The 71,796-nt window shown below is 36.6% G+C and overlaps 5 protein-coding genes across 6 annotated transcripts; 2 read left to right on the top strand and 3 right to left on the bottom strand.

The window, feature by feature from the left end:
* Window positions 1-21,938: 21,938 nt before the first annotated feature.
* On the bottom strand, window positions 21,939-30,721 carry LOC113294051 (kinetochore protein SLK19-like). The gene is made up of 8 exons (XM_026542477.1): window positions 30,532-30,721; window positions 30,138-30,407; window positions 24,877-24,947; window positions 23,819-23,923; window positions 23,572-23,655; window positions 22,636-23,446; window positions 22,191-22,516; window positions 21,939-22,088 (listed from the first exon to the last, which is right to left on the bottom strand). Exons 1-8 carry the CDS (start codon window positions 30,719-30,721, stop codon window positions 21,939-21,941), a joined length of 2,007 nt encoding a protein of 668 aa, XP_026398262.1.
* A 188-nt stretch (window positions 30,722-30,909) lies between these two features.
* LOC113294050 lies at window positions 30,910-34,606 on the bottom strand. The gene is made up of 5 exons (XM_026542476.1): window positions 34,439-34,606; window positions 32,238-34,321; window positions 31,649-32,117; window positions 31,347-31,488; window positions 30,910-31,256 (listed from the first exon to the last, which is right to left on the bottom strand). The coding sequence occupies exons 1-5, from the start codon at window positions 34,604-34,606 to the stop codon at window positions 30,910-30,912; spliced, it is 3,210 nt and encodes a 1,069-aa protein (XP_026398261.1).
* A 7,667-nt stretch (window positions 34,607-42,273) lies between these two features.
* On the top strand, window positions 42,274-44,352 carry LOC113300499 (N-methyltransferase 4-like). Of its 2 annotated transcripts, XM_026549698.1 has the most exons (8): window positions 42,274-42,497; window positions 42,583-42,691; window positions 42,892-43,116; window positions 43,220-43,325; window positions 43,431-43,544; window positions 43,699-43,788; window positions 43,859-43,917; window positions 44,001-44,352. In XM_026549698.1, the coding sequence occupies exons 1-8, from the start codon at window positions 42,335-42,337 to the stop codon at window positions 44,194-44,196; spliced, it is 1,062 nt and encodes a 353-aa protein (XP_026405483.1). In that variant the 5' UTR covers window positions 42,274-42,334; the 3' UTR covers window positions 44,197-44,352. The 2 variants fall into 2 exon arrangements, with proteins under 2 accessions (XP_026405483.1, XP_026405484.1); XM_026549699.1 differs by lacking the exon at window positions 43,699-43,788.
* Window positions 44,353-45,499: 1,147 nt separating this feature from the next.
* Window positions 45,500-47,677, bottom strand: LOC113294049 (ent-kaurene oxidase, chloroplastic-like). The gene is made up of 7 exons (XM_026542474.1): window positions 47,497-47,677; window positions 47,254-47,414; window positions 46,865-47,167; window positions 46,505-46,762; window positions 46,209-46,367; window positions 45,912-46,109; window positions 45,500-45,808 (listed from the first exon to the last, which is right to left on the bottom strand). The coding sequence occupies exons 1-7, from the start codon at window positions 47,675-47,677 to the stop codon at window positions 45,500-45,502; spliced, it is 1,569 nt and encodes a 522-aa protein (XP_026398259.1).
* A 6,045-nt stretch (window positions 47,678-53,722) lies between these two features.
* LOC113300558 (glyoxysomal fatty acid beta-oxidation multifunctional protein MFP-a-like) lies at window positions 53,723-58,818 on the top strand. Its single transcript, XM_026549763.1, has 18 exons — window positions 53,723-53,822; window positions 54,868-54,939; window positions 55,014-55,079; window positions 55,177-55,233; window positions 55,342-55,409; window positions 55,508-55,589; window positions 55,713-55,768; window positions 55,867-56,169; window positions 56,250-56,336; window positions 56,436-56,610; window positions 56,675-56,796; window positions 56,884-57,047; window positions 57,121-57,375; window positions 57,469-57,590; window positions 57,666-57,787; window positions 57,936-58,084; window positions 58,493-58,631; window positions 58,736-58,818. The coding sequence occupies exons 1-18, from the start codon at window positions 53,723-53,725 to the stop codon at window positions 58,769-58,771; spliced, it is 2,175 nt and encodes a 724-aa protein (XP_026405548.1). The 3' UTR covers window positions 58,772-58,818.
* The last annotated feature ends 12,978 nt before the right edge of the window (window positions 58,819-71,796 follow it).

Here is a 71,796-nt window from a genome sequence, read left to right as displayed (position 1 = left end):
AAATACTCTTTCTCCGGTTGTGGTTGGTAAAATCCGATGTTTTCCTCTTGAGATTGAGTTTAAGGAAGAATACAATTACCATCTAAGAAATAACTCATATCCGGATCATTGTGAAGATTAACAAATACTCTAGGAGAGGAAGGAGATGATGATTTAGATGAGTTATCATCAATTGAATCATCACTTCAATACTCAAGATTAGTGACTCAAAAAAAAAATTATTTTCCATGTTTTTGTTCTTCATCTTCTCTAACTTTACTCTCTCAATAATTCTACTTCTTTTAAAAAAAACCCATCTGATTTTTTAATCTCACTAATTATCTTTAACTTAATCATTTCACTAATCATTACACTAATTTTTATTAACTAAAATTAATCATTACCCAAAATTAATCAGGTGGATAATTTAGGTATTAATAAAAATTTCTAGATAAGGGGTGACCTAGATTTACTTCTAATGTCTTACCCAAACAATGGTCCCCCCAAAAAAACAATGGTGCCCAAAAAATCGTTCTACTTTTATACGACAGAGTTAGGCCTACATGCTACGGGCCTAGCCCTCCAAAGTCCAGATAATTTTCATTTTATTTTTGACGGGCTTGCATGGGTATCTGATCCAGGACATGTTATAGACCTCTCCAGTCTCCATGATCTGGTAAAAGTATTGAGAACTTTGTTGTTTAGTCCACTAAACCCGATCCGGGTTAATGGCTAGTCCAGCGGGAAAAAATATTTACTCGCTAGTACAAAAAATATTTGAAAATAGTAAAATTACTCTGCTAACACTAACATATAGTACTATGTAAAAACCTCTTTTATGCTCTCCATAATATAATACTAGTTACTACTAGTATACTACTATGTTATGTATAATACTAGTTACTACTAGTATACTAGTATGTTACTACATATGTTACCACTAGTATTGATACTACATACCAATATGTAGTATGTTATGTATTGATACTACTTACCAATATGTAGTATCAAAATACATATGTAGTATGTAACATGTTATGTATTGATACTGTTTGTACCCAAAATTACTTTTAGGCACTAAACACGATGATTTGATGATGATTATAATGCGATTAGGGTTAGAAAACGAATAAAAGATGAACAAAGAGACGAATTTAACGTGGTTCGGCAAGTTGTGCCTACATCCATGGTGGAACAAAGATATTTTTTATTGATTATGATGATACAAAGGATTTTCTCTGGGTTAGCTAGCCTAAAATTCCATCTTCTTTTAGGGTTTAGGATACATGTATGTATATTTTTTATGTAACCCTAATTAGGTAAACTTCATATATGCAAGCAACTTGGGAAACAAGACTTCTGGAATCTTCCTTCACGGGCTATACGGGCTTGATTAACGGGCCTTATGTGTATTTTATACACGGTACAAACATCTCTCCCTATTAACCTCCAACTTTTTGGGGGTTAAGAAGTTTTTTTTTCCTTCGCGTCGATCGTTGAAGATGTAAGTCTCCCCAAAGCGTGAGTGGAGACATTACAAAGACGCCCCCAACTGTAATTACCTGCAAAAAAAAATTTGTTGTCGTGCTATGCGAGACTTTTTTCCACGTGGTGGACTTGTGATGCTCGAGTGCTAGTCGTGTCTAGAGAGGAATGTAGTGTGCGTGATTGCGACTGGGGAAAAGATTTTTTCTCACAACATAACAAGGATAAAGCGTTGGCCGCTCGGGCAGGCTAGCTGTTGCTTGTGTTGAGTACGAGTCTTTTGACCAATATCGGGCATTGGGATCGTGGTTGAGACGAGACTTTGGAAGGACCAACATAGGGCGTTGGGATCGTGGTTGAGACGAGATTTTATGCTTGCGATAAGAGCAAGACTTATGCACTCACGTGCAAGGTGAGGCTTTAGGTGCTTGCGATGTCATCAATGCTAAATACTGAAGGGTCTAAGTAATCCTCATCTCGAACTCGATCATGTCGTCATCCACGAACTTCGAACTCGATCATGTTACTATCCACGAACCATGAACTCGATCATGTTGCTGCCCTAAGTGAATATAAAAGTTTCTTGAACACAGGAACTTTCGCTTCCATGTTGTGGGGAATTGAAATATGATTCCAACGAGCCAAAAATCACTCAATTCGGACTTGAAACGAAGAAGTTATTGAAGAAACAAGATTTGAACGAAGCACGCACGTTGTTGCATATGTGGAAGTGTTGACTGGATCAACAAGCAGATGTGGCATGGATGACTGGACGACAGGGCTGACGTGGCACCCAAATGATGATGACATGGCAATATCAGTTAAATCGGATGATCCTACGTTGTTGACGTGGCATCTGATTAGATGCTGACTTGGCACCTCCTGACATGGACATGATGACTAGACTGCCGTTGCTGATGTGGTAACGAATCTTGCTGACATGGCTTTTACACGTGGTTGTAAGTTGTTGACGTGTCACTGCTGAAGGGTTGCGCTGAACCTGAAGCTGGACCAAGGTTGGACAGATCGTATGATGCAGCATTCATCGATCTGACAGATCTGATTCGCTGGATCTGGTGTTGTATAGAAGGATGGATGCAGAAGATTTGGCAGAACTTTCTGTAACACTCATATTTGTTGCTGTTTTTGTAGATCTCGCTTTCTGCAACAAATTACGCAACAGTTGATTCTTTGGTTTCGCAACTCCTTCCTCATGTTTGCAACAGTTTCACTGTGTACCCTAACATATTTTTTCTCTTTTGCTAATTTTTGTTGGAATCCGTCTGATTTCTTCCAACTTATCTTGATGGTAAAACAAGATTGTTTTCACGAATTCCCTTAGTCGGCGCCAATGTTTGCACCCAAAATTACTTTTAGGCACTAAACACAATGATTTGATGATGATTATGATGCAATTAGGGTTAAAAAACGAATTAAAGATGAACAAAGAGACAGATTTAACGTGGTTCGACAAGTTGTGCATACATCCACGGTGGAACAGAGATATGTTTTATTGATTATGATGATACAAAGGATTTTTTCCGAGTTAGCTAACCTAAAATTCCATCTCCTCTTAGGGTTTAGGATACATGTATTTATATTGTTTATGTAACCCTAATTAGGTAAACTTCATATGCAAGCAACTTGGGCAACAAGACTTTTGGAATCTTCCTTCACGGGCTAGACGGGCTTGATTAACGGGCCTTCTGCGTATTTTATACACCGTACAAACAGATACTACATATTACAAACATATACTACATACCAATATGTAGTATGTTATGTATTGATACTACATATGTTACTACATATCACTTACTGTTAGTACATGTTACTATTATAGTACTAGTTACTACTGGTATACTAGTATTTGTTATATGTTGTAACATATGATACTACACATATATTATTACATATGTCACTACATACTAATTAGATTTGGAAGGGCGTTTTAGGCATTTAGAAAACACACTTTATAACCTACACAAAGTTTTCCGACTAGTGAGTAAATAATCTAGTCCAAAAACATGTTTTTGGACTAACCAGTAAAGTTTTCTAGGACTGGACTAGCCAGTAACGGGGTCAGCGAAAACTGGACTAAACAGTAATTCCTACAAAAGTATTTATCGTGAGTGTGTTCGAAATCACCAAACTCCTTGGCTCAATTCGCTTTATGATCCAAAACCTGTAGACAAAAGATAAATACCAAAAAACGTAAAAAAGAACAAAAATAATAAAAACCTAAAAAATAAAAAATAAATAAAAGAAAACTAAGTCTAAAAACCCTAAAAGCAAATCCGCGTCGGCGGTGCCAAAAATTGATGTAATTTGTAGATAGTGGTAAAAGTGGTTCGATTCTCAGACTTGCGAAGGATAAAATATAGACTTAAATTCTAAAACTAAAATAGAAAACAAACTAAAAATTGTCACAAACTCAATCAAAGATGATATCAATATTAAAAGAACACTGAGGCTAAGATTCCACTATTTTCCAAGTTCAAAGTGATTTAATCCCAATATTTATATTTATGCAATTTTCTCGTTCAAGTTGATTCTAACTTACTGCAACTAGTAGATTCTCAAAATAACAAGTGTAAATCCAAAGCATAAAACATCAAAAACCTAGGTCCAAGTATGTTCTATCAAAAGAAATCACAATTGCTTAACAAGGATCATTCAAACAATTTTCAACCAAGGCAAATAATCATAAAATATTTGCAAATAAATAAATAAAATAAAATATACCACTTCTTGTTGGAAAAATAGCTTCCTCTATCGCCTCAGCAATGGGGTTTAGCTCCTCATATTAATCACTTGCTCAAAATACATGTTTGTTGCTCAAAAGTTGATTAAAGATGAAAGACTATAGCACTGGATGTTTGAAACGATGTATTGGTGTTGCAAAACAAATGACTGACTGTTATGAAGAAGTTATTGTAGCAGCGTTACGAATTTGAGACGCTGTTCTTATTTGCAATGCTTGTTCTTCAGCAGCAGCAGCAGAAACACGGGTTTTCCTGCAACTTGATCTTCTGAGCTCTGTAGTGTTACAAACTTCTCCGCGACTGCTCCAATGACTTCGTTTTCTTTCCTGGGACTTAAACACACCTTTTATACTACTCAGAAACCTAAAAATAGCGATTAATTATCGCTTTTTCTTTACGTGCAAGTCACGACAATAATCTCTTCTGCCGACTTCCCTAGCCAATTCTGAGCTTTCCCGATTGCCTTAAACTCTTCCTTAGATAGAATACTACCTTAGGAAACAATTTCACGCATTTAGTCTCCCTGAATTACCAAAAATCAACCCAAACAGAGACCCGTACAAAACTCAAACTCTGTTTCCTTATTTTGGATTATGCAGCCCAATTCGATTGATTCCAGCGCACATACCAGGCTTGTTTAGTTGAATCACGTCTAGCCCAACAAATTTCAGCGATTGAATCTCACTCAAACATCTTCGAAATCCAAACGAAAATTTGGTTGCTCACTGGTTATTTTTCTCGCCAAAAAAATATTCGAATTTTGAGAAGAAAGTGACCTCCCCCTATCCTGTGCTGGTCTCCCTTTAGCAACTGCCCTGAAATGGATGCCCCTTAGTAATTGGTCTCCCCTTATCCGTTTGAGGAGTCCGAATAGCAAGTGTCCTCCGGGGGTGCCCCGCGCAACTTTTCGAGCAGATTTTTCCAAAAATGTTTACTGGCAAAAAATACCTACACACACACATAAAACACCATAATAAGTACAAAAATAAGCACTATCAATATATAGAATCGAGATAAATTAGACACAAAAATGTGTCTATCAAATACCCCCAAACCTATTATTGCTAGTCCTCGAGCAAAATAAAATAAAATAAAATCCTAGCTCACTGACGCAGGCATCGTCGATTGCATTTAGCGTATTGGTAGGCTTTGGGATATGTATAAAATAAGAGCAAAGACAGCCTACAGTGATACCTGCAAGTGCACAGGGTCAAATTGTAGTAATGTGTGCAAGAAAGGGTCATTCCACAGGGACTTGGGATGTATTGAAGCATTCCTAAGCTAGTTAATCTAAATGCAATGAGTGACAATGACACAATGAAGCAAAGAGAGCAAAACAGGGCCTATACAAGGTGAGTTAAAGGTGACAGTGGCATATACAATGGTATTTAGGCAGTGGCAAAGGCAAAGCAATGAGGCAGATGCGAAGATGGGAAAACAGTTAACAAAGCAAAGCAAATGACATGACATTTAAGAACCAAAACAACAAAGCAATATGGCAAAACAGTTAAGAACCAAGGTTGTAAGCCAAGGGCAGGGAGGAGTTTGTGCACTGATTTCAATGCACAACAGCTACAATTTGCAAGAAAAACTGAACAAGATGGCTAAGAAATTTAACTGAGCAGGGAATCAAAACAGGCTTGAAATTATAAGTGACTGTAAAAAGATTTGTGGCTAAGCCAAGGCTTAGAATCCACCTTGTGACCTAATCAAGCAATGCAATTCTAGGTTGAGTTGAAGACCTTGAGCATATATTAGAATGGGAGGAAAATCAGCTTGCTCACTGATATGCCCCTAGTATTGACTGTCTTTTGACAGCACAGTCAATCACAGGCATACCAGAGCACTGATTACTTCCCATTGCTCAAGCAAAACAGGCATCAAGATAACTATCCTAGCAATACATCATTCAACAGTGCACTAGAATGAGACTATCCTAAGAACAAATCATAAGAACATAACATAACATAAACATGAACATGAGCTTGATATAAATTGTAACAATCACACACTCAAATTCAATACATGTTGGAGTTCAGAACAGCTAAAATTAACAATGCATTTGAATTGAGAATCATGGAATTGAAAAGATTGATAACCCTCAAAGCTACAGTTCATGGAAATAACAAAACTAAACTATTCTACTGATGCTCTGGCTAATCCAGGCATGCCCATTACAACATCCCAAAGCATCTATTTATACTCAATTACACTTTACAAGCAAAACCCCCAAAACAGTAAATTAGGGTTTCTGAAAATTGAAATTCAGTTTACCTAATCTTTGATAATGGCTTCTGTACGTCGACCCATTCTTCTTCTGACTCTCCTGCTCCTCTCCATGCCTTCCAATTGATTTTCTAACTCGACCTATTCTATTGATTTCTTACCTAGGGTTTCAGAGAGAAATCAGGGAAGAAATCGAGAGAATAGATGGCTAGAAGTTTAGGGGAATGATGGGTTTCGGTGAGGGATAGCCATGATGGCTTTTGGTGGTTGATTGTGGTGGTTGAGGCAGTGGAGTTGGCGGAGTTGGTGGTGAAGGTGAGGCTGTTGCAGACGGGGGTGAGGGAGGTGAAGTCGATGGAGAAGAAGGAGGGGAGTGTTTGGTTGACGGGTATAGGTGTTAGGTGCTCGGGTGTTGGGCGGTTGTAGCAAATTGGATGAACAACGAGGATGAGCCGTGGGATGTGGAGATGATGGATCGATCTAACGACGAGATGGAAGGAAGCGAGGAGCGACCGTTGAATGCGGAAGTACAACGAAACTGACGGCTCAAGATGGAGTTAGGTGCTATAGTGTTTTTAAGGATCTTCAGATTTTGATGCACTATGATAAAGCGACCGTACGATGCTGAGATGACCCAATCCGACGGCTGAATATGAAGGCGGGTATGGATATTGGAAATGGGTTTGGGTGAGGGTTTTGGGCCTTGGGTATGCCAAGCCCATATCTTCTTTAAGAACAATTCTTCCTCTTCAAGCCCAGTTCTAGCCTTTTGGTCTTGCGCACAACATTCTTCGCGGCTTCCTTGTGTGATTCCTCTTGGCTTCCACCACTTTTCTGCTCTTTTTGCTCCGCTATTCATCCAAACTTTATTTATTACCTAAAAATGCAAAATTAGTTAATAAAAATATTTATTCTTGAAAACAAAGAAAATACAGAATATGGGATAAAATGTAGAATTAATGCACAAAAGATGAGTTAAATGCCAACAAAAAGATATAGAAATATGCACTTTTTAGCACTCATCAAATACCCCCAAACCTGAATTTTACTTGTCCTCATGTAAAACAAAACTAAGGAAATCCTACCTATACCACTGTCGCTGGTCTCTCGAATACATTTAGCGTATGCACTAAGCCTTTTAAACCACTGAGTGTCCCTAGTGGACGAGTGAAGTCTCGTGAAGGTTTGCTTAGAACGTACCTACAAAGTTCTAGGTCAAAATATAAGCTCAGATTCCATCAAATGTGACATGTGCAAGACAGTTTAAGCTCACAGCAAAATGGAGATGTCAATCTAGCTATCTAAGGCACAATCCTAGCACTGATAACAAAAAAAGACATGTGATAAGAGTGTAAAGTGTATCTAAACATGTGTCTAGAATGACCTGAAGTTATGACTACTAATCACCAAGAGATAGTTTTTAGGCTAAGAACCGAATTCTAAGCCAAGCTAGCTGTCCGGCTTTACGAGAATTGTGAATGTTCACCCAATGAGTTGGTGATATTTCAGTTTACCCGCGTTATACATCGATGGCTGCACCCTCCTTGCTTATTACAAGACTATTTACAACAAAAAGATGACTCTTTACATGACTCTTATTTACATTGATTACTCTCTTTTATTTTTGGAACAAGAGAGAACTATTGTCTTTAACATGACAAAACATAGAATAAATAATTGATTTTTTTTTTTTTTTGTTTGTGATTTTTTTTTTTTTTTTTGAAGAAATAACTTTGATCTTTACAACATAGTGACACTTTTGATACATGAACAAAAAAAAAACATAATTACATGACTCTAAGCAAGAGGTGGCCCTTATCGAATGCATCCGGTCAAATTCTATGGTTGCTTTTCTTAACGTATCCTCCAACTTCTACCCCAGCCAACCAAAGAACAAGCTAGTCAAGTCTCATTCAGTATTCTAAAGTGATTGGCAATCTAACTTCCTATCAAACACCTTGAAGATCGAGGCTATACATGTATTGGTAGATCGTGCGCGTGCAAGTTTCTTATCACTATGTGAATTGTGCTAGAATCAGGGTGCCTAAATATCTAGACTAAGACTCCTAATAATTACATATTTGCACAAGAGTCAACATTTCAAGGTAAATGAGCTCCATTTTTATGATTTTTTAATTTTTTTTTTTTTTTTTGGAATTTTTAAATTTTTTCAAAAAGAAGAAGTTCTGCTTTTTTTTTTCTTTTTTTTTTCAATTATGGCATATTATCAAAGTATCTACTCTTCACCCCCAAACCTAAACTAAACATTGTCCTCAATGTTTCAAAATATGAACAAAATTATAATACAACATATGAAGAGGATCATGTTGAGTAGAGAAAAAGGAAAGAGAATACCCGATTTGACGGCGAAGGCAAAATTAGAACTCCGTTATTCAAGGAAAGAATCCAACATATGTCAGCCGAGATCATATTGGATTAGCAAAATATATACACAAGGAACAAAAGGGTTTTAATAAATTTTATCTACTGGATTATATACAAAAAATTCACCATACACTAACAATCTAAAGAGTTGAGGATCAACCCAAAAGAAAAAGTGTTGAAACATAGACAGTTTCAAAACACTAAAATTGGACTGAAATGAGAGCGAGAGTGAAAAACCGGATGAATCACCCCCAAACCTGTAATTTTCAGCAGGTTTACTTTTAAGCACAAAATCTTTCCATTTTAGGGGTGCAGGATTCACAAGGTCTAACTCAAAATGGACTTTGTTTGGGATGGACAAACATGCATATTCCAACTGTGGCTCCTTAAAAGTATTGTATTTAGATGCAAAATAGTCCAAGAGGACTTGAGAGGCACACAGTTCCAATCCTAGGTTGGGAATCTTCAGAAAAGTTGGTTTAAAATTTTTGTTACAAACCAAATCCAGGTTGGGTGGAATAATCTCAATCCGTGACTTAGGAAAGAAGGTGACATCTAAGTTTCTCACATGCATGAGATCAAAAGTACCAATATTATCAGTCACATCAGCATTTTCTAAATCATAATCAAGTTGTGTAGCATGCTCATCATCACAACACAATTTCACAAGTCCAAATTCAGAATCATGGTTATCCGAAATATCCAAATTAACATCAAAACAAGCAATATATTGTGGCTTAGGTATGGAATCAGACACATCAACTATATTTTCATGCATAGGATCATTAGTGTCAGCAGAAGATTCAACATTACCTAAGTCATGCTCTTCACAGGATAACTGCACAATATCTAAATCAGTAGCCTCATCACATGTATATGGAATACTAGAAGAAACATCATTCATGAAGGTCGGGGCAGAAAAGCCTAATGTATTTGAACCCAAAGGTTCCATAACATTTTCAGCATAGACATGTTCTTCTAATATAACATCATCATAATCATCATCATCACAAATACATGAAAATCCTACTTTGTCAAAACCATTAGTGTTTTTCGTCCATACATCTGCCTCTAAAATAGGTGAATATGGATTGACATTTTCAGCAATAGGGTATGAAACACTATATCCAGAATTAAGCTCATTGGGAAAATCAACATCTGACTCATGGTGATTACCCATATCATGTGGCATGGTCCTAGTTTCCCTATAGGTTTCCCACTGATGGGTTTTCTCTGCAACTTCAGCTAGAAATAACCATGCATCGTCCACAGTTTTATCAATGAATTCACCATTACACATAGATTCAACCAAGGATCGAGACTTAAAGTCTAGTCCCTCATAAAGAATGGCGACCAGTCTCCACTTCTCGAGGCCATGATGAGGACACTCAAACAACAAATCATTAAATCGTTCAAAATAATGAAAAAGTGTTTCTCCATCTAACTGGACAAAACAATTAATACTTCGACGAATAGAGATGGTCCTATGATGTGGAAAGAACTTTCCGACAAATTGATTTGTGAGTTGGTCCCAAGTGGTGATTGATTGTGGTCTCAAACCGTAAAACCATGTTTTGGCCTTTTCCTTTAAAGAAAAAGTAAACAAACGCAATTTCAGAGAGTCTTCGGACATATGTTCAGGTTGCATAATCCGACAAATTTGTTCAAACTCTCTTACATCAGTGTAGGGGTTCTCAGAATCGAACCCTCGAAATTTTGGAAGTATTTGTATCATGCTTGCATTTATTTTAAAAAAGTTATCGGTTTGAGGTAAAACAATACATGATAATTGAGTTTTTATTGTGGGAAACATGTATTCATGGAGAGCATGAGGTTGGCCCATATTTGAAAAAAAAGGAAACTAGTGCGACACAAAGCCCACTATTTGGTTGATGAAAATTTGGTTTTTAAAGGCAAGGGGCAAAGCCCATTTTGGTTTTTAAAGATGGGGAGCAAAAATTTGGTTTTTGAAATTAGAAGCAATTTTTTTTTTTTAGCCCAAAATTTAGTTAAGTTTGGTTCACAAAAGAGGCAAACCCAAAATCCAAAAAGTTAAGTTTAGAGCAAGCCCACTATTAAGAAACTACAAGCCTAACAAACAACTAAATTACAAGCCCAAATAAAGAAAGAAATAAAAATAAAACTAATTATTACAAACCCACAAAAAAAAGAAAATAAAAATAAAACTAAAATTATTACAATCCCAAATAAAGAAAGAAATAAAATAAAAATTAAAATAATTATTACATGCCCAAAAAGATAATTAAAATTACAAGCCCAAAAGAGAATAACAATATAAACCCAAAAAAAATTACAAGCCCAAAAAATTTGGGTTTGGGTTTAGGCTTACCTTTTTGGAGGGAAGCCCAATTGGGCTTAAGTCCCTTTTCTTTTGTTGCAAAAACCCAGTTGGGCTTGGTTCAATTTCTGTTCAACTCCACAAGCCCAGTTGGGCTTTGGATTTTACTTCCAAAAACTCACAGCCCAGCAGCAAGGTTCTTCTAGCCCAGCAGCTAGGTAAGCAAAGTGTACCTACAGCCCACCAGCAGCTCTGCCAAGCAAGGCAACAACCAACAGCAGCACCAGTTACCTGCACACTTAAATGTGTGTGATAAATACACAAAGAACATGGGCAAAGTAAGCAAAGTTGAAGAACTGCAATGCAGTTGTGCAATTGCAGATCAAGAAAATGCTACAGAATGCAGAATATAAAGTTGCTGAGAACATGCAGTTTAAGAAGTTGCTGAAAATGACAATGCATAGCTATCATTACAAGAGCTAAGTTACAGGAAGAGATGAAGGCTAAGGCTACAGAGCAAGATGCTAAAGTGAATAAAATGCAGAATTAGTTTAAGATGACGATGGTATGCAGCTAGACTAAAAATTCAAGTTTAAGATATACTGATATGCAGTTATGAATTATGCTACAGGAATGGAATGCAATGCAAAAGAATGGCAACAATGAAGATTGAGCTAAAAATGCATATGTACAGGAGAGACTACACAGCAAGCTAAAAGAGCAAGTGAGCAGCAAATGAGCAAAGGGAAATATGAGAAACAACAAGGCACCGCCACCGAGTCCCCGGCAACGGTGCCAAAAACTTGGTAGGCTTTGGGATATGTATAAAATAAGAGCAAAGACAGCCTACAGTGATACCTGCAAGTGCACAGGGTCAAATTGTAGTAATGTGTGCAAGACAGGGTCATTCCACAGGGACTTGGGGTGTATTGAAGCATTCCTAAGCTAGTTAATCTAAATGCAATGAGTGAGAATGACACAATGAAGCAAAGAGAGCAAAACAAGGCCTATACAAGGTGAGTTAAAGGTGACAGTGGCATATACAATGGTATTTAGGCAGTGGCAAAGGCAAAGCAATGAGGCAGATGCAAAGATGGGAAAACAGTTAACAAAGCAAAGCAAATGACATGACATTTAAGAACCAAAACAGCAAAGCAATATGGCAAAACAGTTAAGAACCAAGGCTGTAAGCCAAGGGCAGGGAGGAGTTTGTGCACTGATTTCAATGCACAACAGCTACAATTTGCAAGAAAAACTGAACAAGATGGCTAAGAAATTTAACTGAGCAGGGAATCAAAACAGGCTTGAAATTATAAGTGACTGTAAAAAGATTTGTGGCTAAGCCAAGGCTTAGAATCCACCTTGTGACCTAATCAAGCAATGCAATTCTAGGTTGAGTTGAAGACCTTGAGCATATATTAGAATGTGAGGAAAATCAGCTTGCTCACTGATATTCCCCTAGTATTGACTGTCTTTTGACAGCACAAACAATCACAGGCATACCAGAGCACTGATTACTTCCCATTGCTCAAGCAAAACAGGCATCAAGATAACTATCCTAGCAATACATCATTCAACAGTGCACTAGAATGAGACTATCCTAAGAACAAATCATAAGAACATAACATAACATAAACATGAACAGGAGCTTGATATAAATTGTAACAATCACACACTCAAGTTCAATACATGTTGGAGTTCAGAACAGCTAAAATTAACAATGCATTTGAATTGAGAATCATGGAATTGAAAAGATTGATAGCCCTCAAAGCTACAGTTCATGGAAATAACAAAACTAAACTATTCTACTGATGCTCTGGCTAATCCAGGCATGCCCATTACAACATCCCAAAGCATCTATTTATACTCAATTACACTTTACAATCAAAACCCCCAAAACAGTAAATTAGGGTTTCTGAAAATTGAAATTCAGTTTACCTAATCTTTGATAATGGCTTCTGTACGTCGACCCATTCTTCTTCTGACTCTCCTGCTCCTCTCCATGCCTTCCAATTGATTTTCTAACTCGACCTATTCTATTGATTTCTTACCTAGGGTTTCAGAGAGAAATTAGGGAAGAAATCGAGAGAATAGATGGCTAGAAGTTTAGGGGAATGATGGGTTTCGGTGAGGGATAGCCATGATGGCTTTTGGTGGTTGATTGTGGTGGTTGAGGCAGTGGAGTTGGCGGAGTTGGTGGTGAAGGTGAGGCTGTTGCAGACGGGGGTGAGGTAGGTGAAATCGATGGAGAAGAAGGAGGGGAGTGTTTGGTTGACGGGTATAGGTGTTAGGTGCTCGGGTGTTGGGCGGTTGTAGCAAATTGGATGAACAACGAGGATGAGCCGTGGGATGTGGAGATGATGGATCGATCTAACGACGAGATGGAAGGAAGCGAGGAGCGACCGTTGGATGCGGAAGTACAACGAAACTGACGGCTCAAGATGGAGTTAGGTGCTATAGTGTTTTTCAGGATCTTCAGATTTTGATGCACTATGATAAAGCGACCGTACGATGCTGAGATGATCCAATCCGACGGCTGAATATGAAGGCGGGTATGGATATTGGAAATGGGTTTGGGTGAGGGTTTTGGGCCTTGGGTATGCCAAGCCCATATCTTCTTTAAGAACAATTCTTCCTCTTCAAGCCCAGTTCTAGCCTTTTGGTCTTGCGCACAACATTCTTCGCGGCTTCCTTGTGTGATTCCTCTTGGCTTCCACCACTTTTCTTCTCTTTTTGCTCCGCTATTCATCCAAACTTTATTTATTACCTAAAAATGCAAAATTAATTAATAAAAATATTTATTCTTGAAAACAAAGAAAATACAGAATATGGGATAAAATGAAGAATTAATGCACAAAAGATGAGTTAAATGCCAACAAAAAGATATAGAAATATGCACTTTTTAGCACTCATCACGTATGCAATAAGCCTTTAAACCCCTAAGTGTCCCTAGTGGCGGAGTGTTGTCTCCGGAGGGCTTACAAGAGGTATACCCACAAAACCTTTACTCCAGACCTTATCTATCTACGCAGAACCTTGGTTGGCATACTTATTGACTACAAGAGGAAGTACCCTGATGCGAAATTCCAATTGTTGTACACGAGTTTGCACTCAAGCATACTAAAATTCATATAAAGTGACACAGCTCTACTGAAATAGTTGCACTATGGACATCAATATCCGGAGTCAAAACTAATCACATGGATAGATCAAGAAGATGGATATAGAAAAACATAGATGGTTTTGATGTTTACTAAGTGAACGACGTTTCCCATATCTATCTGAAGGCCTCCGCCAAAATGAACTTATCCTAATGGATTGAGATTTTAGTCTGACTAATATCAACACACTGGAATATACAAGGGAAACAGTGGTCGATAACCTAACTCTAGGTCAACACAACTGGCATATACAAGGGTACCAGTGGTCGACTTTATTGAATTTGGTCATTTTGGTCAAATGGTCTGGTCACAATTTTTTTTTTCAATCACTCTAATTCACCCTAGCATTGGTAACAACTTGAATCGTGGTCCCCACCTATCACTTAGAGAAACATAGTTTAAAAACAAAATAAAATAAAAATAGAAGTGAAAAGGACTCAACGAGATATGGTGAAACTATCATATTATTTCTAACACCTGAGCTTTGTGCTTTTATGAATAGACTCTTCTAGATATTGCCATCTAATCAGATTGGTTCCTCAACTCCTACAACCAAAATGCTTCCATCCACTTAGGTTGGTTAGTGCTATCCTTAATAAACATAATTTGTAGGCTCTGGAGTTTATTAATGCAACTAAAAAGTTTCTCCCCTACCCCCAAACTTAAATCTAACATTGTCCTCAATGTTCTAAAGATGAAATTAAAAGCATGAACAAGGAGAAACAGTTACCATTGAAGCAAAAGAGTTAAGGAAAGATATTACCGTGTTGCATGAGATTGGGTTACCTCCCAAGAAGTGCTAAGTTTAAAGTCTTCAGCCAGATATCAAGTTTCATAAAATGGCTAGTTACCTTTCAAATCATATATCAGTAGTCGAAATAACTGTGGGTCATCAAAACCAAATAAAACTGCCACTAATATGAAACAACTGCACAAGATCAGAAAAAATAACATAAGGAGCACAACCTCACTGAAAGTTTCTTGCAAGACAACTGGATTGGGCTTCATATGAGTGTCTTGAAAAATAGATTCATCCGAAAAACGGGACTTTAATAGCTGGATTTCCTCCTGGATAGTATCAGGAGGATCGGGTTGAGGAGTCTGAATAGACTCAAGTGATACCTCATATTCAGTAGGATCGAGTCCCAAGTTAGGGACTTCTATTTGACGATCACTACCCCCAAACTTAGAATTTTGGGTGTCTCTAAATAGACTAGTCACAATATTCCTAACTTCTAGACCATCAGGTTCCTGAAAAAGGTCAATTGCTTTCTCTGAATTATAATGGGGTGGTTCATCCTCTAAATTCTTTTGAGGTATACTAGCTGTAGGACTTATATGTTTCATATCCTGTATGGTCAACCCTAGAGTTTCTTTATTGTCTTGAAGCACGATTTCTGGCCTGCTGTCCTGATCGGATGCTATAATTACAAGCAAAGTCTTAGATTGCCCTAAGAATGCAGATTTAGGGTCCAACTTAGGAGGCTCTTCTAAAAAAGGGATTAAGGTAGACTCAAAAGCTTGTAATGGTTCGAACCTAGTTTTCCATTTATCAGTATCTAACATAGGAATAGAATCCAACATAGCATTCACTTGTTCAATGTTGCTATCTTCGTAGAAATCCATGTTAAAGTGGGCTAGACAACTTTCTAATGGATCTTCCGATGCGATATTTGGTAATGACTCCTGAACTAAGGTTCCTATCATGTTCACCTCTTCAATGCACGTGTCATCTAGCTCAGAATGTAGCTTATTGACATTAAAAATATTTAACTCAATAGTCATATTACCAAAAGATAGATTCATAATACCATTTCGACAGTTTATGATCGCATTAGACGTAGCTAAAAATGGGCGACCTAAAATCACAGGTATCTGGTTCTCTGGGTCAGGTAAAGGTTGGGTATCTAAGACCACGAAATCCACAGGATAAATAAACTTGTCGACCTCAATAAGAACATCCTCGATAACTCCTCGAGGAATTTTGACAGACCTATCAGCTAACTGCAGTGTTATCTGAGTAGGTTTCATTTCACCAAGACCTAGATGTAAGTACACATGGTACGGCAGTAAGTTCACACTGGCTCCTAAGTCAAGTAAAGCTTTTTCTACCCGGTGTTTACCTATTGTGCAAGCAATGGTTGGGGAACCTGGGTCTTTGTACTTTGGAGTGGTAGTGTTCTGAATGGTTGAACTTACATGACTAGCTAAAAAGGCTTTCTTATGGACGCTAAGTTTTCTCTTTCGCGTACACATATCCTTAAGGAACTTGGCATAAGCAGGAATTTTCCTAATTGCATCTAATAAAGGAAGGTTTATGGTAACTTGCTTAAAAACCTCCAATATGTCATTAAAGTTCGATTCCTTCTTTATTGGTGCTAACATATGGGTAAATGGGGCTCTAGGCACAGGATCAGACCTCTCAGGAACCGAGTCAGCATCATTGGAAATTTTATCAGTCCCCTCAGTTAGCGGTCCTGAGGGATGAGATCCTGAGGGGTGAACTACAGTATGTTCACTATTGGGCATGTTTACCTGATTGTCTACTACTCTACCACTCCTAAGGGTTCTAATAGCGTTCAACTGATTCGATGGTTTTGCACCTACTTCATGAGCTCCTCTAGGGTTGGGCTGAGTTTGACTAGGAAACTTACCTCTTTCTCTTAAAGACTCATTTATATGACTAACCTGGGTTTTCAACTCGGAAATAGCCTGAGAGTTAGCCTGACCTATTCTCTTATTTTCTTCTATACCTTGAGCAACAGATTGCTGAAACTGCATAGTGTTACGAGTTAACAAAGCAAGAGACTCTTCTAAACTCATAATCTTCTTATCCGGAGTGTTCTGAAACTGTGCCGGGGCTGAAGGATTCTTAGTATAGCCAAAACCTGGGGGAGCTTGAGAGTTACTGGACTGACCTTGATTCTGTCCCTTAGACCAAGAAAGGTTGGGATGGTTTCTCCAGCCAGGATTATAGGTTTCTGAATATGGGTCAAACTTCTGACGGTTATCAAACCTAGTGTTATTATAGAGAGCATTGGCTTGCTCTTCAACAGTATTGCCTTCCCAAAAAGGCTCTATTCTACCACTAGTATGACCCACTTCTAAAGCTTCTAACCTTTTTGCTATAGCAGCAATTTTGGCATCTGATTCGTAGCTTTCTTCTACCCTATTAACGTTTCCTCTGCCTAAAAGAATTGTTTCTGGGGTACCCTATTACTTTCCAATTGTTAGGTCTTTTAGGCGATTTCATGCAAGTATGTCATCGCATTATCAACTGTTTGGTTTTCAAACCCACCTGTACACATGGACTCTACTATAGTTGTGGTGGGGTAATCTAAACCCTCATAAAGGATCTGAACTAACCTAACCTTTTCTAAACCATGATGAGGACATTGGGCTAATAAATCATTGAACCTTTCCAAATACCTATACAAAGATTCTCCCTCCCGTTGTGTAAACGTGCAGATTTGCGTCCTAATAGACGAGGTTTTGTGCCTAGGGAAAAACTTGTTCAAAAAGGCGGATGTAAGTTGTTCATAGGTTTCAATTGATTCGGAAGCCAAACTATACAACCACGATTTGGCTTTATCTTTTAAGGAAAAGAGGAATAACCTGAGTTTTAAAGCATCATCATCAAGGTTTCTAATTTTCAGGGTACTACAAATTTCCTCAAAATCCCTAACATGGAAATAGGGGTTTTCATTTTCTTTTCCTAAAAAGATTGGGAGCAACTGTAAGGTTCCAGGATTAAGTTCATAATTTGCTTCAGTTTCAGGTAACTTGTTACACGAGGGACGAGTAGTCCTAGTAGGATTCAACAAGGCTTTCAAAGTTGCCATTTCTGGCGCTATTGGACTATCAGGGATTTTCTCTTCAAATGGACGTTCAAAAACGGAATCTTCACGAATCGGACTCTCTAAATTGAGGTAATCAAGACGCTTAGAACTACTAGGTTTCTGTTTAACAAATCTACCTAGGGCGTCTCTTTTACGTTCAGGCATGCAACAGAATAAGGAAGGGAATTCTATGCAAACACAAAACAAGGCTGACTCAACCAAATCAAACCTAAATTGCTAGCAAAGAAAAAGCATGATGGCTCCACTTAGATTGTCACTAGACCAGCTTCTATTCTTTCGAAAAGGAACTCGTTACAATCTGAGCAAACTCCTTTGGAATCAATCCGAGTCAAAGTAAGTTGAATCAAGGCGAGGGAAGCTCAGTGGAGATTTGATACCCAAGGCCTCAACGGTTACAAGGCGGCGCAGTCACGCATTCAATTCACAGAAACCGTCAAGAACTTCGAAGTATGCTCAAAAGAGTAACCAATATTCTTCGAACGACTTTCCTTTTAAGCTCGTTACCCTATAGGTCTCGTTCTAGTCAAAATTTTAGGCTTAGGTTCGCGTTTGGTTTCGTGTTCCTAAGGCGGGCAAGAAGAGAACGGTGATGAAATCCGAACCCTTATCTTGTATGGACAGTCCTTTCCCTTTACTAGGAATTAAAAGCAACCGTATTCAAGTCCTCAGCATATATTCACCTTAAGGAATACAGTAAACCCGCTGACAGGGGATTCACGGGTGTTTCGAAAAACTTACCTCCCGTACCAGACGGGCGAAGAACCACTGAAGTCGACTCGAGACACAACTCCTATGTTATGTACGAACCCGATGGGCCGAGGTGATATCGTAATCACCGTCCTTCCCTGCACACAGTTTGTATTTAAACCAACCCTTCCTTAGGGTTTAAAAATAATAATGTCTAAAGTCCAATGTCCAAGTGTCCAAAAAGAAAAGAAAAATTACAAAAATAGCAAACTCTAATACAGTTCTCTCTCTCTCTTTTTTTTTTTATAAAGAAAAATAAACAAACCCTAAAAAAATAAAAAAAATATCTAAAAAGAAATTGTCTTCTTCGTTCTTTTCGCTTTAGTCTTTCGCTCCAAGTCTTTATGCTTTAAGTTCCAGTCTTTACGAAATCACCAAACTCCTTGGCTCAATTCGCTTTATGATCCAAAACCTGTAGACAAAAGATAAATACCAAAAAACGTAAAAAAGAACAAAAATAATAAAAACCTAAAAAATAAAAATAAAAGAAAAGAAAACTAAGTCTAAAAACCCTAAAGGCAAATCCGCGTCGGCGGCGCCAAAAATTGATGTAATTTGTAGACAGTGATAAAAGTGGTTCGATTCTCAGACTTGCGAAGGATAAAATATAGACTTAAATTCTAAAACTAAAATAGAAAACAAACTAGAAATTGTCACAAACTCAATCAAAGATGATATCAATATTAAAAGAACACTGAGGCTAAGATTCCACTATTTTCCAAGTTCAGAGTGATTTAATTCCAATATTTATATTTATGCAATTTTCTCGTTCAAGTTGATTCTAACTTATTGCAACTAGTAGATTCTCAAAATAACAAGTGTAAATCCAAAGAATAGAACATCAAAAACCTAGGTCCAAGTATGTTCTATCAAAAGAAATCACAATGGGGTTTAGCTCCTCATATTAATCACTTGCTCAAAATACATGTTTGTTGCTCAAAAGTTGATTAAAGATGAAAAACTATAACACTGGATGTTTGAAACGATGTACTGGTGTTGCAAAACAAAGGACTGACTATTACGAAGAAGTTTCTGTAGCAGCGTTACGAATTTGAGACGCTGTTCTTATTCGCAATGCTTGTTCTTCAGCAGCAGCAGCAGCAGAAACACGGGCTTTCCTGCAACTTGATCTTCTCAGCTCTGTAGTGTTACAAACTTCTCTGCGACTGCTCCAATGACTTCGTTTTCTTTCCTGGGACTTAAACACACCTTTTATACTACTCAAAAACCTAAAAATAACGATTAATTCTCGCTTTTTCTTTATGTGCAAGTCACGACAATAATCTCTTCTGACGACTTCCCTAGCCAATTCTGAGCTTTCCCGATTGTCTTAAACTCTTCCTTAGATAGAATACTACCTTAGGAAACAATTTCACGCGTTTAGTCTCCCTGAGTTACCAAAAATCAACCCAAACAAAGACCCGTACAAAATTCAAACTCTGTTTCCTTATTTTGGATTATCCAGCCCAATTCGATTGATTCCAGCGCACATACCAGGCTTGTTTAGTTGAATCACGTCTAGACCAACGAATTTCAGCGATTGAATCTCACTCAAACATCTTCGAAATCCAAACGAAAATTTGGTTGCTCACTGGTTATTTTTCCCGCCAAAAAAATATTCGAATTTTGAGAAGAAAGTGACCTCCCCCTATCCTGTGCTGGTCTCCCTTTAGCAACTGCCCTGAAATGGATGCCCCTTAGTAATTGGTCGCCCCTTATCCGTTTGAGGGGTCCAAAAATACCTACACACATAAAACACCATAATAAGTACAAAAATGAGCACTATCAATATATAGAATCGAGATAAATTAGACACAAAAATGTGTCTATCAGAAAATTAAAATAGTTTACCAAAATCCAATGAAGCTAAGTGCATATATTACGATTACAAGTAAGTGAAACTAAGCTCTCCGCGTAACTCTTCAATATCACACAGTTAAAGATAGAGAAATCCGTCCTATTGATACTCTACAGTCTACAACGTGATTCTGTCATTCTCTTGGACGTACAAAGACCAATGTAACTCTAATCTAATTAGCAGATCTTCAAGGACAGCACAAGCGGAAAAGAATTGATCATTCCAGCAGTCACTGCTAAATTTGACTCCATAGAGATGAAGTTGCTTTAGTCTGCGAAAGGATATATATATCGAAGAGATATATGTTAGGATTTGTTTCTAGTGTCAACGACATGAGTGATGCACAACTAGGAAGAGATAAGGGAATAGAGAGCGGGTTTTCTTGGTCTAAGAATAAACTGAGCTCTTCAACGTTAAGCCATAAATTGGAGACCCATGAATCAACCAGTGATCCATTGAAGTGCTTATACCAGAGTAGAGTGAATCTCTGTACATTTGACATATCATAAATGCTAGGATTGATTGTTGAAATGAACAGAAGACATTGTAAAGGAACAGCAAAACCTACAGCAAAGCTACTAATACTATAACATTGAACAGGAGTAGGACATTGTATATATTCACCAGTTTACTAAACCACGCGGGAGAGGCATGGGTACTTAAGCTAGAAAATAGAGAATACAAATGACAATACCGAGAAAAGTAACAACCCAATTCAAGAATCCTACAACTTCAATGATGTCATATACCATTAATCTTGTCTCAACCAAAAATATGCTACAAGAAAATGATTTTCGGGTAATAACAAAACACAAGGGTTTTAGAGATTCCACATGACAATAAAACATAGTACAGCATGAAGCATTTTCTCAAAAAGGGCAGCAGTTTCACATTTCAAATCCAAAACATTTACAAATTTGAAATTCAGCTTCACATCATGAGCAGACTGTTACCATCTATACTCTAACCTTTCTATATCTATCATTTTCTCGTCACTTAAGTCTTTGACGCACATTTACAATCTTATATTGTATTATGTTAGCATCCTCCTCCATGTGTACCCAAAAAATCTCAAAAAATAGACAGACATTACCACATTCTCACTTTCCAGCTGGAAACCTTAGCTCCACGAAAAGAATGCTTGCACAAGGCCTACTGGTCTCTAAATCTCTTTTACTTATCTGTACGATTCCAGTGAAAACTAATTACTTCTTTCAGCGTGGCTCTCTTATTCTCTCTGAAGTTCCACAGCTCTGGATCTCCTCTCTTTCTCTTTTTCACTCCAATCACTGTATTTCTGGTTACCTTTCCTAACCCCATTTGCTGCAATTAGCAATATACACTTACATCAATAAGAAATAGATAAAGAAACAAATCATGTTAGTAGATCAATCTAAGGAGCGAAAGACCTTTAACAATGCATACCTTGATAAGTTCTTGCTGAGCTTCTATGAGCTCTTCAATGAAAGTGCGCTCCATGGCAACCACTTTTTCGTTCTTAGCTAAAGCCTTCTCTCGTTTATGAATAGATTCGAGAACTTCAGTTATCGCAGAATCAATAAATTCAGCCTTCTCTTCGTTGAGAAACTGAATATCAGATTGCAAATTGTCCTTCTCCTCATTGAGAAGTTCAATATCATCTTGCAACTTATCTTTGTTTTCATTATGCAGCTCATTCTTCTCATCTTGGAGGAACTCAAAATCAGTTTCTAATTCAGACTTTCCTTTCTTGAGTAGAAGAACATCAATTGCTAGATTAATTTTTCTTGGTTGAGAAATTCAAAATCACTTTGCAGATTCGTCTTCTTGTTCAGAAACTCAGTTCTACTTTCCAGAATAGTCTTCTTTTCATAAAGTGAACAAATATCACCTTGCACTGTAGACTTTTCTTTGTTCAGAAGTTCAAAGTCAGTTTGCAATTTTGTATTCTCCTTGCTGAGTAGCGTGGTATCATTTCCCAATTGACTCTTCTCTTGGGTAAGCAATTCAATTTCATTTTCCAGGAAATTCTTCTTTGCATTCAGCGAACACATATCACTTTGCACTGCATGCTTGTCTTTGTTAAGTATTTCAATATCGCCTCCCAATATATCCTTCTCCTTGTTCATTAACTGAAGATCAGTTTCCAATTTACTCTTCTCATTGTTGAGTCTTCCCAGTTTATACTTCACTTCATTGATTAACAGACGATCACTTCCCAACTTAGCCTTGTCATTTTTAAGTGACTCAATATCACTTGCCAATGTATTCTTCTCATCTTTAAGAGAACAAATATCACTTCTCAGTGTATCCTTCTGCTTGATGAGTAACCCAGGATCAATTCCCATTTCAATCTTCTCGTTTTCCAGTATTTTCTTTTCTTTCTTGAGCATACATATATCATCTACCAATCCAGACTTCTCCTTCTTGAAATCATCAACAAAATTTCCCAGATTCGTCTTTAGTTTATTAAGTAATTCATTATCACTTTCCAGTTTCTTCTTTTGTTTGCTGAGTGAATCAATTTCAATTCCCATTGTCGACTCCTCTTTCTTGAGTGCTGCAACATGACTTTCGATTTTAGTCTTTTCCGTGCTGAGTGTAGTCTTCTCTTTGTTGAGTGAATAAATATCAATTGTCAAATCAACCTTCTGCTTAGTCAGTGTTTCAATATCTTCATGTATTTCAATTTCTTTATCTGCCTTTTTTTACACAATTGATCGAATTCTTGTTTCTCTTGTCTGGTAAGATCCAAGAGTGAGGTTCTTGTTTCATTCAGAAGTTTTATATCATTTTCCAGATGATTAAACTCGAGTTGCTTGTTTACCATTCTTACAGTTAATTCCTCTACGTCATTACGAGCATAATCCTCATAATCACGCACAAAAGACTCGAATAATGACTCACATACCTGAGAAGCAACTAGTTCAATACAGTACTTCAGTTTCTCTTTTCACGAAATATTATCAAGCAACACTTGTTCTAGCTCCTCCTCCTCCAGTTCATCCTTAATCCTTGTAATGTTTCTTTCCAAAGAATCGTATTTTCTTTTCAAACACATCATCCTTCTTCACCTCGTCAGATGCTGGTTTTGCTTTCTCATTGGTATCATGACCATTGGAAACAGCTGTACTGTGTCTTCTCCTAAGATTCCTTGGAAGATTGGTATCAACTTCTGGCTGAATTCTCAACATATAGTGTTAGTCACATACTAATATTAGAAACTAAACAATTATGTAGTTTTTCTTTTTTTTAATTTACGCCTTGATAAAAGGTACACACTCAAATCATAGCTGCAAATAAGGAAATACACACAACAGGTACAGGAATAAGCACAGTCAAACCACATGCCATCAACTAAGAGCCAAAACCTGAGGTTATCGCTTCCAAAGCCTAAAGATTTATTCAATCCCATAATTTGTACGCAATATGAACCAAGGAAGTACATTCACCTGTATAAAACTAACTGCAACAGAAACTGTTCTCAGTGATGCAACTTTTTATAACTTAACCATGAATGTGCAGGAAAGAGGCAAATCCATACTTTAAAAGAACTGATTTGTGGATAACTGTCTTTGTGAATGCATCACACTTGGAAGCCCGATATCCATTGAATGAGGCAACCTTTATGGGCATTCAATAGGTGTAGGGCTTCCACGTGGGATGCATGCACGGAAACAGCAATCCACACATCATTCTTGAGTAGCTAACTTTACTAGGCTGCAAGTAAATCAGGATTAAATCTTGTCTTGAAATCACTAAATTAGCGTGTTCAACATTTAGATTTTATCTAATTAAGTTATATTAATTTGTTTGCAGTTTTACAGGTACGTGAATTTGGATGCTCAAAAACTGACAACATAACCACAACCAAACCATATTGCTTTCACAGATGATGGCAACCTACATGTATCTAGTTTGACAAGAGCATATCAAACGTAAAAATTCACCAACTATAAACAGTGATTTTACGTGTTCATGTCCAGCTCTAGTTAGTGATCTAATTGAACAAACAGTAATAAAAACAGTCATAATTCCATCTCAAGGAGAGCAAAAACTCAGGTAGACATCAACCAAACATGGAGAGTAAACTGTATCAATTAAAAAGACACTATAAATTGAACCAACCTACCTCAGGAAGCACCAAGGAAGCAAGTGGTGCTTCCTTGGTGCCTTTCGTCCAGTAGACTTTCCACGAGTCATCTGTAACAACAACACCATAAAGCATACAAATATCAATTCCGATTTCCCCAACAAAAACAATTCTAATTTGCATAAACCCTAATTTTATGAAAATTGATTGAAAATGGAGACGGTGATATTATCACAAACCTCTAATTAAGTTTAAGCAGATTAGCGGTTATTTTCCGAGTGAATAATCTGGTTAAATTGATTCGAGTAAGGGTTCTAATTTGGGAATTGTTTTGGTTCTTGAAAGAGAGAGAGTTCACTCCCTCTCTGTCTGTGTCATATCTTCCTCTGAATTTCTGCGTCTCTTCTTCTTGTTTTTGTTTTGAGTGGGTGTTCGGTTTGTAGTAAGGACGTCCATACCAAACTTTTATTTCAGCCCTTTCATAGAATAGAGTAATTTGGGCCTTTGGGGACGGCTGCCTGGGAAACACTTCTTAACTTGGTAATGCCTGATTCCGCTTGTGTTTTCTTCCAACTTATTTGTTTGCAGCTGACTCGGTGTCTGAATCTGAGTCAACCCTTGCCTCGGGCCGAGTCAGCACTCAGACCGTTTATTTTCCATTTTGAATCAGATCTGACTCGACCTCTGACTCAGACATAATTCCTGACTCGGACCCATTTGAGTCAGGTAACAAAATACCCCTGACTCATGGGACCAAATTCTTGACTCACATATTTTTGAGTCAGATGAGTCATATCTGACTCAAAACAAACATATCGAGTCAGATCCAGATGAGTCAGGTGATTTCACTCAGATCCAGACGACTCAGATGAGTCAGGAGTAAACAAACATGGTGTTTGTCGCACCATATAAGTAAATTAAGAACTAACCGAAATTGGTGCTACATCACCTTGTTTGTCTGGATTTAACTAAATGATGTTTGTTTTTTGCTAACTCGGCACGTGGATCCGAAACGGCACGAGTCAGATGTCAGTCAATTTTCTTTTTATTTTGAGTCTGATCTGACTCGAGATCTGACTCCGACTTATCCCGTTCAGTCAAGAAATAAAATGCTCCTAACTCATGAGACCAAGCCACTGACTCACATATTTTTGAGTCGGATCAGTCAGTCAAAAAACAAACACATTGAGTCAAATTCAGATTCAGTTCTTTGATTTCAGTCAGATCCAAAGGAATCGGATCAAAAGAAAAAAACAAGATATAGGAGTCTAAATTTGATTTGGATTCTGACTCGACTCGAACCATATTTCAAATACTTTCTTTTTCATTGATGTTGGACTTGAGGTTTGATTCGGCTTGTATATTTAATTCAGACATATTCAACACTGGTATAATGTTGTACCTGACTCAACCTGGATGTCAGTTATCTGGAAGCATGCCGTTGAAAAGAATAAGTGTAAGAGGCTAGGTTGGTCTTGCACCCAGATTCATTGTGTAATAGAACATATGTAAACGATATGATTTTTAATTTTCGAAACGAAATACATAGGATAAAATTTAACATTTAATATGAATGAATTTCCTACTGGTTACAACATGATGCTTGATTTTTTGGCCCAAATATAAACTCGTGTTGAAAATTCACACTTTGTCCATGAGAGGTTCTTTCACATATCTTAGCCCCATTTCTTTATAATTCATGGGAGCCTCATCATAAATGAGTGTGTCAAGTTTTCTTCGTTTCAATTGTTAACTGCAATTACTCCTTTATTGGGTAATTGTGTACAATATTATGTGTAAGAGTTATATTTCTTGATTTTTGATTATAAATTTTTTTAGGGACATTATACATCAATCATAGCCTGATTCACAAATAACCAAAACTGCTTAAGATGGTACCTTTCAAAGTGGGATCTCTATAAGTTTATTTGTAATTCATTCATCCTTTGTTCAATGTAGGAAATTTTTCCAATATACACTCATTTGAAAACCGGTTTACAAAACTACACCCGTTTTTTGGATATTTCAAAAATACACCCACCATAAATGAAATGTTAAGTCCCAGTTTCTTCTGATCTAGCCATACATGTGGAAAAACTGATCAACGATGGAGATTTATTTAAAATATAAAATTACAGCTTTACTCTAAGTGAGAAACAAAATGGAATAGAAGAAGATTAAATCGCATTTTCTTCTTCGTTTCTTCTCTATATGTCTGATGTTGCTCTCGTCTGTCTCAAGAGAAAAATAGAGAACTAGGGATTGAATTTTTGTTGCAAAATTGACGATCCTGAACGATGATTTTTTGTTTTGTCTGTTTATTTGTTTCTAATTTTTCCATCGTTTAAAACCCAAATTCTTGATTTGATTTGGGTTTTCTATTTAATGTTGATTTGATTTGTCAAAACTGTTAGTTAGTGAATCGTTTTTGTTTGGATGGGGTGTATCTGTTACTTACAGGGATATACGTTGGATAAACAGCTGCATCTGTTGGTTTGAATGAGAATTACACGATTCTTAATTGTTCATCAGTGTCTGTTGATCTTAGCAATATATCTTCATTATGCGTTCACATCCCTTGCCTTGGTAGCTCCACAAACACCATATTCAACCGCTGAACTCAAGCTTTGAATTAATTGCTGCTGTATCAGTTCCGGTGGTAAGCATTTCTAATAAGGTATCTGATGTTCTTCGTCTCATGTAGTAGCCAATACCAACTGATGATATAACAACTATAAAGATGACGGCCTTTAACCGTTTATTAAAAAGACAGACGGAATTATCGTGGCGGGTGCAGTTTAGAAATGTAGGAAATACCGATTAGTCATAATAATAATAATATATTAGAATGAGTTTAGTCCAATTGACCTAGTCAACTGTCTATTTGGTCCTTTTTTTAGATATATATTATTGTTTGGTCCTAAATATTACTGTTTGGTCTTATGGTGACGTCATCGGTAATGTCACAATCTTTTAATATTTTAATAGTGACAGAAATACTTTTTTTCTCTTTTTTTTCTCTATTAATAAAAATAAATAAATAAAAACTTAAAAGCGAAATATCTTTTGAACCACATGTTCAAAAATGACAAACTTTATATCTTCGGAAAGCCCTCGACTAGAGGTTTCCAGTGAGTATCATTGTTGTTATATTTCAGAGCTTTTAATTTTTACCTTATCCTTTAGCTAAAAATTAACTATAAAATGAACTATTACACGAGTTGATTCTACAAAATGAACTACTTTAATGAACTACTATACTGGCTAGTTCATTCTAAAAGGTGAACTCTTATGACATATAAGTTCATTCTACAATATGAACTCCTATCACGGGTTCATTCTACAATATAAACTACCATTTACGAGTTTATTTTATAATATGAACTACCATAATGAACAACTATTACGAGTTCATTCTACAATATGAACTACCATATTTAATTATCATTACGAGTTCATTTTACAACATGAACTATAATATATAATAATGAATTACCATTGCGACTTCATTCTTCAAATGAAATACTACTATGAGTTCATTCTACAAAATAAATTGCTAGTATATACAAGTTCAATCTACGAAATGAACTTCTGGGAACTAGAATGAACTAGCATGTTCAACAATATTGTTCATTCTCATATATGAACCACTATTATATCGAAAAAAATTAAAGTTCTGAAACATAATATAATGAGTACTCGTTGTGTAGATCTCATTGAGACCTTTTCGAATATATAAAACTTATTAATCTTCGACTTATATTTTGAGAGATATTTAATTTTTAATTTTTTTATTTATTTACTAATGTTAGGAAGAGAGAGAAATTAGTAGAGACAAAATAAAGAAAAAAGAAGAAAAAAATTGTCGTTAGGGAAAATAAAAGAGAGAAATGGTACTTTAGATACTTTAATATTTTGAATAAATAAGGACCAAACAGAACTCCCTTTTGTTGGTGGACCAAACTAACTTGGGACCACATAAAATCTGACCAAACAGTATTTTCCCCTTTAGAAATATTGTAAAAGCGGGTGTAATTTTAAAAACACATTATCAAATGGGTGTATATCAGAAAAATCCCCTTAAATGTATATGCACTTATGCGATCTAATAATATTATTAAAAATGTTCTTCTTAGATTTTACAAAAATCAATTATAACTTTTCTAGTGTTCATAATTAACATTTACGGCTAATTCATAAGAAGTCATTCCAGACTTGCATCCATGCTAGAGTCGTACAAAATTTGTAGGAAACTTACTCTTGCCACCTCAATAAATAAACTAATATGATGAGTAACTCCTCTGCTCATGCCCGATCCTCTACAATTTATATCCAGATATGTAAGAAATGTATATTTAAAGTTTGACACTAGCTATGTCATGCAAGCTTTCAAGTTTATTCGTTGTTAATATTACAACACCTCATCGTTAGATATTTAGCAGCCCAATCTTCCAATAGGTTATGTATCAACCGATTATTTGATTTTGTATAATTTTTATTGGTTAGAAGCTCAATCTTCCAATCAGTTACAAATGTTATCATAATATTTGTTGATCATTTCAAACTTTAAGATTTATAATTCCTACGGAAAGAATCATGTATGGACCAATAAAATTGATGTCTCAACAATCTTAATCATTGGTGATCTCTATTTGTTCATCTAATTAATCTTAGAGCATTCGCGACAGTACTCCTCTAGTGTCAAGCAATCAAAATGTCTCATTTAGCACTTCTTGTCAAGTACTGTATAAGAAAATTTCTGCCAAAACATTAAACATGGCATACATAATTTCTAAGTTGAAATCTTCAAATCCAATCTTTTGGACTTGATTCAGTTTTGTCGGTACATATTGATCACAGTACAAAATATGTGAACGCTCACAGGAAAATTAATGGAGAACGAATAGGATGAAAGCAATACGGAGATTGCTGAGAAACAAAAGAGGTTTAGAATCGAAGAAGAATGATAAACTTAAGAAAGAAGTTAAGAATTGAAAAACAATATCTTGATAATAATATTCTTGATAATAATAACAACGTGTCTTTCAAAGAACAAACTAAGCATGTATATATAGACATGAACAAGAATCTAAAAAGAGTAAAACTTTAAAAGAAGAAGTTAACTAAAAATAGAATTACTAAGCGAAACAATAAATGCAACAGAGTTGTAACTAAACTAGGAAACTAGACAAAGTTTAGAAGCTTTTGAGCTTAGCTTGAGTTTGAAAAGGGATGTCCTGCATCAGTCCCCCCTTCTTGAAAAAAACTCTCTTCTGAGTTAAGTAGAAGATTATTATCACCATCGAAGGTGAATATTTCCTGAACATTGAAAACATTATAAATGTTCCAGTCGTTAGGAAGATCAATGACATAAGCATTGTCACTGATTTTCTTGAGAATTTTGAAGGGACCATACTTTTTCATCTTAGTCTTGTTATAAGTACCAACATGAAACCTTTCTTTTCGTAGATGAATCATAACCAACTCGCCTTCTTTAAATGTCTTTAGTCTCTTATGCATGTCTACAGCATTCTTGTACTTAGCATTAGACTCAGCCAGCTTAGCCTTTACTTCAAGATGTAGTTGAGAAGCTTGTTTTACTAGATTATCGGCCTTGACATTGGAAGTTTGCGACTTAGGAAGAACAAACATGATTAGGTATCTTAGAGTAAACAATTTCGAATGGAGTCTTACCAGTAGATCTATTTACTGAAGTGTTGAAAGCAAATTCCATATGAGGGAGTAAGATATCCCATTGCTTACTGTTATCCATGCATTTAGCTCTAATGAGATTTCTCAAAGATCTGTTTACTACTTCAGTTTGTCCATTAGTCTGTGGATGAGAAGTAGTACTGAACTGCAATGTAGTACCAAACGTATCCATAATGTCTTCCAGAAATAGCTCAAAAATTTTGTATCCCTATCAGAAGTGATGGACTTAGGAACACCATGTAAACGAACTATCTCTTTAAAGAATAAAGATGCAATACTTGAAGCATCAGTAGACTTTTTGCAAGCAATAAAGTGTGCCATTTTGGAATATCTGTGTACAAACACCATCACAGAATAATTTCATCTTGTCGTACGTGGTAATCCAAGAATAAAATCCATGCTCAGGTCAACCCATGGAGCATCAGGAATTGGTAACGGTGTATAAAGTCCAGTATTTTGAACCGTTCCCTTAGCTTGCTGACAAACCATGCATTTCATAACATATCGTTGTACATCTCGTTTCAGAGATGGCCAAAAATATCTTTTCTCAACAAGAGAAATAGTCTTGTCTCTTCCAAATTGACCACCAAGATCACTCCCATGCAGTTCACGAATTAAATGTAAACGTAAAGAACCATTAGGAATGCAAAAACGATTACCTTTGAATAGAAAACCATCTTGGATAAGAAAATCGTCAACTCCATGAGCTGCAGAATTGCATTATTCCCACAATATCTTAATATATGCATCTTAAGAATAACTATCTTTGATGTAATCAAAAGCGAAACTTTCATTACGAATAGTAGCTAAGAGATCACTTCTTCTGCTCAAAGCATCTACAACTTGATTCATTTTTCGACTCTTGTGCTTAATGGAGAATGTATACTTGTTAATTGTTGAAAGCCATCTATCATGCATACGGTTAACTTTGGCTGAAGTCTGAAGATATTTCAAAGCATGATTATCAGTATTGATGAAAAATTCACGATGAACTAAATAAGTATGCATTGTTTGAGTGTCTGAACAAGAGAAAGTAACTCCAACTCATATGCAGACCACTTCTTTTGTGTATCAGAATTTTTTCACTATGGTAAGCAACTGGATGTCTATCTTGAGATAAAACGGCTCCAATTCCAATAATAGAATCATCACAATCTACTTGAAATGGTTTAGAAAACTCAGGCATGACAAGAATAAGAGTTGTACAAAGTTTTTCCTTGAGATGATTAAAACTTTTGTCAGCTTCTTCAGTCCAGATAAATTTTTCCTTCTTCAAGCAATCAGTAATAGGAGCAGCAATGGTGCTGAAATTTTTCACAAATCTCCTATAAAAGGAAGCTAAACCATGAAAACTTCGTACTTCTTTGATAGAAGTGGGAACAGGCCATTCCAAAATAACTTTGACCTTGGAAGGATCCACATGAATACCCTTGTGAGAAATCACATAACCCAAAAATGTAACTTCAGGTGATATGAATGTGCACTTCTTTAGATTCACAAACAAAGAATGATCAGAAAGTGCCTTAAAAACTTGAGAAAGATGACTGATATGTTCCTTGGCAGAGTGACTAAAAATTAAGATGTCATCAAAGTATACAATGACAAAATTACTCAAAAATGGTTGTAAAACTTGATTCATAAGCCTCATAGAGGTGCTTGGAGCATTAGATAACCCAAAATGGCATTACAAGCCATTCATATAAACCCTCTCTAGTCTTGAAATCAGTTTCCACTCATCTCCTTCTCTTATTCTAATATGATGATAACCACTCCTCATATCAAGTTTGGTGAAAATAATTGACCCAGAAAGTAAATCAGTTATATCTTCAATTCTATGTATAAGAAATCTATAAGGAATAGTGATGCGGTTCAAAGCTCTGCAGTCTATACACATTCTCCAACCATTATCCTTTTTGAGAACTAAAAATGCAGGACAAGCACAAGGACTGTTGCTAGGTCTAATCAAACCTTCACTCAATAAGTCATTGACTTTCCCCTGTAAAATTTCATTTTCAGTTGGACTCAACCTGTAATGAGCTAGGTTAGATAGAGAGGCTCCAGGTATGAAGTCTATGCAATGTTGTATATCTCTTAAAGGCGGTAAAGTAACTAGTAATTCTTCAGAAAACAACTCAGAATACTTGGATAATAAAGGTTGTACCTGAACCAGAACTGTTATCATCGGCTTGCTGTCTTCATGAGAACTCAAAGTATGAGTTGAATGTAAACAACGTGATATTGTAGCCACCAAAGCACTTGTCTTATCATCACTATGTTCTTTGATCGCAGAAGAAGACTTAGACGGATGAAGGACCTTCTTTTTACCATTCTTGTAAGATGTGTATGTTTTTTCAAAATAATTATGCACAACACGGACATCATATTTCCATGGTCGTCCAAGAAGAAGATGTGTTGCATTCATGTCTATCACATCACATAAGACGGAATCTTCAAAACCAACAAAAGAGAAAGTGACTACACATTGATTAGTAATTTGCTGAGTAGTAGAACTTGTTACCCATCCCACAGAGTAAGGATGAGGGTGTGGACTAATAGGTAATCCTAACTTCTCGATTACCATAGAGGAGATGTAATTATCAACACTACCACTGTCAATAATCATATCACAAACTTTCCCTCCAATAAAACACTTTGTTTTAAACATGATATGTCTTTGAGAATAACAAGTTTGATTAAGAAGGAGTGGGCGAATCATACCCACTAAATGATCGCCATAGACTTCATGTAAATCTGGATAACCTTCTTCTTCATCCTCATCATCACCTACTTGTTCTTTGTCTTTATTGTCAGAAGTGTCGCCAATAAAACCATTGAAACGTCTACAATCAGCAGAGGAATGACCAACTTGATGACACTTATTGCACTTATCACCTCTAAATTTAGAATATAAATTTGTGGGTTTAGTAGGAGGAGGAAATTGTTGTTGGTTCCTGTTTGAAAATCGAAGTGCAACAGATTTTGATTGTTGTTGTTGGATAGGAGAATTCTCAGATGGACTTGGTAAAATTGGAGAAGAATTAGCATGAAGTTGTGACTGAGAGAAACTGAAATTCACTGGTGGATGTGTTGGACGTTGAGGTGGGGGTGTAAACTCATCTTGATAGTTATAACTTGGAGGAGACGAAACATAAGCATCTTGAGAAGTATTACCTGAAAATTTTTGTGGTTTGTAGTTCGAATTAAACCGCGGAGGACGAAACTGAGAAGTTTTGGAAGCCTTAAAGAGTCGTTTTTCGATCTCAATTGCTTGTTGAATAGCTTCAACCATAGTAAAATCAGATTGAGTCATGTTGTTTTGAATCAATCTATTCAATCCTTCAACAAAACGCGCTACCAATTGTTCTTCATATTCATTAATTTCATTCCTGGAAAGTAAGTTATAGAACTCAACAACATAATCTTCTACAAGACGAGATCCTTGTTGGCAATTCTGCAACTCAACAAAGAGTTGTTGTCTGTAGTCACTTGGTAAAAATTTAGCGCGTATCAGCTTACGCATTCGTGTCCAAGTATGTATAGGGTGTTTATGAGAATTGCGTCTATCTTCACAAATCTTCTCCCACCAAGCAGCAACTCCACCTTTAAGTTTATAAGCTACAAGCTTAACTTTAGAATCTTCGGGAACGTCCATGAACTCAAAGAAAGCCTCGGCTTCATAAATCCGGTCTAATAGCTCCTCAATTTTGAAACTTACATTAAAAGAAGGTATATCTGCTTTTAACTTATATTCTGGTAAAGAACTGTATGGAGTCTGTCCAGTACGAATTCGCCTTTCTTCAATCCATCGTCTTTGTAGCTCATCCTCGCGATTGTCTTCTGCATCACTGTCTTTTTATAACTCGGAAGATTTCTTGTTTGGATTGAGAACATAAGCTCGATGTTGTTTAGGTTTCTTCATTCCCTCCAAAACATTATCAGGAATATGACCATTAGTATTATCACCATTAGATTTAATCTCATCATCTTCTGAATTCTTTGTAGAAGACTCAGGAATATCTTCTGGTTTATACTTAAGGAACTTCATAAGATTAGACATTTGAGTAGATAAATCGTTTATTTTATCATTGAATTCCTTTTGTAAATTTTCAATAGCAACAAACCTTGTTTCTATAGCATCTGCCGTGACAGTAAAACAGGTTGTGAAGGTTGTTTTTTTTTTTTTTTTTGTTTTTTGTTTTTGGCTTGAAAAGAAAATATAGGGCTGCGGAAGCGAAACAGGATCTAAGAAAAGATGAAAATCTCTTCTACTGTCGATAGATACCAACTAATGGAGAACAAATATGATGAAAACAATACGGAGATTGCTGAGAAACGAAAAGAGGTTTAGAATCGAAGAAGAATGATAAACTTAAGAAAGAAGTTAAGAATTGAAAAGCAATAGCTTGATAATAATATTCTTGATAATAATAATGTGTCTTTCAAAGAACAAACTAAGCCTGTATATATAGGCGTGAACAAGAATCTAAAAAAAATAAAACTCTAAAAAAAGAAGTTAACTAAAAATAGAATTACTAAGCGAAATAATAAACGCAACAGAGTTGTAACAAAACTAGGAAACTAGACAAAGTCTAGAAGATTCTGAGCTTCGCTTGAGTTTGAAAAGGGATGTCCTGCATCAAAAATGTTATAATCCAACGGCCATATTGCGAAATATACTTTCGTATTGACGGCTGGAAAAAAGAAATAGTCTCATGTACTCAAAGCATCTGTACGTTGAAGAGATGGAACAATTCAATTTCTTTTACGGTAGATTGTTTATGTCACTGTATATAAATAATTTCTTGCACTTCACGTGTTTTAGTCCTAGACTAAAGAAGCACCCACAGTTTCATGAACTTTTTAATAGGTTGTATAATCATGTATCGTAAACTCAAGTATTGCGTCCTTTATGTAATAACCATGATGAAACTATACATCATGTTTTCTTTGACTGTTGTTTTGCTAGGAGCTTATGGCAATTGTTGGATCCCAATATAGTTGGTAGAATTCACTCTGTAGGCTTTTATGACTGGTTCAAAGACTGGCTAGATAACCGAATCCGCAGTGTAGATCAAAGGAAGAAACTCATACAACTGGTAGGTATATCCATGTGGCATCTTTGGAAATGCAGCTGTAATCTTGTTTTCGAAGGCAAGAGGAGACAGTCGCAATTCTGATGAATCAGATCTATCAGTTCATAGCTAACTGGGAAATATTTATTATTAATGAAAGAAGCAATCCTCTAAGTGTCCAAAATAGGATGAATAGACACCAGAGATGGAGTAAACCAAAAAATCCACTTGACAAAATCAATTTTGATGCTAGTTCTCATGAAAGTACTAAAGGACAGCACGTTCTGTCGGTTGCAGTAGCGGATGAAGAGCAGGGCAAAGGAGATGAGGATCATTTGGATTTGGAGGGTGATAGCGCAATACAAGGCAGGTCTGAAGCAGTTGGGTGGACATCAAATTCCAGCATCCAAGAATGCATTAATCTTATTTAACCTTTGAACATAGGAAATTTACTTATGTTCCATGAGAAGCAAATAATGTTTCTCATCGATCTTTTGGATAAAGAAGCTTACTCTTCTGCCTCTAGCTCTTATAGGTTTAACAATTTCCCTTTTCTGGTTAAACTCCTCTATTGAGGAAGACAATGATGTTTAATTTCGGGTTCATTATTTTAGTAATAAAAAGAAAAAAAAAGAATATATATTTCAATGAAGGCATAAGCTAATTAATACATGACTATCAGGTCATGCTACTAAGAGCTAGCAATATGGAGGGGTTCATCCCCTCCCTATCCCGCAAAAAACACAAAAACTCATGTGCTATGATTTCCCAAATCCCTACATGAGTAGCGATATTCACCCCTTTCTCTACATGGAGGATTATATCTGATCCCGCTTGTAGGAAAAGGAGACCATAATAGCCGTAACATTTTTTACCTTAAAACTTTCCATTTTCACTTTTTTTTTTATTAAAACTCATTTTTTTACTTATTATATATCTTTTTTTGACCCTAAAATATCTTTTTTTACCTAGACAAATAAATCCCCGTAGAAAAAAAAATAGGGCTACTCAGTAACCCTTTGGCATTATTCATACGGCTACTCAGTAGCGGTTTCGTGTAGAGAAGGGATGAAAGGGTACCATAATGAGCTTAGCTTCCTTGTGCTATCCCTTCCTCCATCAGAGGGATAGGGAAGGGATGGTGCTCTCCATGGAGCTCTAACATGTACGCATTCCAATTAGACAAGATACATATGATCTTCCTTTCAAAATAAACGGTTATTGGACTTCACGTAACATAATAAGTTTGGTTCTCAAGTCTTTCAGAAAAAAGAAAGGAGTCTCTATTATCCAGCGATAATAACCGCCAGAACATCTACTTATCTGTCCTTTTCCTCGCCATTGAAGAGGTGTAAATCTTCTTTGATTTCAATGATTTCAATCAGCAAGTTTTGATCCAAGAAAGCTAGATAAGGGCAAGTTACCACCTTAGGTTAGCACACAATGAGTTTGTAGAGAAATGTTGTGTCCTCTTGGAATGTTGTTGTAACTTTGGATATGCACACAACGGAGAGGGAAATAAGCACAAGAATGTATCGAAAAGATGAACCATTAAATCAAATGAGATGTACCTTTAATGACAAAGGTGATGGTAGAAAAATATAAACGTCGAATTCAAAAATGGAGAAACTCATGCTAAACCCAATAAACAAAATAACCTGACTTAGAACATTAAACTTAAACGTCGCATAGAAAATAAAAGACTTAAACATGTGCAACCCATACTACCTGAAACATCCTTTCACGGAGAAGAATAGTCTACCAACATTCAATGAAGCTAGTTGCACAAATTACGATTAAAAGTTAGTGAAACTAAGCTCTCCACGTAACTCTTCGATATCACACAATTAAAATTATCATCAGCACCATTGATATTCAGCAACCTGACTCTGTCATTCTCTTGGTCGTATAAAAAGAAATGTTGCAGGGTCTGGATTAGAATCTCACCGTTATCAAAACACCAATGGAACTCTAAGAAACAAGGATATCTAGTAATTTCTTCTTGCGTAGTGGTGAATTGCTTGGTCCAAGATTCTGTCACTCCATAATTTTGCATGACCCGTACATCAACTCGATGACGGAGACCACAAACTAAGGAAAGGGAATCTTCCAACACTTTGAGGTCAAACGACTCACACCTATTATTTGGATGTAGCATCATAGTTTCTTCGGGAACATGCAAATTCATGTACGCCTCACTGCTCAAATTGAAAGCAACTATTACTTTGGAAACATGGCCGACCATAGTACCCAACCAATGAAGAACACCATTAAGATGCAAACCTTCATAAGAAAAATCACAAATTCTTAGAGGAATTGATTCTTCTCCATAAATCTGATACCAACGTGTATACGTAAACTTCATCCCAATCTATATGTACAAACTTGTAGTCATTTATTCTGCTATCGTAACCAAATCCATAACCTTTAGCAGCTGGTCAAAGCACACTGTTTGGTAGTGTAACTTTCTTAGATTCTTTAGTATATGGGTTCCAAAGAATCAATGTACGATTCCCATTAGGGTTTAAACAAAGCAAACCATTACAAGATGTAAACATCTTAAAGTAAAAACGAGTACCTAAAATTTTCCATTCACTGGATCATCATCCATTAGAAGTGCTCCTTCACACTCGCATGAGCTTGACGATGATGGTGATGCATGATCTATGGAATAAAACATACCTTTATCGTGCCATATGTTAGTATTTCTCATCATGATCAGTCTAGGGTTTTTGTTGGTACGACTAAACTGATCCTTGACAAATTTAAGACTACAAATTAATGTGCACCCACTCTTGCATACGGACTTGAAAGGTAAGATGGATTTCGCTGGTAAACAAAATATATTCTTTAATCTCTTGGGGAATGCTTGACATTGTTGCTTTCCTCATTGCAAGTAGGAAACTAGGGTTTGAAGATCATACGAGAAATTTATTTGTGTATATGTTTTGACAAATTTAAGACTACAAATTAATGTGTACCAACTCTTGCATACGGACTTGAAATGTATGATGGATTTCGCTGGTAACCTTAACAAAATATATTTTTCAATCTCTTGGGGAATGCTTGACATTGTTGCTTTCCTCATTGCAAGTAGGAAACTAGGCTTTGAAGATCATACGAGAAATTTATTTGTGTATATGTTTTGACAAATTTAAGACTACAAATTAATGTGTACCAACTCTTCCATACGGACTTGAAACGTGAGATGGATTTCGCTGGTAACCTTAACAAAATATATTCTTCAATCTCTTGGGGAACGCTTGACATTGTTGCTTTCCTCATTGCAAGTACGAAACTAGGGTTTGAAGACCATACGAGAAATTTATTTGTGTATATGTTTTGACAAATTTAAGACTACAAATTAATGTGTACCAACTCTTGCATACGGACTTGAAACGTAAGATGGATTTCGCTGGTAACCTTAACAAAATATATTCTTCAATCTCCTGGGGAATGCTTGACATTGTTGCTTTCGTCATTGCAAGTAGGAAACTAGGGTTTGAAGATCATACGAGAAATTTACTTGTGTATCTGTTTTATAATAATGACAATCTTGGGTTGCCCACTGCCGACCTAGCCCACAAAAATTCCCAAACAATTTTTTTTTAAGGGCCAGGTCCTCTCCATTTATGTCCGACTCCAATAAGTTTCTCTCTTACCGCGATCATATACGTTAGTATTTCGGATGATGATCAGTTAAAGGATTTTGCTGGTCAGACTAAAGAGATCATTGATGAACTTAGAACTGCAAAGTAATGTGTACCAACTCCTGCATACACTTGAAACGAAGATGGATTTCATCACTGGTAACCTGCTTACCTATTTGCTTTCTTCATTGAAAGTATACGAGAAATTTACTTGTGTAAGTATCAAATGGAGGGTCTGTTTATTATTATTTTTGAAAATCTTATAGTGGAAACGCTTAATGAAAATCTTAACCAATCATTCTTAGACCACACTGATCATAGCTCTGCCACTATTCATGTGCATAATACTGATTGGTGTGAACACATGCATTTCTCATTTCCTGTGGTTCAACTTAACAATATCGAAGTATATATCCATCTCTCAAGTATAAAAAGTAATTCTTGATCTTTTATCAGGAAAAACAATCCTAAAGATAATATATAATGTTTATTCAACCTAGAATATGATTGCCTGTTAAAAATCTAGTAGTTCTCTCAAAATAATCGAGAGTTTTTCATTTCCTATATATGCAATTCATCTTCACCAAACTTCAGTTTTAATTTTTATTTAAATCTATGAGCGTAACAAAATCCAAATGTGATTTTGACAATTAGCACCAACAACAAATCGTCAATAATAATTAGATCACGGCTGTCACGGTGGGGAAGGCCGACCGAAAAAAATGAAACATCGTCATGCGTAATGTTGTTATAAGGTTAAAATTGATATGCATCTAATTTTTGGTAGTTTATATAAATTTCCTCATTTTTTATGTATTTTTTGTGGTGGTTTGCATCAATTTACCCTATTTGCTATGCATCCTTTGTGTTGGTTTGCATCAATTCTCCCAATGTATTATGCATCTTTTGAGGTGCTATGTATATTTAAAAATATAAACACGATCGAATTTTTCGTAAAAACTCTAAATTTTATATTGTTGTTTGTACTCGTTGTGTTCATTTTTGTAAAACCTCTCTAAGGGTGTACATCCGACCGGGCAGGCCAGCCCAAGCCCGATTATAGCACAGGCCGGGCCGGACGGGCTTGTAGTCCTTACTACCCATTAAGTTTAACAGGCCGGGCCGGAGCAAAAATTTAAGGTCCATGACCCGTCCATACCCGTGAAACAATACAGGCCATCCCAGGTCGGGCTGGACAGGCCTCGGGCTTAAGAAATAATTCAAAAAATTTAAACGTATATATGTATATTTTTGTGGGTTGATGAATGATGATATATCTGTAATATCTGTAACTGGTTTAATTGATAGTTCAAGCAAGTCATATTCGTTACTGTGAAATGTAATTCAATTTTTTTTGAATCCCAATAAATTGTCCTAATTTTAAATTTAAGTCCTTGAAAAATCTATCACACTAGTAGAAAACCTTATTCCATGCTATCGGCAATCAGATAGGCCGGGTAACTAAACGGGCTGCCGGGCAGGCTAACAGGTCGGACTCCAATATTTGAACAAAAACCCGGGTCTGCCCAACTATAATTATCGGGCAGGCCGGGTAAGCCCATGACAGGCTGTCGGGCACCCATGGGCTCCTTCAGAACCGGGCGGTACATGGCAGGCCGCAGGCTTCCGGGCATTCTGTACACCCCTAAACCTTTCCAATGACATAAAATTTATAAAATTCTAAGGCACGGATTTTCAAATATGTTATATTAAAGTTTGGTTACCGATTATACCCCTGAAAAATAAGAAACATAAAGAGCTATAATAATTAGACTAAAAGGGAGGGACATTTTGGGATTTTCATGTCCCAAAAACTACCACCAAATTCAATTCTAATCTTTTTTATCAAATTGAACATTTGTGTTAGTCTACATTTTACATAAAAATGGCCATAAAAGGGACTTCCTCCCTACGGGCTCTCCGGTCGGTCGACCCAATGAACTATATTTTAGAAAAATGTCTGCTTGTAACACATAAAATGTGTAAATATATGCTCGAGGAAATCTTTTGAAATACAGACAATAAAATTTTCCTAAACAAATCAACTGGGGTTAGCCCAATTGGCTAGGGGTTGAACTCTCAAGTGATAGGTTAGGAGTTCAATTCCCGCTGCTGTCTGAAAAAAAAAAGAAAAACTTTTCCTAAACACGAACCAGGGAAAAATGAGAAAAAACAAAACCCAAAACAAAGGTCATGGAAAAAGTGAAAATGGAACACATTTTAAAATACGGTCTTACTAGACCCACCGAATAAGGTGCACCATGAAATGCACCGAGGGAGATCGCACGGATTTAGAACAACGTTTGATGCATTGCGATAGGGTGGGACAGAAGTGGGGCCCACCCATCCTCTCACACGTGCACATTCGGTGCAAATTCTTAGGTGGGTCAATCATTATTGTTTAAAATAATCAATTTTAAAAAAAAATAATTATTATTAGATAAAGAGTATTACATTAACTAGTTGGAATCCAAATAAGCTAAACTCCAACAACATACTACTACATTAATTGAACAGGTTGCTGTGTTTGCCTACCTGCGAGCCTCATAGGTAACCTAGCCAAAAGAGCCGAAACGAATGGGGCTGAGATTGTGTTAACCAATTTTTTTAACATTTTTTTTTTTTTTGCGATGCTTGTGCCAATAAGCGTTCTTTTCCTCAATTAAGGATGTTAACCGGTAAGGAAAATCTCCATATCCGGTAAGCATTGTCTTCCTTAACCCATAAATTCGCAGTTTTTATTTGTTTCTCACGGGTCACGGCACATAACTGCACTTCCGATCTTCAAAATCTCTTAAAAGATGTGGTCCATTCCCACAGTTGTTAACTCAGAGTTGTAGGCTTCTTCCTTCCAAAGTGAAGATTGGGAAAAAAACATCTAATAAAATAAAATTTTGTCATTATCATGATGCCGCTGGCTATGTGTGGCCATGATCTTTTGTAAAGAAAAACCAACAAAAGATTTTTGAATATTTTATTATTTTATATTATAGCATGGTTATCACTTATCATCAGTATCCTCACACCTCTATCTCTTCTCATTTTGAGCTCATCTTGTTTGAAATGGGGGGAAATGGGGGAAAGATATTGGAGAGATTGGTGAAGGGAGATATTGGAGATGAAGAATTAAAGAAGCTCATTAGAATTCGGTTTGAAAAGATTCTGCAATGGGGTTATAAACCCACACTTCAAGAACAACTTACTTCCAATATCGACTTCATAAAATGTATTCATCTCTTGCATCCCCTCTAAGATTTGCATCATTTCATTGCGTTGTACAGCAATAATTGGTCTCGTTTTTGTTTTTGTAGCCTTAAAAGAGATGGAGATGTCCGGAGATTTAGAGACTATGACTGGTGAGACATATGAACTGCCTACAGCTTTTCTTGAAGCTGCTCTTGGAAGCACCCTCAAACAAAGGTCATTCAAAACTTCAATCTTTTTGATTGGTTTCAAATTCAGTTGAAAAAAAAAACATTTGGATGGCTGAGTTCCATTTGAGAGGGAGGCCTACCGAGATAAGTGTAGAAAGAGTGTAAGAACAAATGATAGTTCAAAAATGTTGAGAAATTGATTAGATTTGAAGTCTAGTCATCTTGGGATTATTCTTTTTGTTGCAGTGCTTGTTATTTTGAAGACGAATCTATGACGCTAGACGAAGCAGAGATAGCTGCATACGAGTTGAACTGCGAGCGAGCAAAAATTGTAGACGGGCAAACCGTACTTGATATTGGTTGTGGTCAAGGAGGTTTAGTTCTTCATATTGCTCAGAAATATAAGAATTGTCATGTTACTGGAATTACTAATTCCACTGCGCAAAGAAATTACATTTTGTCGCAAATAGAGTAAGTAGAATACTAGAGTTAGACACTACACAATTAATTAAGCCATTGTTCGAAACAATTAGTGTCCTTGTTGATATTTTGACGATGTTTCTCTAATGTTCAGGAAGCTTAACCTATCCAATGTGGACGTTATATTAGCTGATGTTACTATATTCGACTTCGTAACTGAGAAGAAATTTGATCGAATACTAATTATCGAAGCCATTGAGGTATTCTACGACTTGTACGCATAAATTATTTGCAATAATACGGATTAATTATCTATTGATATATACGGATACCGAGCTTAATTAATCTTTCTGATCTACTTGTAGCACATGAAGAACATTCAACTGTTTATGAACAAAATATCAAAGTGGATGAAAGATGAAGATAGCTTTCTTTTTGTGGAACACCTTTGCCACACAGCATTCAATCATCATTTTGAGGTTAGAATATAATCTTTTAACTCAAATTATTCTTGTTATTGGGGCTAGTTCCTGGATGGGTTTGCTCTCAGGAGTTGCGTACAATTTTGCCGTATCAAGAAAAAAAAAGTCTCTTAAAACTTTTCATTTTCAATACCAATTGGATTTTTGCCAGGCGCTCGATGAGGATGATTGGTATAGTAGTTACGTTCTTCCGAAAGGGAGTGTGACAATATTGTCCGTGACGGCTCTTCTATATTTTCAGGTGAATTTACCTTAAAATCATTGACACTACAAATGTAGAAGTTGCTGATTATAGTTGGTGTTGTTTGCAGGATGATGTCTCAGTTGTTGACCATTGGCTGTTGAATGGAATGCATATGGCTCGTTCGCAGTAAGAAAATTTATTCATCGAGGTTTATGGTTTTTTTAACAAAATGACTGTTATTTGGTTTTATAAATTTTGTAATTTTGTAGAGAGGAATGGGCAAAGAAATTAGACAAAAATTTGGAAGTTGCAAAAAAGGAACTACAGCTGGGACTTGGAAGTGAAGAAGCCGCGAACCAAGTAATTACTCATTTAAAGACATTCTTTGTTGGAGGAGCTGTGCAATTCTCATTCAACAATGGAGAAGAATGGATGATTTCACAATTTCTCTATAAGAAAAAGTGATTGCTATCGACAGTTTATCGAGATATTCCTAAGAAATGTTTTTTGCATTTCTTCTTTAAATGTTCTATTTAAAGCTTTAATTGCTCCCAAAGATCTTGAATTGCCATGATTATGCTGCCATTATAGCTCGTATTGCTAAAGGGAAGTGTATTCGAATACACGTCGCCCACTCCCTGAAATATTTTTGAAATCAACATATAAACGTCGAATTCAAAAATGTGCATACCAAACCCAATAAACCAAACAAGTAAAATAGGTTTGTCGTTCGGAGATCTAAAAATAGTACTACAATGGGCAGAGTAAAGCTTATACGTTGCATTTAGAGCTGCAGAGGAACAAAACAAAAGGGAATGTAGTTCTCTTGAACATTTGCAACCCCATATTATCTGAGACATCTTTTCACAGGATTATGCTAGAGAAAAACAGTTTACCAACATTGAATGAGGCTAATTAAGTGCATAAATTAAGATTACAAGTGAGTGAATTAGAATAAAGGAGTTTCGAAGCAGTTTTTTCTCCAAAGTTTGTCTAAGGATACCCTATCTAATAAAAACAATCCATCAAATCCATAAATATAATGGTCCCAAGTCCAAGTTGATTCGAAGATGCTACACATCTCCCATCCCCTTACACCATTAGGTTGCACCATCCAAGCGCTTGACTTCATTAATTTTGAACCCGGAGACACCTATTTAGTAAAACGATCCATCAAATCCATAAATACAATGGCCCTAAGTCCAAGTTGATTCGAAGATGATACACATCCCCATCCCCTTCCACCGTTAGGTGGCACCATCCAAGCTTTTGACTTCATTGATTTTGATCCCAAGGAAAAACATGACACGTACGTGGTGGAAGGAAGTGAAGGAAGGGGTTGGGGTTTATATTGCATTTTCGAAGTTGATGGCTGCAAGTGAAGGGAGACCAGATGAAAACAATAAGTATAATGGCGTCAGTAAAAGTTGATGGCTTTAAGATACTAATTGCGGGTCCAAACAAATAAGTGTTACCCCGTACTCCTAAGATCATCCCCAGCAAATCGATAGCTTTCCCTAAACGTAAAACCTTAAACGATTACGACGAATGAAGATGGTCTATTTGGTTTAGCATGAGAATTAATTGGAAACTAACAATGGCAACCCCTGAAAAGTGTCGCATAACAAGCAAAGTGCCGTGATATGACTTTTACAAGTAATTAAAAAGCCAAGAATTTAACAGTTGACTGGTCATTACTTTGGACCTAAAACACAAACTTCACTTAAAACTTTAATACTCTACAAACTCGAACTTCATCTCGGCTCCCTTAATAATCTCTTGGAGTTAAGGTTGTCACCAAAGGATTGAGCTTTTGAGTAGTGTGGTTTATATCTTCTTCCCGTCTTCCTGGTTTTAAACTCCACTTAAATTCTTGAATACATCTAGCAATCGCAGTGCAAGCAATCGAAAGTCCTTGCGAAGATCCTGGACAAACTCTCTTTCCTCCTCCAAATGACATAGTCTTGTAAATATCCATCGGATCATACTTAATATCTAGAAATCTCTCGGGGTTCCATTCTTCCGGTGAATCCCATTGTTTCTTATCCATATTGCAACCGTAGATGTTGAGGGCAATCTGTGCATGCATAGACAAATAGAAGATAAGCTTAGGCAATTTTGGCACTAATAATTTCAACAAAAAGATGAATTAATTCTTAATTTACTATTCTTCCGATTACCTGAGAACCAGCAAGAATGTCATACCCTCCTAGTTGAGTATCTTCATGTACATATCTCAGAGGAAGGACTAATGGAAATGGGGGATACCTTCTCAGTGTTTCATGAAAAACGGCGCTTAAGTATGTAACCTCTGAATATTGCTCCTCTGTAAATTTGTTGTTTCCGCATGCCTTCTGAAGTTCAAGGTAGAGGCGATCCTGACCGATTAAGATGGACATGAAAATTCCGTCAGGTCGTAACTAGCATAATGCCTCATGCTTATCGAAAAGAATCACAATTGAGTTGGGAAAAATTACTTGATGTTTTAGATTTTTTGCAAGTTCATACAGGGCCCATTCCACAGTGGCTACAGTTGTTTCGGAACCCACCAGTGTCTCCCAGACCAACTTAGTCAGTTGTGTCTTTGTAAGAGTTTTCCCTTCGGACAGCAACCGATCCAGAAAACAGTTTATTCCCTGTTCCAAAAGAAGTATCAATCGAGTTTGGTCCAAGTGTAGCATAATTAACTAACGCAAACAAGCTTTTTTTTTTTTTTTTAATCAGCAATAGTAAGAAGTTTCAGAACGGAAAATGGACCGAGCAGTATATATACCTCTCCAGAAGAAATCCTTATCAGCTGCTCCTCAATAAGAGTTTTCATCACTTCTAGCCTGCGCGTCTCAATCCGTCCTATGTGCATTTTAAAACTATTACTAGGAACCCATCTCATATACGGTAAAAAGTCTCCCCAATCCATCTCAGCTGCTCCCGACAGAGGATCCAACACTAAAACTCTATGAATCTCATCTCTTGACAAAGTTTCCCCAAGCCCCTCAATGTATTTCGAAGACTCTATATCCTTTCCAAATGCCTGAATTTGGCCGCCGGTTTCCATCATGATTATAATTTATACAAATAGGTTATATGACGACTATTGGGTTTTTATAAAATCAAGAGAAGAAGAGCAGCTTACTTGTTTCAAAGATAGACCAAACATTTCAGTTTGGAGTATCCGCTTGAAGTTTACAGGTAATTGATCAAGAGGATTTTCATTTGCATGGGCGTGTAAGCGATGCACTACATTATCTATCACGATGTCCCTGTGTGCACGATGTCGTCTCTGAGCACTGGATCCCAACATGTGTGTGACTAAATGTCGTCTTGCCATCTTATGATATTCATTGGAGTCGCTTGTTGTGATACTGTTAGGTGTAAGTATTTTCATCGCGTACGTATGCTTTTGCTTTGAAATGGACGAGAATTTAGTCACCATTGCCTGTAAAAATCAATATGAGCATGCAATACTGAATTTATACTTACACTCTTATACTAATATTAATAGGCAGTGGGCTTCATTCGAACCTCTTTGGCGACATCAGTGCTATTGAGGACCACAATAGTAGTAGCTCCTGCTTTGATGGAGTAAATGGGTCCGTGGATTTCTGCCCAGTTTGCAAAAACATGCTGGAGTATCTTATCTTTTAGCTGCAGTAGATTTCCTATTAACGGCAATCCTGGAACAACTGCAGGAAATCCACAAAAACAAACTACGTTTCATTTTAAATATAAAACACCAATGAAATCTTGGTGAGTATAAGAACATACCAGGAGGAGATGAGTAAGTTCTTGTCTGCAAGTTTGTGTTTACGGTTGTCCGTTTAGTGAGATAGAATTTTCGGATGGTGATCATAGAAACAAAACCTATAACTAAGGTGATGACTAGAGGTATAACAAGAAAATGTTTTGGCTGATTAGATTTATTAAAAGATTCCATGAACAACCCCATTGATGAAATCATGCTTTAAACTTAGCTGTATTGTTCTGAATTGTCAATTGCAATGAAGATTGAGTTATATTTATACTACCTCGGGTCTCAAAAAGATAAGTTGGTATCATGATTACGTGAAACCAGCCTATTCTTTTAAAAACAAAGGTAATAATATATACCAATGGGTCCCTATTCGAGTCACATATATGCTTTTACCGTACAAGTAATTTTCTTTGTAAAACTACCCTAAAACGATAAATATAAGTTTGACACTAATAGTATTGTTGTTGAAGCATTTTGATCTTTTATAAAACTACCCTAAAAGGGTATATACAAGTTTGAAACTAATAGTATATTGTTAACGAATTTGATCTAATAAGTTACAAAAATTCAAAATTTGAAGGGGAAATTTGTAGTAAGATGTCGAAAAGGAGCCAGAAATTAACCTAAAGGGGCTAAAAAATATGTAGGATAAAATTGATGGACTAATTCCTAAATATAGGTGGACTAAATAATATAGGATAAAATGAATTATAAGATACTGGTGGACTAAATGTTAATTCTTAAGGTTGAGGAACACTAAATATTAATTATAGGATAAAATTAGGAATTTGTATATAGTTATTAGAATTTTATGGGGGCGAGCTATAGTCAAGGTTAGTCATCCCTTGACTCTATCACTGCATGTCGATGTACTTAGGTTTCTTAACATACAATTAGATTGTTCTTCAATAATGGAACTCCCATGTTAGGTTGCCGAATCTGCAGTTAGGTACTTCTCTTTATTCCCAAGAACAGAATCTTCTCTTTATTAATTAATTTTTACAGTAGTTGGCTAAAGTACCCTCTCAGTGTTACCTAGATTTGAACTATACTTCTCTTTATTCCCAAGAACAGAATCCGGGTAATCTGTGCTAAATACTTTTTACGACCATCACATCTTCTAATCTTGTGATATTAGATGGCGTATTCTTCCATTAATCAGGAGAAGTTTATTTTTCCCACATATCCGCTAGGTTGATATTAGATTGGTCTTCACTGCATTTTATTGTCGATATAATTTGGTCTGATTTGGCGAGAACAAGAGTTTTTTTTTTTTTCGAAGAAAAGGTTATATTAAAAAAAAAAGGAGATACACAAAGCTAATTACTCATTCATGAGTGCTTTCCAATTGCTTCAAATGAGACCAGGAGGAATAAATTTAAAAGTATCGATTTCGAAAGACTAAAGAACAACTAATTGCTTAACTAGATCACTGGTGAGAACAAGAATTGAGAAGGGTTTAATAAAGAAAGAACTAATAGGAAACATTAACCCTATACCATGTAATGTAGTTGGAGAGGGAGAAATAGGGTCGTAGTAGTATCCTAGTTAGCAATTCGGAGTACGGGTACAAGTTCGGGACGATATAGTGCAGGATTTATACGGATTTATACAAGTCGGGTTCGGTCAAAAAACCGGTCAACGGTTCGTTATTAGGAGAGTGGTACAGAACGGCATACGTACGTGTATAATTCGTTTTTAGAAATATGAGTTTGGTACTGAAAATTCGGATTATATACATAGTAAATTGATAAGTATTATGACCTTATAAGACTAATTTACCCATATATACATATATGATTTATAAGGTGAAAAAGATTATTTTACTACGAATGTAACAAGAAGTAAACAATTAAATTGCATAAAATTATTGTGTAACAAGTAAGCCGATTGCTAAACAAAAACCAGTATAAACAACAATGGTTGGTTAGAAAAAATAATAAAGTCTAACTTAATAATGTATATTAAGTATAATATATATACGATTATGAACAAAAAAACAGTACACAAAATAGTGGTTCAATGTTACACATGCGGGTGGAAGGTTGATGCTTACTCCGTTCACTTTTTAACCTATTCAAAATAAGCCTTCACTTCACCTTCCGAATTCCATGGCCAACTTATTCGGATTCGCGAATAATTCGCATGTTATTCGTAATGTCCACATAATTCGCGTACTAGGTCCAGAGATTAAGTAGTTTGGCCAAATCACTCGGAATCGGTCAGTTCGGATACGTTCATGAATTATTCGGGAATGATTCGTCGAATTACTAACTAGGAGTAGTACTGTTGTATTGTAGTACACATTGAAATAAAGAAGAAAGGCTATAACTAGAAGTTCGAATTATTTTTTTTTTCAATATGTATAGTTTTTGTAAAGATAATTTGTAGTCTGGTAATATTATGCTTAATTAGAGATGGATTTAAGGTGTAGCCGGTTTTGGAATCAACGGGTAGCCGATAATTAATAAATTAATTTCTTTAGTGTTCGGTGGTGTATTTTGTAGGATTTAAACTGGAATGAATCTAGGTTCATCTTGTTTTGAATTAGAATTAATCCAGGTTTATCTGCATAATCTAAAAAAAAAACATATAAACATTTTACTAATTTCAAGGATGAAAACAATTTCATCCTGCATATTCTGGAAGGAAAAAAAAATTCTTCACGATGTACTTGGTTTCATCCAACATATTCTGACATATTTTTTTTGTTGTCCTTAAGATATATCTAATTTCATCCTTCATATTTAAATATTTATTTTTTATGTTGAAGGTGATGATGGTGTTCGTTGAACTCTCTTTTTACCATCGCAGGTGGTGGTGACTTGTAGTGTGTTGTGGTTGAAAATATTGGTAGTGGTGGTAGTTGTTCTAGATATTTTGTTAATTGTTTTCATATATGAAATGAGTGGTAGAATCACCGGTTTACATATTTATCCAAGAATGGAACAAGATGCAACGAGTTTGATCCTACCTGTTTTTTGAATATTTTTCTTAGTTTAAGTTAGGATGTATCCGGTTTCATTCTACCTATTTTTCGAGTAATTTTTTGTATTTTAACAAGCCATGATTCTACTAGTTTCATCTTACCTATTTCTCGAATAAATTTTCGTATCTTAGTTTGAGCTAAGATGCAACCTGCTTCATCCTAACAATTTTTTCCGAAAAAAATAACTTTCGAATTTACTATGAATAATGGGTCTTGTTTTGTAAAAATGAAATTTTACTAAAATCCGACTTGTATTATGGAAGTTAAGGATTTTCTCACTATTAATTTTAAATTGGAGAAAAGAAATAAAAAAGAAAGAGAAAAGGATAAAGCAAAAATTAAAGTTAAAGTAAAGGCATAACTGCCAAAATATTTAAGTGTCCATTTGACTCGGTCCAATATTTTACACGTCCATTGCAATTATATTTTTTGGTTTCTTGATCTTGTCTATTTCACCCATTGTCTCTTTAAAATCTAAGTTTGAATTTGGTATCTCTGATACTTCACAAGATTGCTTGATTTTAATAGTCCCAAACTATTAGTTTATTGAAGTTTCACCATAGAAGCTTTCAGTGATTCGGGAATACCCACTCTATGCTAAAAACCTAGTGATCAAATTTTGGAATTGGATGCATGGCGTTGGGTCCGCAACTGTCTTTCCTTTATTTTTGATCCGTGGACTGTCTTTAGGTTCTCGACTTATCATATTGTAGGTTCCATGTTTACTTGATAGGTACCATACATTACTATTAGATATTTTGGACATTCAAATGAATGGTGTGTGACGAAGAGAAGTCAAGAACGTAACGGGAGTATTGGTCAATAGGGATCACGATGTTTCATAGCAGATGCTGAAGAGCTAGCAATATAGCAGTACAATCATGACGAACAGTAAACAGATAAGACTATGAGTAGGTATGACCGACATCGATTATTCGACGAAAATGCTTTATACCCCAGATCCCCTCCCCAAAGACCTCGCCTTTAGTGGCTAATCGCCTAATCGAACGCTAATGGACCCCTTATTTACTCCAAAACCAGAGAATGCCTGGGGGGAATGGTGGGGGTCCTGAAATTATTTAACAACAAAATCAGCATCCACCTGCGATACCCTGACATTTTGCTTCTTTGTGTGAGCGTCATTTCCTGAAAAATATAAATAGAGTTTTCCATCACCAAGTGGACGCTGATTGCTTATTCAATAATCAATGTCAGTCGTCATATCTATGCATAGTGCTCGTATCTATTTACTGTTGATCGTGATCGATGATGGCGATCTGTATTATTATCTGATTCGAAATGAACATTTGCTATTACTGTCTTCTGAACCATAGTTGGCTTGATATATGTATAAGTTGAGAAGTTTGGTAGGAAACATTTGGCAACTAAATATATATAGGAAAACTCTACAGTTTCTAGGATAATCAATCCAGACTTTTGATTATTTACCGTTAGGATATAGTGTGATCAAGAATCACGTTTCGGAATAAGTTTATCTCGAGGGGTAACTTAGACTACTGCTAATACCTACTTCCGGAAACCCATTGATTTGGTTCCGTATATAAGAGCCGTGGTCGACAGTAGGATTTGGTCCCGCATTTAGAAGATTTTAATACGGAACATTGGGTCATTGGGAGGTATATAAGTAGAATCAGAGGTAGTATAAGTAGGCTTCCAAAAGTAGAACAGAGCTGGTAGCCTTGTACCCTACACCATTTTATCATACCCGTATTTTTTCTTGGACAGTAGTTCTGGTCCAGAAAACTAAGCCTAAACCGTCATGTGAGAGAGAGGTAGGCCACGCACTCCGAAAATTAGCAGGGGCCATTAAAATGTGAGTTGGGTCCGTTTTATGTGTTACAATCGTTTTTGGGTGGTTCAGCTCCACCTCCACGTAGGGGTGAGCATTTTATTTGTAATCCGCGGATTTAACTGGGACCAACCGTTTCGGACCGTTCGTTAATTGGTTGGACGCGGATGGATTTCTTGAAATTCAACGGACTACGAATTGGACCCGGATGCAACATTGAAAATTCGTAGGACATCCATATCCGTTAGATTAAGGGCATTTATACGGTTTCTAGAAAATATATGGATAATTTTAAAATTTTTAGGTGTTTGCTTGGAGTGTTGTCCATGACACTTCTATATTTATATACATATATAAAATGTACAGGTTCTATAAGGAGTCATCTATTTGGGCTTTATTTTTTTCATTATAAATTTTGATTAACACAAATCGATTGGATTATCCGCATCCAATCCGCTCATCATTGAATGCAAATTCGTTGGATGTTGAATTGGAGCGGATGCGAAATTTAAAATCCGTAGTATATTGGATGGATGCGGATGAGGTGAAAACCGGTCCATACCGACCCATGCTCACCCCTACCTCCACGGTCTGTTTAAAATTTTACGTACGTCGTGACTCATGTGGTAGGGAGGGATTGGGCCCGCCCTATGAGAATTAGGAGGGGGGTCATTAAAGTGTGAGTTAGGCCTACTTTATGTGTCACAAGGGTTCCGCGATGGTTCAGCTGCACAGTCTGTTTAGAGCTTTTGTTTTATGAAACAGAGGTAGTATAAGTAGAACTTCCAAATTTCCAATTAATCCCGATAAATTAATGACTTCCGTAGTTCCAACCAGCCATACATAGAGAGTTGGGAAGCACCGACACGGACACGATACAATATGGACACAGAGACCGGTAAAACCCAAAATTATCAGGACACAAACACGTTTATATATATATTAATTAAGTAATTTTTATACACTAATATCATAATATTATGGTATATCAAATATACTAATCACGCAAATACATGAAAAAACTCAATTTTATGCCATTACGTTAGCCCACCTGTTCAAATATCAACTATTATACTAATCTTCATAACCCGTTTGATTACCCAATTAGTAAAATGAGGTATAAATTTCTACACATGCATCGTGTCGGTGTTACGCGCGTCCTGTGTCCGATGCGTGTTTGACGCGGACACGGTTTCAGTACTGGTGTGTCCGTGCTTCCCTAATAGAGAGGATCATAGAATTCAAATTAATAACTTAGCTAAAACAACTATTTTATCTGGTCCAAGGCTATTAAATTACGGAGGTTAAAACCCTCTTCTATTTTGAAGCTTAACTGAACCCTTCTTCTCATGCATCAAAGAAGTGATCAAGAGAAAACCCTTATTTATTTTCTATTCTTTAAAGACAGAGAAGTGTAGAGAAATAAACTAGAGAGAAAGAGATGGGTAGCAACAAAGGAAGAACAATACTGGAGGTTGGAGCTGATGGAATTGCTGTTATTACTATCGTTCATCCACCTGTTAATTCACTCTCTTTTGATGGTATTATTCAATCTTGCTCTGAATTTTTTTCTTTTCAATTTTGTCCAATTTCAAGTTCTCATTGTGATTGAACGTCAGGATCTTTCTGTGTATCTGTCTATCTTTGTATCTAAAAATTTATACTACTTATATTGGGTTCATTTGGTGTCTTTTGATTTAGGGGATATTTTCTTTTCAGAAATCATCTAGAGTTGATTATATTCTAAGTTCAAATTAAGGGAGAAGGAAATCGTGACATTTTTTATTTCAGTTTACGAGTGATACTTTATTTCAGTTTATAAATGATACTAGATTTAGGAAGTATGCTAATATATGCGTACTTATAAGCACACTCCAATTCTGTCTTCTTTTTAAGGGATCAGATCACTGAAATCTATGTCAACTAAATGAATTGACTATGATAATGATATGGTGCAAATGTGATTGATTGAACTTTAGAAACTTGGTGAAATCGAGTTGACTTAATTTGGATATCACTCGGATGATTAATGGGGGTACAATAGAATGAAAGTTCATATCTGTTTTAATGTGTGAGATAGTTGATAAATATTTGACGTCTGGTATAAATTGTATGTTTAGGTTGTTTGCTTGCAGTTCGTAATCACTAAAGAGCTTAGGATTACTTGTGAACCATATATAACTCTTGGAGCTGTGCTGTAGCAGATTTAGTGAATGTCTAGTGTGGAGTTTGCAGGGTTTTGTTTTATCCAGTGAGAATATGTGGAAGAAAGGGTTTCCTAGATTTATTGAGTGGCGATACGTGGTGGATTCAATATTGGTAGTCGGGATGGGTTGCCGTAAATATGTTAATCTCTGATAATCAAGTGAACCAACATTTCTCTTAGATACTACCATCTTTTTCTCATATCTGCATTTGTCTAGCTTATTGCCATTCCGAGTTTGTACGTTCAACAATATTTCCCTTGAAGGGTAACCATTTTCCCGTAACATAATGTGTGAAGATCAGTTTAGTAATTTTCCATGTCACTGTAAAATTATGTTTCACCCTCGTGTTCTTTACATATTTTTTTTTTTTGTTATATAGTGTTGAACAGCCTCAAGGACAATTGTGCAGAAGCTATGCGAAGAGATGACGTAAAAGCACTTGTAATTACAGGTAATATTAAAGTCCTTCTCAACTATATCTTTTAGTGGGTTTGCAGAATATTAAACTATGATGTGTTTGAGCAGGCGCAGAAGGAAAGTTTTCTGGAGGTTTTGATATCTCAGCTTTTAGTGAAATCCAAGACGGAAAGAGTATGCTTCTTTTTCTTACATATTGAAAATCTTATCTTCAATTCATTTTTACTTTTCTAAGTTTTCCTTAGTTCAAGTCTCATTCATAATTTTGCAGTTGAGCCACCAAAGCCTGGTTATATATCAATTGAAATTATCTCTAACACGTTAGAAGGTAACCCTTCCGGTTTCGGTGATATTCTTCTCATGTTACTTTTTGAGGAGTTTCGATATTCAGGATCTGGTTGGTTTTGAGTGCTTTCTTTGTTATAATGATTTCCAGGTGGAAAGAAACCTGCTGTTGCTGCTATTGAGGGCATTACCCTAGGCGGTGGTCTAGAGATCGCCATGGTACTTTTCACAGTGCTTGAGACAAAACCTCTCTGCCATATATTGTAATTGGCTGAAATTTTGTCATGCATGTCATGCTTATGTTTTTTATTTCTTAGGCATGCATTGCTCGTGTTTCTACCTCCACAGCACAGTTAGGCCTTCCAGAACTTCAGCTTGGATTAATTCCTGGATCTGGAGGTATAATTGGCTGTTGTCTTATTTGGATCATCATAGGTCTTGTACAAAGGCTCTGATCAGATAGCATATATATATTCTCGCCATCTACTTTGCAATCTTAAATATACCAGTATTCTGTTTCAGGAACACAGAGACTTCCGCGCCTTGTTGGTCTTCCGAAAGCCCTTGAAATGATGCTGGTATACTGTTATGCCTTTTGCATACGTTTTTCTTATCTGTGAGTGTTAAATAGGCTCATTTACCAGTTGAATAACTCCCTCTCCATCTAAACAAAAAGATGTCGAAGCCAGTGAAGGGGCAAGAAGCTCATTCCTTGGGCTTAGTTGATGTCATAGTTTCACCAAATGAACTGGTAAACACTGCCCGTCTTTTGGCCCTTGATATTGTGGAGCGCAGAAGACCTTGGGTTCCTAGTCTTTACAGAACAGATAAGATAGAGCCATTGGGAGAGGCCAAGGAAGTACTTACTTTTGTTAGAGCTCAGGCTCGGAAAAAAGCTCCCAACCTGAGACATCCTCAAGTCTGCATTGACGCTATCGAAGAAGGCATAGTTTCAGGCCCTGTTGCTGGGCTTTTGAAGGTACAAATGCTTCTGTTTTGTTTGTTGCTTTCGAGGTCTCCATATTATACATATGTTTGATGTATCATTTCGGTTGGCAGGAGGCGGAGTCTTTTCAAACACTTCTACATGATGACACTTGCAAGGGTTTGGTCAACATATTCTTTGCTCAACGTGCAACCTCAAAAGTCGGTATCTTATTTTTAAGTTCATTTTCTCAGCATTGGGTTTGTTGCTTCATCACTGGAAGTTATCATTGTAAGAATTAATACTCTGTCGCCACTTAGGTTCCTGGCATCACTGATAGGAGATTGATACCAAGAAAACTTAAAAAAGTTGCGATTCTGGGCGGAGGACTCATGGGTTCTGGAATTGCAACAGCATTGATCCTTAGTAATTATCCTGTGATCTTGAAAGAAGTAAACGAAAACTCTTTACAGTCCGGAACTGGAAGGGTGAAAGGTGAGGCCATTCAATAGTGCACACAACTTTTCAATTTAGGGCCTGACACACCTCTTTTGTTCAGTGAATTTGCGAAGTCGTGTCAAGAAAGGTAAAATGACGCAGGAGAAATTTGAGAAAACCTTGTCTCTTCTCAAGGGTTCTCTCGGCTATGAAAGCTTCAAAGATGTGGACATGGTCATCGAGGTTAGTTCAGGTTGCGTTCATCTATCAAAACAAAATTAAATATTTAATCGACAATTAACTGGTTTATCTTTTTGATGCACCAACTAGGCAGTGACCGAAAATATCTCATTGAAACAACAAATTTTTGCTGATCTTGAAAAACATTGCCCACCTCATTGCATTCTTGCTAGTAATACCTCCACAATTGACTTGGATCTGATTGGGGAGAAGACACAGTCCCAGGATCGTATTGTTGGTGCTCATTTTTTCAGGTATGCTGACATTCATAGAAAATGTAGTGTGCTTTCATTTTATTTGTCTTCCTCTGACCGTTATCTGATGCAGTCCGGCTCACGTGATGCCACTTTTGGAGATAGTTCGTACCAAGAAGACATCTCCTCAAGTACTTGTTGACTTACTGGATATTGGGAAAAATATTAAGAAAACCCCAATCGTTGTTGGGAACTGTACCGGATTTGCGGTTAATAGGACGTTCTTCCCTTACACACAAGCAGCAATCTTACTTGTTGAACATGGTACAGACATCTATAAGATTGACAGGGCAGTTTCCAAATTCGGGATGCCAATGGGTCCATTCAGGTATATAATGATTCCTGACTTCTTATTGTCCTTTTCTGTTGGTTCTGTTGCAAGTTATGACACTCAATTGGCGATTTTCCTTCTCTGGTGCAGGTTGATTGATTTGGTTGGTTTTGGGGTCGTAACGGCATCTGCCACCCTCTTTGTTCTAAACTTTCCTGAGAGATCATACAAGTCTATGTTGATCCCAATCATGCTAGAGGACAGAAGATCTGGTATAGCTTCTACCATTAGGGCTAGTGATAATTATCGTGTTTACTTACATATCTTCTGTGACTCTCTTGTTCCAGGGGAAACCACTCGCAAGGGTTTCTATGTCTATGACAATAAACGCAAGGCAAGCCCTGATCCTGAAACTGCTAAATATATTGAGAAGGCAAGAAGCATGTCCGGTGCAAAAGTTGATCCCAAGGTCTCTCTCCCTCCCTCCCCCTCTCTCTCAATTGGATCATGTCTTTTCATGGCGCCGCTGTCAAAAGTTTATACTTTGAACCCAAGACTTGAAGAATGGTCTGGACACACCATATTTGCAACTTATAATTATCTTGCTTTTCATGCAGTTAATGAAGTTATCAGACAAGGACATAATTGAGATGATATTTTTCCCAGTCGTAAATGAGGCCTGCCGTGTCCTTCATGAAGGAATTGCAGCTCAGGCATCGACCCTTGACATTGCAGCTGTTATGGGGATGGGATTCCCACCATACAGGTTGTTATTTGAGCTTGGCAGTTAATACTAGATAACACTACAAGAAACTTAATATATTGCAGCACGGTACAGTTGTGGCATAAACCCCTACTAGTGTCGCGATAACCTATGTAGCAAAAAATCTCTATCGCAGCACCAATCGTATTGCTGCAGCAAGAGATTATATTTTTTTACCACACTCTTTTCATATTGTTGCTACAGTTGTGTGGCAAAAGTTTCATTTTGTAGCAGTAATTTATAGCTTTTAGCTGCAGCTGAAAAGTACTATGACTAGAAATTTGCTTTTGCAACACCTATATTGAAGGTGTGGCAATATATGGTATAGCGATAGCTATATTTTCTTGTAGTGACAGTAAAACTATTTAATCTCATCACTAGCATAATTATACGATATTGTGTTTTTTCCAGGGGAGGAATCATGTTCTGGGCTGACTCACTCGGATCTAAATACATTTGTTCGAGGTTAGAGGAATGGACCAAGATGTTTGGAGATTTCTTCAAGCCTTCTGCCTACTTGGAAGAACGAGCAGCCAAAGGATCTAGACTGGTAATGGAAGATAGAAAACAACCCTTTCGTTTCATTATTTCCAGCTTCCACACTATTTTCATAATATGTTTGTTAAATATGTTTGTTAATAAATTCCTATGCAGAGTGCACCAATGGATCAAGCCGTGTCCCGGCTATAAGAAGTTTAAGCGAATATCTTCTTGGTATCGCTGTATTCTTTTTGTTGTTGTTAGAACCCCCAGTAGAAGTTGCACTGTCATTGTTGTAAAAATAGAACAAAAAACGTAAATCTCTTAATTCGGATGTCATTGTTATTTTTATTATCACGTAATGTTTGGGGTAAAAAGTAATATAAAGTTTTGAGTTGAAGGTGAACGTATTTTTCTCGATCAGAATCAATGAAAGGCATAAACTCAAAGAGTCGAACATATTTTTGGTCGGTTAGTTTAGGTTTAGGAAAACCGCCTAAACCTAAACTAAGTCGGTCAAATATTTGGGATTAAGCCAAATTGGTTTACTTATTTCAAAAGCCCATGAAATTAATAGCTAAGTTAGGAACCTAAATTTGTGCGATAAGTAATATGTGTATTATATAAGGAGGCATAGACTATGAGTTTTAATTATGAGTTCTCAAGGAAATTCTCATTATAGATGTGAGAAATTCATCCTACCTCTTGAGGTGGATATGAGAGACCATTAATGATGAAATTAGTACATCATTATGGTGATTATGGAATACTTATCGATATTGGAAGATATGTCGTTATGAAGTATTCATATGGAGATGTTGGTAAGACATCTTGCTGAGGAGAAGATCATCTTGGTGGTGCTAGATTAGATTATTGGTGTTGAGCTGAACGCGTCCACTGTAATCTATGTCATGGTGTGCAGAGAAGATCGTCTCCTTGTGATAGATAATGTGGTAAACATTACATCGTATGGGTGAAGACACTACTTTGGATTTATAGGGCGTTTGTGAGAGTTCTTGTCTTCGGTCACATTATAGTGAGTAGATTAAATGATTATTCAATTCTTGTGTAATTCTCAGCTAGTGGTTTTATAATAAAGAGGTCCTACCCGTCTGGTAGCTGTAGAAAATACACACACATTGTGTATATTGTTGAACCACGTTAAATTTGTGAGTACTTTACTACCTGTTGCTTTTTTTTATGGCTTGCATCTGTGTGGTTATATTTCTCTTCTTCTTATCCTAGATCGTAATGAGGTTCATGGAGCAATCTGAGAGATCAAGTGTTTCTTGTTAATATTTTATTTCCGCAGTGTTAGCATGTAGATGGCTCTAAACCCCGACTATGAGACTCTCAGATTATGAATTTATATTATTCATAGTGGTAATGGTAATTTCTAGTATTTGCCAGGCATGGCATTAAAATATACTTCAAGTGTAACGCTTCGGAGTTTAGGGAAATGATTTGAAGTTAGAGAAACTAATTCCAAGTATGAGATTGTTTATTGAGAGAAGGATTATACTACACCATTTTAAGGGATTAGCAACTCAGATTAGCAACCGCACTAGTACCGTTGCTAATTTTCTGTTGCTAATGTTTCGCACCGGCCGGTTGCTGTTGCTAATTTCACAACCTCAATTTTTAGGTTGCGAATAACAACTGCTCTGTGTTCAAGCATGTGAAGCGCGTGTATGGTCGGAAACACTATGACTTGAGTTTACGCCCAAGTAAAAATTTGGTCAATTCTTCTTCTTTCTTTTTCCACCCTTCTGACTTATCTGATTTATCTTTCCTACTTCGAGTTGTCCTTCTCATTTCTCTTTCATCTCCTCTCTATCATCCTGGATCCATCTCTGAAGAACCCTAGTTCCTCTTCATTTTTTTTCTATCGGTTTCAAATCGGAAGATTTGAAATTTAATTAAGTGAGTGATTCATAGAAGTCTTGTATCTTGATCAATCAATCGAGGGAGGAGGTGACGATGTTGCTATTGATTGAGTTTTGGGAGAAGAAAAGAAATTAGGTTTTCGGTCGTGGGAGGAAGAAATCAAGAATAGATGCAGAATCAGTTGAGAACCCTGGTGATTTGTTGTGGTGGTGTTTATTGGTTGATTTCGGTTAAATTTTCAGCAGCTTGAGTTGCAGGAAGATTTTTATTCGGGTAAAACATTTATCCGATTTTTTTTATTTTTTTTTATTTTGGGTACCTGATATATGTTGGCGCAATGCGGAAGTGTGATGGGTTTATGAAAATGATTTTGGAAGAGAGGTTGGTTAATTGAAAAGTGAGGCTTATATTAATTTGGAAATGAAAATATTACGAAGGGAATTTTTAGTGTAGCACGTTGGCTCACTATGTTCATGAACACTTTGGCTCTTACTACTCTAGCTCTCACTCTCACTCACTCTCAACTCACTTCAGTTTTCGATTTGGATTGATTACAAATGATCCCATCGGGTGCCTATTTATAGGTTTTGTCCACCGACCATATATTTCCCTAGATAGTTCTTTCAATCTCTATCTAGATCTTTCTTAACACTCATTATTGACCGACTAATAAATAGAAGAATCCAGAGAATGAATTATCTAGAAAATGCACGACTAGTCTAAGCATCTTCTTGTACGGAAGAGCCTAGAATTTTCTGGGCTTTACTTATTCTAGAAGGCTTGCCTTTACTGGCCCATTATGAGTACTCCAGAATTTTCTGGAAAATCCCAATCACAAATTAGCCAAAATTTTTAACACCCCCTCTTAATTTGTGATGTTAAGTTTGTCTCTAAAATGATTGAACTTATCCACCGTGACTGCTTTTGTGAAGATGTCGGCATTTTGTTCGTTTGTTGGGAAAAATTGGAGCTCAATTTCCTTGCTTTCGACCAGCTCTCTGATAAAGTGGTGTCGTAGCTCTATGTGCTTCGTCCGTCCGTGGAAGACTGGATTTCTTGTCATTGCAATTGTAGACATATTGTCACAGTAGATAGTGGTCGGCTGCTTTTTCCTTTGTTGTAGGTCGGTCAATATTCTTCTCAACCACACTGCTTCACATTCCGCGCTTGTTGATGCTATGTACTCTGCTTCGGCTGACGATAGTGCCACCGTACTTTGTTTTTTGGAACTCCAAGAGATAACTTTTGTTCCCATACAAAAAACATAGCCCGGTGTGCTCTTTCAGTCTTCAATAGAACCTGCCTAATCGCTATCTATGAAGCCAATTAAATCATTATCTTTTTCTCTTGTATACTTGATGCCAAAATCTTTTGTTCCCTTGATGTATCTAAGAATTCTCTTTGCGGCGGCATAGTGTAATTCTCTTTGTTCCCTTGATGTATCGAGAAACAATACTTGTAGCATCGACGACGTCTGGCCTTGTATTTGTTAAGTAGATCAGTGAGACGACTAGACTTCTGAATAAGGTTGGATCAACTTTTGTCGCTCCATCATTTTTTACCAATTTCTCATTGGTACCCATTGGAGTTGGAATTGGTTTGCAATCCATCATGTTGAACCTTTTCAGTAAGTCTTCTGCATATTTTTCTTGGGAAATGAATATTTCTTCGGGAGATTGTTTTACTTGAATACCAAGAAAATATCGCATAAGTCCTAAGTCTGTCATCTCATATTCTTTCATCATCTCCTTCTTAAATTTTTCTGCCATCTCTTGTTTTGTACTGGCATAAATTAAATCATCGACGTAGAGACAGACGATTAGAAAATCTGTACCTTGTTTTTTGATGTAGAGTGATGGCTCACTTGGACTTTTCTAAAATCCATTATCTCGGAAATACTTGTCGATTTTGTTATTCCATGCATGCGGTGCTTGCTTGAGACCATATAGTGCTTTGCGGAGACGATATACCATTTTTTCTTTTCCTTTGCAGACATATCCTTGAGGCTGTTCAACATACACCTTTTATTCAAGTTCTCCGTTTAGGAACGCCGACTTTACGTCCATTTGGTAGACTTTCATTTTGAGTTGAGCTGCCAAAGCTAACACCATTCGGATTGTTTCCATGCGAGCGACTGGGGCGAATGTCTCGTTGTAGTCAATTCCTGGTTGCTGGGAATATCCTTTTGCAACTAGCCTTGCTTTGTGCTTTTGAATTGACCCATCTTCATTATATTTTGTCTTGTAGACCCATTTCAGACCAATTATTTCTTTGTCAATTGGCTGATTAACGAGCTCCCATGTCTTATTTTTCTCGATTACTCACTGATGAGTGCTAAAAAGTGCATATTTCTATATATTTTTCTTGGCATTTAACTCATCTTTTGTGCATTAATTCTACATTTTATCCCATATTCTGTATTTTCATTGTTTTCAAGAATAAATATTTTTATTAATTAATTTTGTATTTTTAGGTACTAAATAAAGCTTGGATGAATTACGGAGCAAAAAGAGCAGAAAAGTGGTGGAAGCCAAGAGGAATCACACAAGGAAGCCGCGAAGAATATTGTGTGCAAGACCAAAAGACTGGGCTTGAAGAGGAAGAATTGTTCTTAAAGAAGATATGGGCTTGGCATACCCAAGGCCCAAAACCCTCACCCAAACCCATTTCCAATATCCATACCCGCCTTCGTATTCAGCCGTCAGATTGGATCATCTCAGCATCGTACGGTCGCTTCATCATAGTGCATCAAAATCTGAAGCTCCTGAAAAACACTATAACACCTAACTCCATCTTGAGCCGTCAGTTTCGTTGTACTTTCGCATCCAACGGTCGCTCCTCGCTTCCTTCCATCTCGTCGTTAGATCGATCCATCATCTCCACATCCCACGGCTCATCCTCGCTGTTCATCCAATTTGCTACAACCGCCCAACACCCGAGCACTAAATATCTATACCCAAACCAAATAACCCCCTTCTCTCTTTGTTCTTCTCTCCCTCACCTCCTCTGCAACCACCACTCCCACCACCTTCTCCTACTGCCTCCACCAACTCGAGCAGAGCTCGAGAAATCAAATCATCACCACCCTATACCACCAACCCATCATTACCCTATCTCTCTCTAACGTCTACCAATTCCTTTCACTGATTTCCCCTACTGCTAGGGTTTTGAAAATTTGGAACGAGAATTGATGGACGTGGCAGAGAAAAATAGCTGAGGACGGAGAAAAGACAGCAAGCAGAGGAACAACGACGACATGGGTGTGATTTAATTAATCGAATTAGGTGAGTGGAACCCTAATTTTGTCACTGTTGAATTTGGGAATTTGGGGGAAAACATTGTAAACCCTAATTTTGAATTCTGGGTATAAATAGAAGGTGTGGGTGTGGTTATGCCTGGACTAGCCAGTGAACCACCAAGAGGACTGGACTAGCCAGTTCCTCAATTGTTCATGTTCTGTTTTTGTTTCACTTTCAAATTCAGTTTTATTTTCACATATTCATCATGTTTTAATTTATCACTTGCTAAGGTTGAGATGAAGCTTCCATGCTAATGCTAGTTGGTTAATGTGTAGACAATGTTCTTGTGTTCTGAAACTGTGTAGGACAGTTATAATTTAAGCATTTCATCACATTGATCTCACGGTGTATGTCAAGAATACATTGTAGTTAGGATAACCCTGTGATTGATGGTGCTGCAGCTCATGATTAATGTTTATTGTTCAAACCTTAGACTAGTTGTGCTCTAATCAGACAGTTAGTGCTATGGAAGAACATTTTAGCTGTAATTAGATTATCCTTTAGGAAGGTTTAATCATCTAAGTGGCTTATCCGCGGGTAGTTGCAGTATGAGAGCCCCAATTACTACTAGGACTAGACTTAACTTAGTGACCCTAAATCCTTCTCTTAAAACCACCTCTTTGATAAGCAGCAGGCTTGAACCTCCACTGCTATCTAGATAGTTAGCTGAGGCTAGAATCTCACTAATATCTAAACAAGGGGCAAGAACATGAGTTAGCATTGAAAATTGACTTAGCATCGGTTAGAGGTGGAATCAAAAGCCTTAGTGATTAAGCCTAAAGTCACTGTTTCTTTCCCTCACTGCCTCACTGCCTCACTGCCACTGTTACCTTTGATTCATTGTCTTTATTTTACTTCACTGCCTTGCCTTTGGCTACTGCCTTTGTTCTCTGTTAAGCTTAGAAAACAGTTTAGGAAACTTCAACTTACACACCCTAGTCCCTGTGGATTCGACCCGTATTTGCACAAGCTACAACCGACACCGTGCACTTGCGGTTATAACATGTAGGCTTCTTATTCTCTTATTTCATACATCTTTCAAAGCCTACCACTCGCATTTCTTCGTCCATGGCGTTTCTTCATTTTTCTTCTTTTGCCGCTTCCTCGTATTTTTGAGGTTCTAGTGCTATAAAAGCACAATTAGATACATTATAAATATCTCTTAAGGAACGCACCTTTCTAGGTGGGGCACTTGATTCAGATGAACTTGGACTTTGTTGTGTCGAACTAGGAGATCTCGGGCTTGCTGGTGGAGTGTTTTATTCTTGGTGTGACAGATCCGGCTCTTCTTCGATGAGTAGTGGAGACTCGTGGTTATCTGGTTCATCATTCCAATCCCAAGCTTTAAATTCATCAAAGATTACATCTCTTGATATTACCAGTTCCTTTGTATCTGGCTTTAGAAGTCTATAGGCTTTAGAATCCTCGCTATATCCGATGAATATTAGCTTTTCTCCTTTTTCATCAAACTTTTCTCTTTGTTGAGATGGAATATGTGAATATGCAACGCAACCAAAAATTCTGAAAGAAGTTACCTCGGGATTTTTCTTATGCCACGCCTCGTATGGAGTTTTGTTGTGAACCGCTTTTGTTGGAGAGAGATTAAGGATGTAGACTACTGTGTTGACTGCTTCCGCCCAGTAGGTGTTGGGTAGCTTCCTTGATTTTAGCATACTGCGAGCCATTTCCACGATCGTACGATTTTTCCTTTCCGCGACACCGTTTTGTTGTGGAATGCATCGGACAGTGAGCTCCTTTTTAATTCCATTTTCTTTGCAGTAGTTGATAAACTCTTTTGAAGTAAATTCTCCACCACGGTCTGTACGGAAGACTTTCAATTGATGTCCACTTTGCTTCTCTGCCAGCGCCTTGAATTCTAGGAATTTATTGAATGCCTCGGACTTTTGCTCGAGAATGTACACCCACATCATCCTGGTATAATCGTCCATGAATAAGAGAAAATATATTTGTTGTTGAGTGAAGTTGTTCTTGTCGAACCGCAAATATCGGCGTGCACCAATTCGAGGGGCTTCTTGCTCTCCACGATTTGTTTGTGAATGGAAGTCTATGGAACTTCCCAAGAATACAACCTTCACATATTTTATCTCCACCGTTGATATTAGGAAGACCAATTACCATTTTCTTTGATTTTAGAACCTTCAAGGATCTGTAGTTGAGATTCCCGTATCTCAATTGCCATAGCTTGCATTCATCTATATGATTGGTTCTCATTGCACAATTTTCAATTGATGGCATAGATAAGGGAAAGACAAAATTTCCTGACATTTTTACTTTTGCCACCAATTGCTTATTAATTTTATCATAAATTGTGCATTCTCCGTCTTCGAAATGTAGTGATTACCATTTTCTTATAAGTTGTCCAACACTTAATAAATTTTGAGCTAGGCCAGGAACATAAAGAACATCAAATATGTATCGAGTTTTACCTGACCTTGTACGTACGGATATGACTCCTCTTCCTTCAACATTCTGTAACTTTCCATCTCCAAGTTTGACTGGCGGAATCTCTTGTTGCTCCAATTTTACGAAATATTCTTTGTTTCCTGTCATATGGCTGCTGCATCCGCTGTCGACGTACCATATACCTTGCGATTCTTGTTTCGAGGTGAGGCAGGAATATAATACTTGATTTTGAGAATTGTTTTTCTCGGAATAGTTTGCTTCATTATTTTTTAAGCCAACAATCTTTCACTTGTACTTGCAATTTTCAGTTGCATGGCCAAACTTTTTGCAAACACTGCATCGGAGATTTGAGGAGTAATTTTTTCTGTACCTTTGGTTGTTGTTTCTATAACCTCCTTTTCCTCTTCCACGTCCGCGGTAGAAATTTTTGGGCCCTTGATTTGATGTCGACCCTTTCTCGTAAGGTGATGTTGATGACGATCCCCCTCTGGATCTTTCTTTTCTGGCTTCCGTATTTTTCTTTTCACTGAAATTTAATTTTGATTGAAACGCCTGATCCAACGGTTGCTCCGCGAACCTATTTATCCTTTTCTCGTGCGCCTCGAGTGAACCCATTAATTCGTGTACCGAGAGAGTCGATAAATTTTTGGACTCTTCAATGGCAGCGACGATGTGATCGAATTTGAACGGTAAGCTCCTTAAAATCTTTTCTACAACTCTTTTATTTTCTATGGTATCTCCATAACTACTAATTTGATTTACTATACCAGTAACTCTTGAAAAGAAATTCTGGATAGTTTCATTTTCTTTCATAAGTAGATTATCAAAATCTCGCCATAAGTTTTGTAGTTTAATGGAGATTACCTTTTCTGATCCTTGGAATGCTACTTTAAGAATATTTCAGGCCTCCTTCGAAGTTTCCGCCACCGAAATTCGAGGAAAAATAGTTTTGCTTACCCCTTGTTGTAGAAATAGTAGTGCTTTAGCATCCTTCTTCTTGTTTTCCTTGTACTCCTTTTTCTCTACATCCGTCCATGAAGATAGAGCTTCTGCCGACTCGGGTACCTTATAACCATCTTCTACAAAATCCCATAAATCTTGTGAAATGAGTAATGTTTTCATTTGTAAACTCCAATAATCATAACTCTCACCATCAAAAATTGGAATTAGACTTTGGGCATAATTGAAACCTTGAATACTTGGTTAATTGCCATGGATAGAGTTTTAGGATTACTGGATTAGGTTTGCTCTGATACCAAATTTGTTGGCGCAATGCGGAAGTGTGATGGGTTTATGAAAATGATTTTGGAAGAGAGGTTGGTTAATTGAAAAGTGAAGCTTATATTAATTTGGAAATGAAAATATTACAAAGGAAATTTTTAGTGTAGCACTTTGGCTCACTGTGTTTATGAACACTGCGACTCTTACTACTCTAGCTCTCACTCTCACTCTCACTCAATCTCAACTCACTTCAGTTTTCGATTTGGATTGATTACAAATGATCCCATCGGGTGCCTATTTATAGGCTTTGTCCACCGACCATATATTTCCCTAGATAGTTATTTCAATCTCTATCTAGATCTTTCTTAACACTCACTATTGACCGACTAATAAATAGAAGAATCCAGAGACTGAATTCTCTAGAAAATGCACGACTAGTCTAAGCATTTTCTTGTACGGAAGAGCCTAGAATTTTCTGGCCTTTACTTATTCTAGAAGGCTTGCCTTTACTGGCCCATTAGGAGTACTCCAGAATTTTCTGGAAAAGCCCAATCACAAATTAGCCAAAAAATTTAACAATATATGTGTTCTCCATTATTTAAATGAAGTATTTGATTCATAATGATGCTATTGTCGGTTCCAGCATGATTTATAACACTAAATTTAAAGTTTAGTTTATTATGATTTAGATTTAGATTAGATTGATATAATAATGCATACTTATTGATTTAGGGGTGTGTTAAATTATTTGTTTGATACCCAAACCCTTGATTATGTGGAATTTATCTACTGGATTTTTATATTTGTTTCATGTACAAATGTTGTTAATGATTGATGATAGTAGTAAAATCTGGTGTGTACATGGAAGCAAAGTGGTTCGAATTTGTATGATTTGGAATAGATGAGAACGAGAAACGCAGGGAAGACTGTGGCAGTTTTCTGTCATTGATTGTTGTATCGTTAAATGAATAAGATTGGAAATGAGCTCTTGAATGAAATATGAGTCATGGGTTTGTGTTTAATTTTGCAGGGAAGGTAAATAATTAGGCAGGACCACGAACTCGAGAGTGTTCTGTCCATCACCAGTATTAAACTGCACAACAGGTGTTCGAGAGATAAACTAAGTGACCAAGTACTCCTGCAGCAGCAGCGCTAGCCATGAGTTTGGGTCATGTACTTCAGGGTTCGAACTTCAAGGGTTATGGGTTCTGTGATGTGATGACAAGTCAGTGAAAGAGTAGGTGCTGCCATACATTTTGTGATGAGTTTGAGAAGGTTTATGACATGATTTTACATCCACATGCATACTTGCGTATCTACCACTGCATCTCCATACTCTCAAACCCTCTCGCCGTATCACTCTGTTCACCGTCACCAGTTTTCATCTCATCATAACACCTGCATACACCGCAACCAGTCCAGCTCATTCATCTACAACATCACCAACAGCAGCTGCAGTCCATCTTCTCACCATCACCAGCACCTCCACAATCCATCTGAAGTTCCTTCACTAAGCAACATATACTAGGCAACCATATCAACATCAAAATAATACCACCTCAATTCAATCCACAGATCTTGCATCGTTGGAAGTCTCTGCAAATTGTTATGAAGTAACTTTAAGAAGATATGGTGTAAGGTTAGGGCTATATATGTCTTTGTAATTTGTTTTTCACTATCTGATGTACTTTGCAGGCAAAATAGTAATAGAGCTGAATGAAACTGAGCAACATAAAGGAGAAACCCGTATACACAGATGCAGTCGGCTTGGGTGCACATGAATTTACATTGTTTTTTTGGAAAAAAAAAACTTTACAATTAGTATCTAGCTAATTGATTTGTTTACATATATGAAAGAAGAGGTCTCTTTACAATCTCTCTTAAGTCTCAACTGTTGAATGCTCTCATCCTCTTTACAATCTCTCTTAAGTCTCAACTGTTGAATGCTCTCATCCCTAAACTTGTTTTTTTTATCCACTATCACTCTTTATGGAATTACTCTTAACATGAAACAGGCAGCTTCAGTCTCCACCTTTACTAATTTAATTATCTAATTGATGACAGGTGATGCATTCTAACCTATTTGGAGATAGGGAAAGTGCAATATTTGCGCTTTCTCCCACAATTGAGTGTCACTTGCTCCTTGTATTTTCACAAGGTCAGTAGTATAGTAGTATGGCTCAATATGCCACTTTTCTCGCAAGAAAGTTGATCGATAGTTGTGTTAATGTTCTTTCCTTACTGAACCTGTTATGAATCCGTGCAACTCAAATAAAAACATGGCCTTGCTGGTTTCTTCTCTAACCATTTCTCGGATTATTCCATGAAACCATTTACACGTTTTTTTTCCTTGCAGGTGTGGTCCATGAAGCCTTATACACGTTTTTTTTTCCTTTGCAGATGTGGTCACTGCAAAAGCCTTGCTATCACAAATAGATATATGAAAAGGTTGCATCAGCATATAAATCTGGACGGCTCTATCTCCATTTTTTTATACAGTATGGAGCATTTATAATTTGATGGAGCATTTATAATTTGATGTCATTGATAGACACATTTTTGTGTATGATATAATCTCAATTGTATATATTGTTAGTACTCGATTTTGTATTTATTATGGCTTTTTTTGTTTTTGTAGGTGTTTTTGGAGAAATAAACATGTGTGGAAAAATTGGCTCGAAAAGTGTTTTTTTTGTGTTCATAAGAGGACATTTGCTATTCGGACCCTCACTTTGGATAAGGGGTAACCTAATTACTAAGGGGCATCACATTTCCAGGCATCTGCTAATCGCACCCCTACTCTGGATAAGGGGCAACCATCTTCAACATTCAAAAATCAGGTTTTGGCGGGAAAAAAGTTTATTTAAAGAGCAGTTTTGGCAATCGTGATTTGGAGGAGTTTGAGGTCGATTAAACCTCTGATTTTCATAGGATAAACTCCTTATGGGTCTAGGAATCTGATATGGGTGTTTAAATCGATTAGATTGGGCTCAAACGACGGATTTTTCTCACAACAAGAAAATATAGAAAGTCACGTGTGTGACCTGTTTTAGGGAATTTTAGAGTGATTAAAACGCTGTAAACCTTCCCAAAGATTTGTATCTATCTAAGTAATATTTTAGAATAAAAATGAAATCTCAGAAACGCGTAGAAATCCTAAAACAAGAAATTATCGCAACTTGGCCGTGAAGAGAAGGAAAGAGATTTTGGTAGATTTGGGAGAGGTTTAATCGGTATTTTTGATATAAATAGATGTCTTGGGTCATATAGAAGAGGTGTCGAAAGTTTGGGAACCTAAGGAGAGCAATAGAAGAAGAAATCAAAGCTTTACCAAACTCTGTTTCTGCTGCTGCTGTTGAAGAAGAAGAACAGCTGAAGAACATTGACCCCCGATAGACGGTCGCAGAAAATTGTCGCTGTTTAACAGCTGAAGAACATTAAGCTGTTCAGAGCAGTCTTATTTCAGGGCAGTCTTAAAATCAGTTACAAAGCAACAGCTTTTGTTTAACAGTTTCATTGTAACAGCTGTTTTGCAACACTAATAACAGTCGCAAACAGTCTTTGTTATTACTTTTCACTCTTTTAATCATCTTTTGAGCAACAAACACATATTTTGAGATCATGATTAATATGAGGAGCTAATCCCCAACACTGGGATGACGGAGGAAGCCATATTTCATACGTGTGGTAATTATATTTAATTTTTTTTATGACTTTTTGCATTAATTTAATCGTTTTATGATTTTTCTTAATTAGTTGTGAAGTCGTATGATGATGTATGCTTGGTCTAAGTTCTTTTGATGCATCATGCTAGTGATTTACAGTTAATCTTTTTAAAATCTACCCTGGCAAAGAATTAGAGTCAATAAACAAGAGCTATAATTGTCTAAGAATTGATTTTTGAACCACATGGTATGAAGTTTGGTGGAATCCTGAGTCTCAGTAATCTCTCGACATTGTGACAAACCTTGTGCATATATTTTCTTTATTTTTATTGTTTTCTATTATTAAGTCTGAAATTGAGTCTACACAAGTCCGAGTTGAACGAACTTTATTTACCGCTTAAAAAACTACATCAGTCATATGTTATAGTCAATTAGAACCGCTTTGCATAGGAAGGTACTTCATTTATTTGTATTTCAGTTTTTTTTTCTTGAAGACTTTAAGTAAGAGTTTCTTTTTCTTAATAACATTTGATAAGATTTCCTTGGTGTGAAATTGGATTTCTTACTTTGTTTTGTATATGGTGGGTGGAATACTTCCTAGATATGTAGTTTTGTTGAGTAGATTCCCATCTGAAACAGGAAAACTTAATTTTCTGGGCCGTGGCTTAGAATTTAAGCTGTAGGTTCATTCTTAGCCTTTTCATTCTGTTGCTAAAAAATTTCTCAACCGCAAACAACA

The sequence above is a fragment of the Papaver somniferum genome, chromosome 7, assembly GCF_003573695.1.
Source record: "Papaver somniferum cultivar HN1 chromosome 7, ASM357369v1, whole genome shotgun sequence".
NCBI lineage: Eukaryota > Viridiplantae > Streptophyta > Magnoliopsida > Ranunculales > Papaveraceae > Papaver > Papaver somniferum.
This window is presented reverse-complemented; position numbering and strand designations above follow the sequence as displayed.

Coding starts and splice junctions, on each gene's coding strand:
- LOC113294050 (XM_026542476.1), bottom strand. CDS start 34,606: ATGTCTAATCTTATGAAGTTCCTTAAGTATAAACCAGAAGATATTCCT. Junction 32,118..32,237: donor AGGGTTTATATGAATGGCTT/GTAATGCCATTT, acceptor CTTAATTTTTAG/TCACTCTGCCAAGGAACATA. Junction 31,489..31,648: donor TATCTCAAGATAGACATCCA/GTTGCTTACCAT, acceptor AAATATCTTCAG/ACTTCAGCCAAAGTTAACCG.
- LOC113300558 (XM_026549763.1), top strand. CDS start 53,723: ATGGGTAGCAACAAAGGAAGAACAATACTGGAGGTTGGAGCTGATGGA. Junction 56,797..56,883: donor ATGTGGACATGGTCATCGAG/GTTAGTTCAGGT, acceptor TGCACCAACTAG/GCAGTGACCGAAAATATCTC. Junction 57,788..57,935: donor GTGCAAAAGTTGATCCCAAG/GTCTCTCTCCCT, acceptor CTTTTCATGCAG/TTAATGAAGTTATCAGACAA.
- LOC113294051 (XM_026542477.1), bottom strand. CDS start 30,721: ATGGATACGTTTGGTACTACATTGCAGTTCAGTACTACTTCTCATCCA. Junction 23,656..23,818: donor CAAAACCAGCATCTGACGAG/GTGAAGAAGGAT, acceptor GTTGCTTCTCAG/GTATGTGAGTCATTATTCGA. Junction 22,089..22,190: donor CTCAGCAAGAACTTATCAAG/GTATGCATTGTT, acceptor TGCTAATTGCAG/CAAATGGGGTTAGGAAAGGT.
- LOC113300499 (XM_026549698.1), top strand. CDS start 42,335: ATGGGGGGAAATGGGGGAAAGATATTGGAGAGATTGGTGAAGGGAGAT. Junction 43,117..43,219: donor TACATTTTGTCGCAAATAGA/GTAAGTAGAATA, acceptor TCTAATGTTCAG/GAAGCTTAACCTATCCAATG. Junction 43,789..43,858: donor CGGCTCTTCTATATTTTCAG/GTGAATTTACCT, acceptor TGTTGTTTGCAG/GATGATGTCTCAGTTGTTGA.
- LOC113294049 (XM_026542474.1), bottom strand. CDS start 47,677: ATGGGGTTGTTCATGGAATCTTTTAATAAATCTAATCAGCCAAAACAT. Junction 47,415..47,496: donor AACTTACTCATCTCCTCCTG/GTATGTTCTTAT, acceptor GATTTCCTGCAG/TTGTTCCAGGATTGCCGTTA. Junction 46,368..46,504: donor TAAGGATTTCTTCTGGAGAG/GTATATATACTG, acceptor CTTTTGGAACAG/GGAATAAACTGTTTTCTGGA.